Here is a 72,089-nt window from a genome sequence, read left to right as displayed (position 1 = left end):
AGGCAAAGGAAAGGGCTTGGTATGGTGGGGGGAGTGCAAGAAAATGGTTTGGATATGGTGGTAGATTTTTTCAATCACTAGCTAGGGCACAGGATAAATTTCACACCTCTACCACTACCTCACCAGAACATTCCTGGACTTGGGAAGGCTCCATCTGAGGAAGAAAGCCCTGCTGGAAGAAGAATCCTGACTTTTGACTCCTGCTGGAAAAATAAGACTCACACAAGGACCCAAGAGCCCCTGAATCGCTGGCACCCAAGAATTGGAATTGGCCTCCGATGTTGGTCTCTAGAATACCTGCTTCAGGGACACAAATAACTGAAGGACTTCCGTCTCCAAGTGAGCCCAGATATCTAAAGAGGACTAGACCCTAAACAGGCCTGGCTGGAGAGGGAGCTGGTGCCCTGGAAGCCTGTCCTGAAGAGCTAGGGGCTGCAGGACTGACCACAAGAGGCTCTCCCAGCAGTTGGAGGCATTGGGCCTGATGTAGGTGGCCCATTACCGGTCGGTAAACCCGAAATTTGGTACATTTCAGGCTTACCGACCGGTATTGAGCCATTTCTGATGTAGGGGATGATTCGGTAAATACCGAATCGGTATTTACAGATTCGGTATTTACCGAATCATTATTTACCGATTCGGTATTTACCGAATCGGTAAATGGCATGTAGCAAACACTTTTAAGAGTGCTTATGTGCTGTAAGGATTTGTATTTACCACCAACTATTAGTTGGTGGTAAATACCGAACACCTTTGAAAATGCTAATCTGTGCATTTTCAACAGTGCTATGTGGCAGACATACATGCCTTTAGGGCATGTATGTGTGCCACATGTGCACACAAGCACTATTCAGGGGTGCAACAGGGTGTGAATGTGACACCCTGCCACCCTTGAATGTTTCCCTATTTTACCGAATCGGTATTTACCGATTCGGTAAATACCGAATCGTACCGATTCGGTAATACTTATCGAATTTTTTGTTTGCTACATAGCATTTACCAATTCTAAAATACCGAATTGGTAAAATTCGGTATTTTAGAATCGGTAAATGATATTTACTACATCTGGCCCCAAGTCTTAAGGTAATAACTTTGACGACAATGACTTGCTTGGTGTATCCAAATTCTGCTCCATTAGGGTTGATCAGAAATTGTGCCTAGGTCCCAGTCCACTACGAAACTGTTGTTTTTCTATAGTCTTGGCGTTGTACCTTACAGCTTTAAAAATCCATACCCCTGGTTCCCCTTATCATATTTTGAAGATCTTGGTTTCTTTTTGCTGATTCATTTTCTCTGTTATTCTTTTTTATAGCTTTTGGAAATGTATTGTTATATTTTTTACCTTACAATTGTTGGTAGTGCTTGATCTTAGCATGTCTTTTTATTAGGATTGCCTGCTATGTGCCATAGCTACCAAGGTTTCCTCTCAGAACTGTGTTTTACCTTACACAGTGAGTTTATTGAGTTGGCAGGGGTGCCCCCTCCGAGATTAATAACTCAATTTCTATCACGTGACCTCAAAGAGATGCATTCACACACTAACACTCTCTTCTGCATTTTGCATCTGTGCTCCCTATTTGGTTACATAATCTAGCCGATGGAGAGGCATGCGCTTTCCTCAGGGAACTTTTATTTAATTCAAACCTAGCAAGTGCCCAATGTACCAAGTATGGTACCATTGACAATGCCTATGTAATTACCATCTAGGACATGAAATGGTGTTTTGGAAGAGTATGTACTAATGCTGCAGCTGCCAGGCAGGCTTGATTGTAAGGATAACAACACAGCAGTTAGTAGAACATAGATGGGGCAAACTGAATTATGAGACTCTGTGGTTGTGGCATTTTCGGCATAATTATGAATTTGCCACGTGTCACAAAATCTCTCATTTGTTGCATATTCTGCAGATTTAAACAAAAAATTGCTTCTTGCTACACCAGATCAAAAGTTACTAAAAACATGGCGACATGTACCTCTGCGCAGTGGAAAGGCCTTCAACAAGGTTGACTGGTCGTATTTCAATTGCGTATTGCTGTATTTGGGTGAAGTCTATGCCCAGACGGTGGTATAAAGTGTAAAAATGACAAAATCATGAAGTAATTCTGTCAGAAATGTGCTGCATTAAGCCACATACTTTGCCTTTTCTTGTCACAAAATGTAATCAACCCTTGGTCCTTCCTGGTGCATAATTTCAGTGGCCCGGAACATAAAGAGACAAAAACAGGAAAGAGAAAGTAAGGATAGCTTTGTTAGACAGAAAAAGAAAATATACTTTTTAAGCATAGGACAGTTGGGTCTGTTTGAGAGTCACAGATAAAACCTAATCAGAGGCAAAACGTTGACACATAAGCAGGCATTATGGGCATATATGATTAATGCTGTTTTCTCAGGTTTTACATTTTATATACTTTAAAAGATGCTCCCTGCACTACGGAGACGGCACTGGACAGCTGGACAGCTGGACCGCCCTCAGCATCGAAGACACCCTAAAGACTATGAAGACCACCCACTCCGGGGCCTATGTACCTCTGCCCCCACCAAATCTACCACAGAGTTACAGACATCATTGCCCCCAAGCTGCAAAGAATTATCAACTGCTCCTTCGAGGCTGCCTCCTTCCACGATGACTGGAAACACGCTGAGATCAAACCTCTCCTGAAGAAACCCTTGGTGGACCCCACCGACCTCAAGAACTTCAGACCTATCTCCTTACTTCCGTACCCTGCGAAAGTCATCGACAAAGCGGTCAACAGCCAACTCGCCTCCTTCATTGACGAAAACAGCATCCTCGACTCCTCCAAATCAGGATTCAGGAAGAACCGCAGCACCGAAACCGCCCTTATCGCCGCAACAGACGACATCTGCTCCCTCTTCGACAGAGGATAGACTGTGGTCCTCATCCTCTTGGACCTCTCTGCAGCCTTCGACACTGTCTCACACCACACCCTACTCCACATATTCCACAACACAGGAATCTGGAACAAAGCCCTCAATTGGATCCGCTCATTCCTCTCCAGCAGAAGGCAGAGAGTCAGGCTCACTCCGTTCCTCTCTCAGATGCTACACCGACCACCTGCGGAGTCCCCCAAGGATCTGCCATCAGCCCCTCCCTGTTCAATGTCTACATGGCCCCGCTCGCATCCATCGTCAGATCACAAGGACTGAACTTCTTATCATACGCAGATGACACTCAACTCATCCTCTCCCTATCCAACGAACCCAACACCTCCAAACAAAACGTTCAACAAGGAATAGAAGCAGTCGTCAGATGGATGAAGAACATCTGGCTACAACTTAACATGGACAAAAACAAAGTACTCATCATAGGCCCACATCCCGATGACTGGAATGGCTCCTGGTGGCCCCCCGCCCTCAGGAACCCACCTGCACCCATGGACCACGCACGCAACTTCGGAATCATCCTGGACTCTGAACTCAAGACGGACCGCCAAATCAATGCCATCACCTCATCCTGTTCCAACGCCCTCCATCTCCTACGAAAGACCTTCAACTGAATTCTCCTCGAACACAGGAAAACTGTCACCCACACCCTCATCAACAGCAGACTGGACTAGGGCAACGCACTCTACGCTGGGATCAACAAGAGCCTCACCGGCAAGCTCCAGAATGTCCAGAATGCCTCAGCCAGACTAGTTCTCAACCTACTGCGCCACAGCCATATCACCCATCACCTGCGGGCACTACACTGGCTCCCTGTCAAGAAGAGAATCACCTTCAGACTGTTCACTCACGCCCACAAAGCTCTCCACAACACCAGCCTGCCTACATAAACCACCTCCTCTTGTTCCATGCAGCCCAGGGATCCCTCCGCTCAGTCCAGCTCTCCCTTGCGACGGTGCTGCGAATCAAGAAAACCAGAACAGGAAGCCATTACTTCTCCTTCCTCGTGGTCAAGGCATGGAACACCCTCCGCCTCCACCTTCGCCAGACACCAACACTCTCCAAGTTCTTGAGGGACCTCAAGACCTGGCTTTACGACGAATCATCATGAACCTACAGGTGCTGTGCAGACCTTGGTGGGTGCTGAAGAACCGCAAGACCTGACTCACAGCCACACCATCTTGAATGTCCAGGAGCTGTGTGCCCCCCTCCTCATCAGCGCCTTGAAACACTTTCGAGTGCGTAGCTGCGCTTCACAAACACCTGATTAATTGCTTGATTGATAAATTGTTTAAATATGTGAAAAGCATTTCTCTACTTTGATTTTCAAGACCACCATTTCACGATTGTAACTATTTTTCATCTAAATTTCCCAGAAAAACAACTATTCACGCCTTCTTGTCAGCATGCTTCTAACAGCAGAAGAAAACACGACGCAGGACATTTATCAAATTGATTACGCCAACATCGAATTTGCTGAAGTGTGGGATGTTCTGTCATGATTAAAAATGTTTTTCCATTTCCTGTGCACGTATTTGATATGAATGTGTCTCTGGCTTACACAGGTAATCTTTTTCACATCCTTAAAAAACAAGAGTTCCAGAGTTCATCAGAAAGGAAAGGCGATGATTTTATTCTTTCATATATTTTATTGTATCGCAGAAGCTACAGATCTGGCTACCACCAACAGCCCCTTACCTCAGAGCCCGGTGCATGTCGGGAACAATAGCATGAACACTGGGCTGTTTTCAAGAAGAAGGTACCGCTGCACAGAGACTGAAGGTCACGTGAGGTCACTTTACAACCCTTGCTCTCCTCATTATAAAGAATGGCTTTAGTATAGAGAGCACAACCCGTCTGCCTGCTTAGCATTTCCTACCTCATTTGGTTTTCTATTCTTGGAGCTTACTGGCCCATTAGCTCCCACAGTGCCCGGATCAGTGATGTATTAAGAGGGGTCCCATGCTCTTTTTTCAGAGATTAAGTGCAAAATCTTCCAGACGACCGTAAGGCTCTTAGATCATGGTGTCGTTGGCAACTTCCAAAGGAAAGGTGGTGCCCATGTGGTGGGATATTTCCATCATTAATGTTTCGAAGAGATGATGAAAAGGCAGCCAATTGTTTCCTGAGGGTGGTATTTTATGGTCAGCCACATTTGCCCTTGTGGAAGGTCGTCTAATTTGAAGTGCACCAAACACACATTTTAATTCAAAGTTGCTGCCATTTGCAACAGCGATTCCTCACCTTTTGTGCTTTGTACGTATAATTTTCAGAGGTGTAAATGATCACACATATAGGGTGTGGAGTATAAAAGTACTGGCTAGGAGCGAGTCCAAATGTTTAGACACACCTGTGAATATATCTGCTATATTCACATGGGCAGGACTTGGTGGGTAAGACAAGACAAACGTAAGGGTCCTTTACTCTCTGCCTTTTTACTCCATTCGGCGTCCTTCAAAGACACGAACAGAATCCTATCAAGTTTCCTTTGAAACTGAAACTATGCACACATTTCACTCGAAAACATCAGAACCACAAAAATGTACTTTCCCGAGTTCAGCCTTTACTTTAAAACCTTCAGACTATACCAGGAGTACCAGTAGTTAAGCCCAGGTGACCCTAGAATCACCTTTGGACCAGCCATTTCTCCTAAAATAAACATTACCATCGAGTTAAAACATGTATCCGTGGTGTATCACATGAACAAGAAAACTTGCCATCGCACAAAGTCCAAGTGGACTTTCTGACTGGCCTTTTATTTCAAGGAGGTACAGCTATTTTGGGAGCACTGGATATATTTGATGAATAGGGTCCATCCACTGAGTCCATTTTTGGTATCTGCCTCTGGCACTTCAGTTGTTCAAAGCAGTAGTGCATTAGTATGGGCACAACTTTCCACTCACCCCTTTCATTCTTTCACCCCCTCCTTCCTGGGCTGCTGTCCATTTTATTCACAGCAAACAGGGTTATTCACCCCAAATCAATACAAAACGAAATGTTTTCTATACTTGCAAATGTGTGATATTTACAAAACACACTTTAGTTGCATCAATCGGTAGAAGGCAGTAAGTCAAATAGGCACTGCATTAAACTTGATCATCAAATGGACCTTGGCCTTTTCGGCACATCCAGCCCCCCTCTTGTTTCTCATCCACTGTACACATTGTGCCCGATGGCCCCAACGAGCCACAGTAAGCTGTTGAGCAATTTGAAATCCAGGGCTCCACATGGCCCACTGGCCCACAGGGGTATCTGAACACAGACAGTCTCCCCAAGATTCTAGTCAGTCCATACATCACAGGTTAGGGCAGGAGAGTCAAGGACCACCAGCAAGTCAGGCCACCCTTCCCACCTGTCCAGTGTATACACAAATCTTACCCCCTCCTGGGGTCTATCCAGTCACTGAACATCCATTTTGTGCATCCCCACTTGTTGCTATCTGTCAGAGCCTCGCTACAGGGTGAAAAGCTCACTGTCAAACTCGCCCACCCCACCTCCCCCTCTGCTGTAGACTGTGCTCCGCTATTGCCTGAGTATAGTCTGAATAAAAATTCCTGCCCCTTGCCTGCCTGATGCACCGCATCCTGATTGAACAGCTCCCTTTCCTTAGCTGGAGCATATTTAGCCAAATTGTGTCCATGGTGGAACCTGCCAAGATTCTTTGGACCGAATGGTTCAGCTTTTTCACTTACTCATTTATTGCCCTAACCTAATTTTCAACTGTAAGAGAGAGAGAATTGCTGTTATGACCATGGCTAGCAGACCCCTCATCATCATTCCTCTATCTATACCAGATTAGTCGCACGTACCGCTCAAAACATGCTGAGTGCCATTGGCCCCCCCTTTTGATAGCCTCTGCTGGCAGACCCATCCTGCCGCTGTGGTGGCCACCCGATGCAAAATAAATGGGGGCCAACGCACACCTACACGCCCCGGTGAACTGATTTCAAGTCATTTGGCGCCCCATCTATTTTGTACTAGCAGATTGGTTGAGGCCCCAACTGGTCGCCCTATATGGAAATCCCCCGCGAATGCATTATTTCTTGGTGTAAAATGGGCAGCTTTTTAAGAGAATAATTATCCTCCTAGCAAGCAAGTGCAAAAAGGTGTGGATACATTTAAAGCACATGCACCTGTGATTCAGAATGAAGAGGTTGATAGTTGTTCTATTCTATTGTTGGGAAGGTTGATGGCTCATAGGATCGGACGTGGTAAAGTGCTCTAAATATTCATGCACTAGCTTTGTTAAGGGCCTTTCATCTTAGAAACATTAAATACCCTATTAAACCTGTGAGAAACCTAAAACAAATCTCTTTTGGGGGCCTCAAAACCCATATTTATGTTGGTACCGGGGGAGTGGATTTCATGCTGATACTTTAGATATTTGACCAGTGGAGACAAATTGTAATATTGGATCACTGCAGTAGTTGGCAATAGTTGACATCCCTCCATTGTTGACAATATATGCAAAGTGTTTCTCAGGTACCATTCCAAACTGGTGACTTCTTCAAAGATGCAAATCAAACTATGGTGACTTGTGATGCATCTCCTGCATCTGTCTCCTCATTTCTGCTGCATCAGCCAACGACCCTTGCAACGTAGAAGGGGCAAGCTCAAAAGCCCTGCACCTCCTGCATTATTTACCAGCCTCATATAAAAGCGGAGCCAGTCAAATGATTCGGCTGTCATAGGTATACATGTTAGTGGTGATCTCTCAAGATTTCACACAAGAATGTATTGGTGAAACATCCTTTACGACGCAACTTTTACCACGCAGTGCCTTTACAACGCAGGTTTTTCAACGTAAGTCATTACAACGAATTGCGCTGGGGGGCGCTCTAGGATAGGTAATAGTTTAATTTACTATCCAACATCTTCCCTACTATCCACGGGGACTGGAGTTGGAATAGTAAATTAAACTATTCACTATCCAGCACCCCCCAACGCAAGTCGTTGAAACAACTTGCGTTGAAAAACCTGTGTTGTAAAAGCATGCGTGGTAAAAGCATGCGTTGTAACAACGTACATCCATGTATTGTATTGCTATTATCATGTCCTTCAGTGCTTTTTAATATACTGGCCTTAAGGGCACAAGCACATGCCCAGAGCCGGCTTTAGGGCAGTGCGACTGGTGTGCACATGCCCACACGAGAGGCCGAGAGAAAAGGAGAGCGCGAAAGAGAGTCTCTGTGTGTCACTTTGTGTGTGACATCGTTGTGGGGGCATCAATCTCAAGATCTCATTTCGATGGAGCTGTGTGTGCAAGTACGTATTGATTTTTTCCCGATTGGAGTTCTCTGTCTACATTGCCCACACGAAAGGGAGAAAGAGAGAAAGTGGAAGACAGTTAGCATGCGAGAAAAATGTTACATGATTGCGGGGACATTAGTTTTAAAATTGTATTTCGATAGAGTCGTGTTGTGTATGGATTGATTTTTCCTGACTTGAGGGTTCTTTGCCTGCACATGCTCATACAAAAGGGAAAGAGTAAGTGACAGTGAGTGTGTGTGTTTGTGTGACATGGGTGTGGTAGCTACAGTTTTACAATTCCATTTCTGTAATGATGTAGGCAGGCCCCAATAACTACTCTGAGCCCTTGCTGTGGTTAACTCTTATTTATTAGTTATATCCATAACAATCCCCAAAGAGCGCCGAGCCTCCGCTCCAGCGCCCGCTCTTCCCCCTGTGGTTTTCGCGCTCTCCGCGCTAAGCCACGCCCCCAGCACCCGCAGCCAATCCTGGCCGCCTGCACGTCACGTCCGCCGACGTGCCGTGCAACGTCTAGAGCGTCTCTACATATCTCCCTTTTTTCACTCAAACATTTTCAACTTACAGTCCGTCGCTCAAATCATAGTCTCTGAATCTCGTTGGCCTCACCACAGCTCTACCACTCCGTGTCCGTCTCACAGGGGTGGTGTTGTTCTCTTCTTCGCCTTGTCTGTCTCTGTTATCTCCATTCTCCTCGACTCTTATCTCCTGCTCGCTGTTCCTTGCTTCTCCTTGTCTTTGCTCTCCTTCTTTCAATGTGATCTCGTTCTCCTGATGTTCTCGCTCCTCACTCTCGCATTTCTCTGATTCTCCCCCTGCCCTTTCACAGTCCCAAACAAGGATCTTATTACATCTGGCCATGCGGTCTTGTGACCAAATGTTGCCGTCACTCAGCCTGGCCGCTCTTCCCTTAATTTCCTTCACCTGCAGGGGCTTGCTGTATTTGCTCTCTCATTTTCTTTGCAGAGTGGGCAGCTTCACTCTCACCCATTCTCCTTCTTTGAGTTCTGTGTCTCGCACGTTCCTCCGGGCATTATAATGTCTTGTGTATACTGCCTTGGCTTTCTCAATGTTAGCCCGCACCACAGCAGGGGACCATTCACTTACTACTGTCTTTTCCTTCCACACCCTGTTGTCCTGAGTGAACGGTTCTCGGCCGCGCAGCAGCTGGAAGGGGCTGTATCCTGTACTTGTGGGAGTGATCCTGTACGCCCACAACATGTGCCATATGTCCTTCTCCCAGTCTTTGTTGTCCGAGATGGCTGCTTGGATCGACCCCATCACCACCCTATTGAAGCGTTCGACTTGACCGTTCCCTGCTGGGTGGTATATCGATGTGTGCTTCGCTTGGATGCCGTTCCTTCCTAGGAAGTTGTCCCACTTTTCCGATCGGAACTGGGGCCCATTATCACTGAGGATCGACTTGGGTATGCCTTCCCTCACAAAAGTGTCTGCCAAGAATTTCACTATGGTATCCGTGTCCATGGCTTCCTCTATCTTGATCTCTGGCCATTTCGAGAATCTGTCCACAAGAACACACACGTACTTCTGGACCCCTTGGGTGTCTAGGACGGGGCCTAAGATGTCGACAGACAACTCTTCCCAGGGGTTCTTTGGTGTTTCGAATGCACCTAATGCTGGGCGCAGAGGTTTGAGTGTCTTGTCTGCGCCTTGGCACCTCACGTACTCTCTTACATGTCGTTCCGCTCTTATGTCCATTCCCGGCCACCAATAGTTCTGCTTGGACCTCAGTTTGAGTTTTCCTATGCCCAGGTGCCCTTCGTGCAACATGTCCAGTAGTCGGGGTATGATGTTCGTTGGAGGGACAACTTTCTCTCCTCTATATACAAATGTTCCTTGATTGTCCAGGGAGAGTTCCTCCCTCACTTCAAAGTAGGGGTTGAGTTCCTTCCGGACCCGTCTCTTATCCGGCCATCCTTGAGTGATGTAGGTTTTCACCTCTTCTAACGTCTGGTCCTCTGCATACGCCTGTGTCCATTCCTGAAGGCTGATAACCTTTTCATGATCCTCCATTAGTGCCACCCATTCTTCTGTGCATGACTTGTCCTCTTCACTAGGTTCCATAGCCGCCGCTCGGCTCAGGTAGTCTGCTACCTTGTTTTTGCTGCCTGGTATGTGTTCCACATCATACCTAAACTCTAGGAGCTTTAGCGACATCTTCGATATCCGGGGTGTCGCCTCTGCATGGCCACTCGATGTCAGCACTCTCAGTAGAGGTTTGTGGTCGGTCCGTAGTTGAAATCTGGTGCCCCACAGGAATTGTCGGAAGCGCGTGGTGGCCCATACCACTGCCAGCATCTCCTTTTCTATCACACTGTACTTCCTTTCTGTCTCACTCAGTGTGCGCGAGGCGAAGCAGATCGTCTCCAGCTGACCTTGCCCTCGGTCTTGCATGAGGACTGCACCCAGTCCCTTGTCGCTGGCGTCTGTTGTGAGGACGGTTTTGCCTTGAGGGTCGAACCCTTGAAGGGGTATGGCCCCTGCTACTTCCTTTTTGATGATCTCGAATTCCCTTTGTGTGTCCTCTGACCACTTGAATTCCGTATTCTCTTTCGTTAGCTGTCTCATATGATGAGTCTTAGAGGCAAAGTGCTGCACAAATTTTCCATAATACTCTGCCATCCCCAGGAATGACCTGACCTCTTCCTTGGTGGAGGGGGGTGGTGCCTCGCAAATCGCCCTGACGTTGTCTGCTTTGGGGGTTACGCCTTGTGCCCCTATCTCATGCCCCAGGTAGGTTACCGAGTCCATCCCTATTTTGCATTTGGACCATTCAGCCGTGAGTCCTTTTCCTTCTAGGATCTTCAAGACTTCTGCCAACTTCCTGTCGTGGTCTGGTATGTCTCTGCCCATCACCAGGATGTCATCTTGGAAGTATTGGACTTCCTTGATGTCCTTGAATAATTGGTGCATCATCTTCTGGAACACCGCCGCTGCAGAAGCCAAACCGAATGGCATCCTGCGGAATTGATAGCACCCAAACGGGGTGATGAAAGATGTTAGTTTGCGGCTGTCCGGATGCAGAGCAATTTGATGATATGCAGAGGTCAAGTCTATTGTTGAGTACCACTTAATCCCCCTGGTGCTGGCCAACATCTCCTCTATCCTGGGCAGGGGGAATCTTTCCACCACAATGTTTTTATTCAGTTCTCTCAGGTCAACGCACAACCGGACCCTTCCGTTGGGTTTCTTGACCACTACCAGGGGCGCCAGCCACTCGGCGCACGTGATGGGTTCTATGATCCCCTTGTTTTCCAGGTCTTGTAGTTCTGCTCTCACAGCGTCTCTCACTGCCAACGGGACATTTCTAGCCTTGTGGGCCACCGGGACAGCGTTTTCCTTCAGGATGATCTTGTGGGCGAATTTTTCCAGCTTCCCCACTGTGCCCCCAAATACCTTTGGATATTCGCTTTTCCATTTGTCCAGACTTGGCCCTGCCACCTGGTCCGTCAGGAGAATTTGCTCCTTGCCGCCCGGATCCAGCTTGATTCCTAGGTCGCCCTGATCCAACCAACCCAAGACTGACGGCCCTCTCTCCGATACATAGAGTTTACAGTGTGCTGACCGGCCTCGAAATTCGAAGGTCAAGGGTCTGAATCCTGCCATGGGGATACGATCTCCATTGTACGTGACCGGGCGGATGTCTAGCTTTTCTAGCTCTGGCCCGAGTCGTGGCGCAAACTTCTCCTCCCACACTGCTCTCTGGATGATGGTGAAGGGAGACCCTGTATCTGCCACCACGTTGATCTTGACACCGCCTATAGCCATCTCCAAAACCGGTTTCATCGTGCGTCTACCTTCTCTGTCTAGAACTTTGCCCTCCGTGCTTAGTACCTGATCCTCAATGTAGATCACCGTGACTTCTTCTGGTTCCGAATCGTCGCCCGGATCGTCGTTGCCTTGACCCACACATCTCACCATGCTCTTGGAGGCCTTCTTCCTGCAAACCTTCTCGTAGTGGCCGATTATTCCACAGAACGCACACTTGGCGCGGAACGCAGGGCACTTCCGATCGTGCGCCTCGTGCGACCAGCTCCCACACCTGTAGCATGACTTCCTGTTGCTACCCGCTTGTTTACTCGACGTGTTCGTGCTGCTTTGCCACTTGCTGGGCCCTCTTTCTGTTGGTTTCCTGTTTCGGTACTCTCTGCTAGTCCCCTCGTCATCCACTTTGTTCACCATCGTGCTGGACGCCATATCTTTTTTTGTCACTTCGGCGCATCGCCTTGCTAATTCCGCTCTCTTCACGATGACCATCACCTCCTTCAGTGTGGTGTCTCCACTAGCCCATAGCTTGTCCTGCACATTCGTGCACGTGGTATGCATCACCACCTGGTCCTTGATGAATTCCTCTTCCCAGTTGGCGTACCTGCACGTGGCTGCCAGTCGTTTCAGTGCCGCCACATACTCCTCCACTGTTTCTCCTTGCTTCTGCTTTCTCTGTTGGAAATTAAACCTATCCACCGACACGCACACCGCCGGTCTGAAGTGTTCATTGAGGTCTTCGAGCGCATGTGCGTATACGTCGTCGTCTGTGGATGTCCTCTGTTTCGGGACCAAGCTCTTGTAAATCCGGAGCCCTTCTGGGCCTAAGTTCAGTAGCAAAATGCGTTTCTTCCTCTGGGGTTTGAATACCTCCTCATTTTCATCTTCCAGTACACCTATGAAATTGTCGATGTATTCTCTCCAGTCCTCCCACTTCATGAGGGGTTCTCCTGGGCGAGGTAAGAACTGTACCGGAGCCATCGCGTAGCCTGCTTGCGCGCTCATCTTCTCGCTCTTCGCTGCAGGTAGCGATCTTACTTGGCCACGGGGACTCCCTGGTGCGTCGTCTTGTTCTTCTCCACTTGCTGGGGTTCGGGGACTGTCCGTGTCGGCCCCCTCGGCTCCTTGTGAACCCTCCAGCGCGTGCTCACCAGTCTGCTGCTCGCTGGGTGGGTCGGCGCTCTTCTCCTGCCTTACTTCTAGGTTTCCAGGGCTTTTCCTCCCTTTTTTCCTTCCTCTGCGCCACACCCTCCGGTGTGCCGGGCTCTGCCGCGCTCTTTGGGGTACCTGTTCTCCTGCACCAGGTAGTCTTGCTCCCCTGTACCTCGTGGGGTGGTCCCGAAGCTTCTGGTGCTTGCTTGTCGCATAGGGCTGAGTCAGTGGTTCTGCCTTGCTGGGGGGTCTTCAATCCCACCCTCGTCGCCACTGTAATGATGTAGGCAGGCCCCAATAACTACTCTGAGCCCTTGCTGTGGTTAACTCTTATTTATTAGTTATATCCATAACAATCCCCAAAGAGCGCCGAGCCTCCGCTCCAGCGCCCGCTCTTCCCCCTGTGGTTTTCGCGCTCTCCGCGCTAAGCCACGCCCCCAGCACCCGCAGCCAATCCTGGCCGCCTGCACGTCACGTCCGCCGACGTGCCGTGCAACGTCTAGAGCGTCTCTACAATTTCAAAATAGCTGTGTTTGCGAACATATATTAGTTTGTTTCCTGATTGCAGTTCTGGGACTGCACATGCCCACACAAAAGAGGAGAGAAAGATTCCCTATGTGTATGTGAGTGTGTATCTGTGTGTTGTGTGTGTGTTTCTATGTATGTGGGTGTCTGTGTGTGAGAGACACGGTTATGGGACATCAGTTTTGAAATTGTATTTTAATGGAATTGTGTTTGCCAGTACCTATTTAGTGATCCTGCTTGTAATTCTGTGCTATTCTAGTATTTTTTCTTCTGAATATGTTTGTTTTTACGCTAAAGTCCATATATATTGGGAAGCGTATGGACATGGTGTTAGGTCTTACTATGGGTGTGTTTGTGGGGGTGATGCTGTGCCTTTATTACTCGAACTTTGTTAAGCATTATGTTTTTTACTTGTACTACATAAACTTTGCAGACCATGTAATTGCTTAATTAAAGGAAACAGTAGCAACTGCTACCGGACTTGGATGTTGAGGTGGGGAGACGACGAATAAAGAAGCAAAAAAAAAACACTTACCTGTAACAGCCAGTCGCCATCTCTCCTCCGTCATCTGCCTTCTCCCTGCAGTCCTAGCTGGCAGCGGGAAGCACCCGGGCTTCCAGCCTCCCCATAGCCAATCACAATGCTGCACAGCGTTTTTATTGGTCTGAGCGCCGTGGTTCGACGTTCAGACGAGGAATGGAAGTCTTTGCATGTTCCTCACCAGGCTGTGCAATGCAATCTGGTGGGGAAGACGCAACGTGCGCATGACTGTTTGGCCGACCACAAGCAGTTGTGCGCACTTAGGGAGTGTAAACAAGTCCTCCCCTTGCTCTGGCTTGCCCTGCCCCATCCCACTGACTAAAATAGGAAAACTAAAATGATAATAACACTAGTTATCATTTTAGTTTTCATTTTGTTCAGTGGGGCACCTTAACTGAGGAGCTGCCACTGAATACAAAATATTTTTCTTTAATCTGGCAAGATTTATCATTACAGCCCCTGTGGAGTGTCTTACAGCCTGATTCATCAAGCCGAATTGCGCTCGCAAAGGGCCAGATTCTGAGAATCTGGCCCATTGCGAGCGCAATTTTTGCATTTGGGATTCATCATCCCAAATGCAAAAATCGGTAATTGCTAATTCGCTAAATTGCGAGGAATTACATTTAAGGAATCTCTATTTGAGATTCCTTAAATGCAATTCATCAACCATTTTTAAATTGCTAATTCGCAATTTCGGGCCGCTATTACCGAGAGGTCAGACCTCTCGGTAAATAGCAAAAACTTAGAAAAATGCTTTTAAAAGCATTTTTCTAAGTTGCATGTTGCACACACACATGTCCTTTGGACATGTGTGTGCGCAACACCAGTTTCAATTTGCATTTAAAGGGTGCTACAGGGTGTCCTTTGGACACCCCTGGCACCCTTTAAATCGCTATCTTATTTGCGAGTAGCAAATTGCTAATCGCAAATAAGGAATACTCCCCATTCATTCCTATGGGCCTTTTGGCCCATAGGAATGAATGGGGAGTATTCCTTATTTGCGATTAGCAATTTGCTACTCGCAAATAAGGAATGTGTAGGAATCGCTATTTATTTAGCAATTCCTACATGAATACCGTTTTGCGAGTCCTTAATAGCGATTCGCTATGAATCGCTATTAGGGGCTCGCAAAACGGCCCGTTGATGAATAAGGCTGTTAATCCCTTACCCTGTGAACCAGTCTTGTATGACTGGACCCCAAATGTATCACTTTTACTGATCACATAAGCAACTACATAGTCACTGGCATTCTTGTTCCACTGGTCCCCGTTTAGGCTTGACTACCAATTGTTTAAACATAAATTAGGCTTTGGCAACAACCTGAAGAGTCTGACGCCCTCACCACATGCTATTTGCTATTTTTTGCATTCTCTGTTTATAGTGTTTGCACTGTAATGCGCGAAGGACTATCTTACATCTGAAAAATACACTCACTTTGCCGTTTTCGGTTCTTTACCTTGTGCATGCATTGAATAGAGAAAGCAATCTATTGTATGTCCTTTTTAATGCAATAGGCTTTTAATGTTTTGGAATTAATCGTGTGCAAGCTTGGCCTTTGGGCCACCACACCATTTGTTTTCTTCTTGCTTTCACATAACTCTGTCTCCTTTTAGGACTTTACCACCACCATTACCACCACCACTGAAAGCCCATCACCACCATTACGACCACTAGCACCACCATTATCATCATCATCATTATTGCCATTGGTTCCACTACCAAAGCCAGTAGGTATGGCTTTAGTGAGCTAACACATCTAAATACAGGTGTGAACAACTGATAGTTGCCTAATAGTTAATTAAACCTTGACATATTTTCATTGCCAATGCTTGTTTGTTGGCTCCTTTGCATATTTTAATGAAAAACAGGAGAAATTAGGCTTCAACTGTATCCCTGAATGATGAGTGACTTAGGCGAACAGAACTTCTGTTGTATGGAATATTGTAGGAATGATAGAGATGTCATCCATCTGCTTACCATTCACCAAGAATATCTTTCTTCATCACTATTTGTATATTTTGTTGTGTGTTTACTCTGTAATTGATTGCATGCGTGCATCATGACTTAAAATAGTGCAACTTTCATGCATACACATAAGCTGATTAACCAGAACCAATTATGGAAATTGCTTGTGTATATTTGATTGTTGCAAAATAAGACCAAGGTTTCACGTTTTAAGGCATGAATCTGGCTTAGTCAAGTAATATAGCCCCACATTTAGCAAGGTTTTGTACCATGGCAAAGTGACGTATAGATATGTCCTTTCCAGTACAGAAAAGTGTTTCACGCTGCAAAAGCGCCCTTCCTTCAGTGCATAAAGCTTTTAATGCGACTTTTCATCGCTTTGCGACAAGTTGCCAAAACATGAGCGGATCACCGCAAACAGCCATAGGTTTTGATGCAAAATCCAAATTACGAAAATAGTATAGACTATGCTTTGTGGAGAAAGAGAATGCCTCCTTGAAGCAGGCGTTGCAAATTGAACATTTTTCATTAAAAAAAAAAGAATACATTCTTTGCATTTGTGCTTCAGTTTACAGCACACATTCAAAGTGTGGATCCGTCTGAGTTTGTTTTGGCATAGGAATTCGTACTGGAAGAGTATGATTCCAGTACAAATGCTATGCTAGACGGCACACTATCACCTCTGTACCATGGTATAAGGATGCGCCTCCGACAAGGACGTCTAATTAGACCTCCAGGGCATGACAGCAGGAGCAGCAGGCTAATCTTATCTACATTGCGTGAAAAAATTGTTGATCTGCCCCCCAGAGCACTAGGCACCAATTAAACCGCAGTCGCAAATCATTGCACCCATTACTGCCTGATTTATTTTTCTTTAAACATTATCACATTCTACCTCCTTTGTAGACCTCCGAATTCGCATTTTGTGGGTTTTTTCCATATTTTGTGGTTGTTGCTTTATTTTTTTTTAATACGGAAAAAAAACAGCAAGGCCTGCAGCTTCCTCTACACAGACCTCACTCTTCCTCTGCTCTCTCCCTCCCCTGCCCTACCGCCGCCCACACTGTGATTTGATCTTTTGCTTCAGTGAGACCGTGGAGAAATTGCTAAATCAGTGAGTCTTGCATCCAAACCATGCAGAGAGGGCCTCTTCAAAAACCTGGAATGGCCACATTTATTCCCCAGAGCCTGAGATGGAGAGCAGAGGAATGCAAATGTGTGCAGCAAATTCAGCGCAGCCAATTAGGATGAAAAGCATCCCCTCCACTCTAGGCCCCTGTGAGTTGAGGATGACACGGTTCAGTGTCTAAATGGAAAGTGCCATGTTATCACGAATATAAACATGCCTCTGACTGAGGAGGCATGCACCCAGACACGACAGCCATGGAAATGCAATGGCATTTCATTAGTGAATCGCACAAACAAACAGGAAATAAGCAAACCCCTCTCTCTCATGCTTTGTTTTGTGTTTTTCCTCCCAGAGCACAAAGATAATTCGCATTATAATGATAATGGGGAGAGGAGGAGATATGCAGGCTTGCGGCATCACCAAAGAGATAGGGCAGTGGCAGAATTTCTCCCTGGTGTATATCAATAAATTCAAAGTTACATAGGAGAATTGGTTTAGCTTTATGCACCTGGTTGATACGAGCAACAAATATGTTAATCTTGCTCGCCATGTTTAACCCCGACTAAAATTCCCCCTCCCTCACCTTGCCCTTCCAAAGCCCTTAGACAGATATGACACAGAAAACAGATGAATAATAAATATAAGGTAGCGGGTCTGTGGTGCTCTGGTCAGTGACCAAGACATGCATCTATTTATTTAATTATTTATGCGTTTTTATATAACGCAACCTTTTCCCGAAGGTGTCAGAGCGCTTTACAATAGAACCAGTTACATTACATAAGCATTTCAGGATAAATGAATAACATAAAATATACGAAACAATAAACTCTAAACTCACATAAGAATGGTAGTAAGAACACATGACTACTACAGATACTCGTGGTTAGAGTGACATATATACAAGTTGCAAATTCACTCAAGATTACATATTATGAAAAGGTGAAGCGATTAGGGTTGGACAAACATATATATTACATATTTACAGAGCATGCTCTTTTTGGCATAGCTGGGGTTCTTGCGATGCACACTCGGACCTTCAGGTGCTGTTGCACTCACGGGCAGTTATCTTGGATCTAGAGGGATCTCTTAGCTGGTGATGGCCGATGGGCCAGGTGGATCTGTACCTCAAAGTCATAGTGCCCACACCGTCATCCGCTCCCCCCTTGCACTTTACACATTTCCCATATAATGACTACCCAGGACACATTGTTAATGGGTAAAGAACTGCTGCAGGTTTATTTTCGTACAACAAAAGTATGCTTTTTTCTGTGGGTCATCTTACGGACGATCCAGGGCAGGCAGCCCCCCGCTGCCCCAACCGCCTAATGAGCCAGCTGGCACGGTGGGTCGACGCCCGGACAGTGCCGCACCTTTGTAGATCCCCTTCTGGATCACGTGATCATGCTTGTACTCCCGCCCCTTTCAGGGCGGAGCATGGTTTGGCACACCCCCGGTTGGTCAGGCCCCCCAACCGCCCGAAGGACTAACGGGGCGCCGTCGCGGTTTCCCCGGAACCTCCCTTCGGCTCCAGGTCCTTGGCTCAGGCACCCTTACTGTGCCAGGCAGAGGTACCCTTACTGTACCAATCTGCCGCAGAGGTACCCTTACTGTACCAGTCTGCCTCCAGATCGCCCTGTAACTCCACCTGCAACACAAAAGAAACATTTAAATATTCAATCTGTATGCCGCCTGCCACGCTGCTGGCTACGAGGACAGGGTGGGTGCAGCGCGGCAGGCAGGACAAAACGACCGACGAAGAGGTCGCTTTCAAGGAGCGCGTCACTGGTGGACGCGACCGGGAGAAGGGCCGGAGAGCTGCCCGAGCCTCCCCCTCTCCGAGGACTAAGGGGGGGGCTCCGACTAATAGGCACTAAGGGAGCTGCCCTGCTGATGTCCCCCTGTGGGGGACGCGGGCAGCGGCATAGTGCCCACACCGTCATCCGCTCCCCCTTTTCACTTTACACATTTCCCATATATTGACTACACAGGACACATTGTTTATGGGTAAAGAACTGCTGCAGGTTTATTTTCATACAACAAAAGTATGCTTTTTTCCGTGGGTTATCTTACAGACGATCCAGGGCAGGCAGCCCCTCGCTGCCCCACCTGCCTAATGAGCCAGCTTGTACGGTCGGTCGACGCCCGGACAGTGCCGCAACTTTGTAGACCCTCTTCTGGATCACGTGATCATGCATTGTACTCCGGCCCCTTTCAGGGCGGAGCGTGGTTTGGCACACCCCCGGTTGGTCAGGCCCCCCAACCGCCCGAAGGACTAACGGGGCGCCGTCACGGTTTCCCCTGAACCTCCCTGCGGCTCCAGGTCCTTGGCTCAGGCACCCTTACTGTGCCAGGCAGAAGTACCCTTACTGTACCAGTCTGCCGCAGAGGTACCCTTACTGTACTAGTCTGCCTCCAGATCGCCCTGTAACTCCACCACAGCTCTGGAGGAGGCTGCCGTCGATGACAGAGCCCCCCACTTCCGAGTTCCCTACTTACATCCTGCAGCTTCCAGTGCCTCTTGTACCATCAAGGAGAACATATCCCTCCCGACTTTGGACAAGTGCACACTATCTTTTGCGTAATAACCTAGCTTCTTGCCTGTATCAGTTCATGCCTGATGAACCCCAAGCCTCTCGGTTTCATGAACTTCTGCATGGCCATGTTGACCCTTCTGCGTGAATGCTCTACCGCAGCTATGGACCTGGGCTACTGGGCAGGTGCACCCCTCGTTCTCACACACCCTGAAAATTTGGCCTGTAGCACTCCGATCTAATGAGGCCAAGTCTCCTCTGCCCAGTGAATTTACGCATAGCGCAGGACTAACTGGACGCAGGCTCCACGCCCTTTCAAGCTCCCTCAGACAAGAGCCAGGGGTGATCCTGACCACTGACATTGACCCGTCCCCCCTGGTTGCTCACTTGCCCCGTGTGGTTACTGTGGTTTTCATTACTAGTTCATACTCTGCCACATTGACCAGACAAGCATCACAGCTCCTATCAAATTCTCCCTGGTGCTCATCGCAATGGTGTCACACAGGTTTGGGGGAATGGGTGTGTGGTGTCCATCATTAGACACTGTTCCATATTGTGAAGTGACAACCTACAGGTCCTGGCCTTGCCATATTAGGCCCCTGATATGGAGGGGAAGGGCCAACACGACGCCAAGCGTCGCTTCAACCCTCCTGCCCAAGACTTGTCTCCAGGGGAGGGCAGCCCACCCGCATCCTCGCTTGTTACTGTAGCACAGGCTACATGCCTGCCAGCCCCACCAGGGGGCCCGAGAGAGATCCTTTGTTGAGAAGCGAGCTGCTCCGCAATCGAAGCATCTGCCTCATGTAGGCTGCAGGATGCTGTAGCCATATGTTCACTGCCTATTACCTGCCGCGAGTACGCCCTAGCCCTTAGGCCTCGTGTGAACTGTCCCGGGGCTAATGCACATCTCCCCTGCACCCCCGCCCTCAGTACTCAGCACCCACCCTGCAGGCCCAAAGGCCTCACGGGGTCAGCAGCACAAGTAATGGCAGGGTCCCTCCAGGGCATGGCCCACGCGGGAGAGACCCGATAAATGGAGGCGGGGTGGGGGGGGGGGGGGAAGAAACCCACGGCGACCAAACCTGATAGTCCTAGGCAGCTCACGGCACGTTCCCAAACGGCGAGACGTGCGTTTCTGGGAGCACGTTCGCTTTCTCAGGGGATGCCCTGCTGGGACAAATCACGGCTCTCGTCCCAGGCCTGCCCATAGGTGCTTGAAGCCGAACGCGCTAACCGTTTGCGCCACAGAGACTACTTTGTTACAGACACAGTCCGAACATTAGCTCCATGATAAGCTTCCACGCTGCGGGCTCTGGCCTATGACCCCCGGGAGCTGATAACCCCCACACTTCAAGGTGGACCAACCATCGGCAATGACCGGGTTAACCACCCCGAAGGGCTGCCCCAGAACGGGGGAGGTGAGGGGGGGTTTAATTCACCGCGGGAACAGCTCCTGGAGGATCACTCTGCAGCACGGCAGGCAGGACAAAACGACCAACGAAGAGGTCGCTTTCAGGGCGGCCGGGGCCTAAGTACCCAGCCCGCCCCCAAAATACACGCCCTCCCCCGGGAGCGCGTCACTGGTGCACGCGGCCGGGGGAGGGGCCGGAGAGCTGCCCGAGCCTCCCCCTCTCGGAGGACTAAGAGGGGGGGCTCTGACTAATGGGCACTAAGGGAGCTGCCCTGCTGATGTCCCCCTGTGGGGGACACGGGCAGCGGCAGTCCTCCCGCCTGGCTCAAGCACCCACAGCTGCCACTGGGTCCCACCTCCATGCTGCAGGGTCCGTCCTCGAGGTGCCCTGGGCGGGGCTCTCTCGCGACTCCATTGCTCCGTCACTCCTTCCCCTAGCCTCAGGCTCTGGGCCTGTCTCGGCAGCAGATCTCAGGTGCCGATGGCTGGGTCTCCTAGTCAATGCCCTCCTCCGCCATCATGAGGGACGCGTCTCCATAGCAATCGGGCGCTGACTACCAAAAACAGCACTGTTCGTTGTTCTGGACTCAGCACTCAGCATTGGGGGGTCCAGAGGGGTTCTATCATAGCTCACTGGTGCTCCCCGGTCTCTTATTGCATGCACAATGGCATCGGATGGGGTACTCCGGTGGGAGCTCACTCTGTGAACCTCCCCCCGGAGCATCAAAAGCCATTACGTGCATAAACAAGAGTGCCCACGGCTGTCACCATGAGTAAAGATGTCACCTGAATCACGTGGGAATGAATGAGATCGGGATACAAGAGCCCCTGAGGGGTCCCCACCTTACTATGTGAAAACAAGGATGTGTGTGCTTCACTGGATGACCAAAGATCTTTAGCAAAGTATGTAGACAGTTTAGGCTTGGGACAAGAAGAGACCCTGGATGAAATGGCCCCTCAGATAATATAACCATCAGTGCAATTGTAAGCCACGATATCTACCTATCACCAGTTATACAGGATACTTACTACTCGTGGAGGATCGGTGAAGGGAAGGTTTCCATTAGTGATTCAGGTCCCAGAGGGACAGTTATTTTGGAGGCACTCATTGATGTAAATGCGTTTAAGAATTAATGGTTTGTGTTCACCATTTGGCAATTTCTTCTTTATGCGCAGTGCTGGAAAGACTATTGGCCTGACTTAGATGTTGGTGGTACGGCGACAGTGAGGTCTTTTTTGACGGTCTTTCCACCCGGCACCCTGGCGGTCCTCCCGCCCAATTTAGATGCTTGCTTGCAATGAGAGAGAAGACCACTGCGGTCCCGCTGACTCTGCCAGGACTTCGTTCCCTGCCCCTACGGCAGGATGGGCTGCAGCAGATGGTGGCGAGACTCCAGCCAGGATTCCCACAATCCAGATTTGGATGTGGGCTGTTTCGAAGTGAATTCCGGCAGGAATCCGTACTACTTCGAGTGAGCAGAATGGGACGAAAAGGGGTGAATACTCATCTTTTTTCCGGGTACAGCCTGCAATTTCGTCCTCTACTCCTTCGCCCAGGTCCCCTATACCTTCTTTACCTTGTCATTAACAGGCCATCACCCAGTATTGACAGACCTGAAGGTAGGTGTTTGTGGTGTGTGCAGGTATACATTGCATGGTGTGTGTAGGTTGGTGGGGAGCAAGCAGAATGTACAACATACCTTCACTAGCCGTAACCTACATACACAACATATGTATGTTTTATGTAAATACATTTTTTGCTTACCTGTCTGCCACCACCACGGTTGTACCTCATCAATACTCCACCACAGGACACCGCCAGCCCATCGGGAACATCCAAATCTGTGCGACAGGGCTACGCCATCAAGACAGCGATGGCAGGTGGTTCCCCAGCACAGAAGCCCACCATGGTGGTGGTCTTCTGTGTATCGCGTATACATCTAAATATGGCAGGCGGAAGACCATCAGCTTGGTGAAGTACTTAGCCCTGCTGCCGTGGCCGGATGGCGGTCGGACCACCATGATCTAAATCAGGCCCCATACCTGCAAGTGGGCAGGCACTCACAAGACTAGTAGGGTCACTCCACAAGATTATTGGAAATGATTGTAAATTGACAGACTCAATAAAGAGGCTGCCTGGCCACACTCAGCCTCAACACAAGGTGTTATTTTTTCATTACACTTTATTTTGCTAAGGTCAGAAGTAAGGCAAATATGTCAAGAGACAGAGGTTTGTTATTAAAATATGTATCTATTGCACTCAGAGTGAGAGTAGTTAAGGGGTGGCCAAACAACCAAAAGCTACTGCAATCAAGCTTTGTCCCAGGAATTGTTAGCACAGCAACCTAAAATTGGAACTGACATCCAACTCTGTTGAACTGACAGGCCTCAGACTGTCCTATAATCGTTTTGGAGCTGAAAAGAGACATGTTTGAAAGAACATAGTAACAAGCTATTACACTGTGTGGTTCACAAACCTAGTGATAACTTTTTGCAGTTGGCCAGGATATGGATAAATATTCCAGAGCTTAAGGTCACTTGCACTTGGAATGTGTGACCCCAATACTTCAAAATAAGGTTGCTCAGGAGGTCTCAAAGAGGAAATCAGAAGGACACTGTACTGGTTGAGATATTGGCATTACTTCATGACCACAGTCCTGAAAGTATGGTGAAAACAAGGACCTAAGGCCTCGTCAGCATGAGTACAGAGCCTAGAGAACTTTTTGCCTGGAGAAAACTGTACTACTTCACATGCTTCCTGAACTAACACAACACAAAGAGGTGGCATAACACTGACCACTGGCCTCATAAAGCATGTGCCAAATTAGCCAAAGACAGAGTTAACAGGATGCAGACAAGTTTAAGAGGGGGGGGCATAGCTGATAAAATGGTTGTATGGACCTGATCTGCGGAAGCTCCGCCCAACCCGAACGGAAATCCTGTTACAATCCGGGTGTTGCGCAGCCATCAACACTTGAAACCTGCAAAAAACTCTCCCTCTTCGGCAGGGGTCCTCTGTAGCTGAAGACACTGCTGAAGGAATTTTAGTGACCCGCTGGTATCCCAGCGGGCCAACCCCCAATGGCTGAAATAAAATGGGGCATGCCTCATGAAATAGGCAGCTGGCTCTATATTGGTAGTGTTCTCGTTGTAGTACAAACACCCAGTGGCATAAGGGCATATCTGTGAGGAGGTTCCAGACAGAGGAGAGTGCAAATGGTGCTTAGTGAAAGTGGACTGTGATCTCAAAGGGGCTTGGAAGGGAGCACATAGGAATGGGTTCCCCTAATACAACAGGTGAATGTCTATTTGGATAGATGGTAAGACCCAGTTTGAACTTGTGAATGTACGTCAAGACCGTAAAGGCAGCTATATTATGTTTAATGGCAGCTTGAAAGAGAGAGGTGTGTATGATGAATGTCTATGTTTCCAATATAGAAGATATTTCTTTTATCTCTAGACTACTACAATTGATGCTTCCAAAACCCGGGCGCCCCAATGACGTGGGCAGATGATTTCAATTGTGTGATGTTGTCAGAGAAAGACAAACATCTCCTATGGCAGGGTCCTCAGGGCAGACTTACACAACAATAGGTACTGTAGGTCAGCTATACATGTTGGATACATGGCTGATTAGACACCCTGAGGACTTGGCCTATTCATATTATTCATCCATCCATGGCTCACACAGTGGACTTGACTATTTCTTCCTTGGTCAAGAACTGTGCGCAGAACTAATTGATGTAGAATTTAAGGGTCTAGTCTTTTCTGATCATTCCACATAGATGATGTCACTTAAAAAGGGGTGCAAAAAGGCCCCTATCCCCAAAGTAGCGCCTGAGAATGTAAGCACTCTAGGATGTGGTATCTACAATTTCCATTAATCAGATCCTAAATGACTGTTTCAACGATGATTGGGTGACAACATATAAAAGAGCTGTTGAATGTGAGGCAATGAAGGTGGTAAGTACGGGTGCTGCTGTTGGGAAAATCGTCATGGTGACTGGACAACTCAGGCACGATACCATCAATGAGGAGCAGAAAATACAAGAGCTGGAACAACTAATGCCACTAACACAAAGCAACTTTGAGAACTTTGTTGTTGTTGTTTAATCCATTCAGTAATGTCCAACACTTGGTGATTTGATGGATAAAATTCCACCAATTCTTTGGGTCGATAATAGAATTCTTTAGGTCTTGGAGATTCTTGTTTGTATCATTCATTCTTGACTATGTCTAACCACCGTGATCCTGGTCTTCCTCATTTGCATGTTCCTTCTATCATTCCCAACATATTGTTTTTTTCCCCCAAGGAGTTTTCTCTTCTCATCATTTGGGCAAAATATTTTAGCTTTATATTTATCATAAACGATTCTATTGAAAGTTTCGACATGATCTGGTCAGGTATTGATTGATTCATTCTACCAGGAGTCCATGGGACACACAATGGCCCTGTGACAGCACCAGAGTTTGAAAGAGTCTATTCTTTGTTGATGCACAAACTTATCCTAAATGATCAAACCAAAGGAACTCCCAGTGTCTAGGACAGGGAGCTGTGTAGTCCCAACTTTGGTGGTCTCTGATAGAACCCATCACTACTATAGTTATGATCAAGTTCAATAATCAGTGCTGAAACATTGTCATAAGAATGACAAACAAGAGCTGTTGTTTGAAATGTTATGTAAAGAATTAATATGCAATATACATGAAATATGCCATCAGTAAGTGGCGGTGGAGGCTAATCTTGCTGACCCCTGGCCGCTCCTGACCGCTCTTTTTGCCCCAGCGAAACCTCCGCGCGGCAAAATTAACACGGTGGAGATCTTGTGATGGGCCTGGGACAGGCACCTGAGACACTCTGGCTCTAGCATGCACTTCGCAAATGCCATGCCGATTGCACATAACCCGACATTCCCCCCTCTAAAGACAGCCGGAATGGTCAAACACGCGACCCACTTGGGACTCTCCACAGTGTCAGACCTCGACCCTAACAACAGTTTTTTTCTCTCACGGCCGAGTCCGGCCCCATGGATACTCTGCTTTATTATCAACTCAGAGCTCTCTGCAGGGAGCTTCATCCCACGTTCCCTCAGCGCCCCCCCCCCCTTGATTGCTGTCCTCAACTTTGTCTAAACATCCACCTCCCCCACAGGCTGGTCATCAAGATTTACGCCCTTGCGTTTGCGGCCTCCTCCATATCCACTGACCACGCCCACACGGCTTGGAGTAAAGACCTGGGCGCCAATCTCTCTCAGGAGGTCTGGCTATACTGCTGCAATCAGACCAAATGTTTATCCCCAAATTACCACCTGCACCTCATACATTTTAAATGTCTGCATAGGCTATGCCACTACCCCGCTCAGCTGCACAAAATGGGCCTCACCCCCAGCGATAGTAGCTTGCGATTCTCCACTCCTGCGACAGACTGCTCCCACCTCGCCTGGCTGTGCCCCAAGGTCTCTGCATACTGGCGCGATGTGTGTGCCACTATCAGTGAGATCATCTCTACGCCTGTCATGCCGAACCCACTGCTTTGTCTCTTAGGCTTTGTGAAATTCTGCCCAGACGCTACTCGTCGGCTGACTGCGATGCTGCTCTTTTTTGCATGGTCTCCATGTGCTGAGGTCGACGGTCCTTGCCCAGGTTTGGCGCTTGGCTTGAGGACGCTTCGCGTTGTCAGACACTTCTGTCCGAATTCTGGGACTTGATGCCGGCCACTTGCCACCTGATCGATATTTGGGGTCACTTTGTCTCTTATCGCCAGCGCCAAGGCACCTTGCCCTCTGCGACCTCTCCAGCGCTCCCCGCCAGCCCTCCACCCGCAATGGCTGCTGGCGTTGGCTCGTGAGGTGCTGCCTCCCTACTCACACACTCTGCAAGTCCCTTGCACCCTCTTCCATCAGCGTTGGGCCTTTCCCGGGTGCTCTCTCCCGCTCTCCCTGTTTCACCTCAGTATTTCTCTTTCAGTGTAATGCAATGAGCTACTTATATACGATGGTTCATGTGATGTATGTAACAGATGTGGTTCTCCTCTTTGATTGTGGTCCTTCTGCCTGCATATGCTGTAACTTGATGCGCAATTCTTCCTTAATAAAGGTTTTTGATTTTTTTTTTTTTCAAAGTGTGTTACCAGTTGGGTATTAAACAGATACGCATCGCAGCCTACCACCTCAGGTGGATGGCCCTGTAGAAAGATACAATGCCACTCTGTAAAGCACACTAAAGACACTGTTAGGATTGGAAGAATGGAAATGGGAGCATATGCTATAAGGTGCAATGTCCAGAGCAGATCACAGGGTTTCCGCCCTTTGAGTTACTATTCGGACGACAGGCCAGCACCTTATTAGATATGGCCCAGGAAGAGTGGGAACAGGAAAATGATGATTTTCCTGTTGATACATGATGATACAAAACCCCTCCTGGAATATGTCGCCAGCCTAAAGACTCACCAAAACCAGATCTGAGTGGCGCGGTCATCACTACTAATTTCTGGCAAATTAGGGCTACCTTTGTAAATGAAAATATTTCCTTATTAGTTTTGATTGTTGTCTCATGATTTGCATGCTGTGGGGAATCTACTTCAGGGAGATGCAATTTGACAGCAGCCAATAATAGTTGCAGTGCATTCGACAACTGGTAGCAGCCTGCACCAGACATGGGATTGCCATATGTAGTGTGCTGCATCTACAGCTACGCTGGGCGTTTTGGCCACACTCCATCTTGCATGCTGGGTCTTGTAGTCCCATGCTAATAATATATGAAATCAGAAACTACATACTTCAAAACGCAAGTTGCATCTGGTTTAAGAAGACATGGCTAAGGAATTTATATGTGGCAAGGTGCATGTAACAAATGATGCGGGTAAAGACATGCAGTAGGTTGGCTAGGTTGTCTGATGGCATTCAGGCAAACTTGATTGTTAACAATGTTGCATATATTTCTGGATCCTCAAACAAAAGGGAGCCCAACTGACTTTGACCCTGACCTACAAGCCTTTCAAAGTCACAGGGAGGTTGGGAAGTATCCAACTCTTTATAAATTCGTCTGCCTCTATGTGCCTAGACTTTTTGTAGTTGCTCTGGCTCTAGCAGGTCTGTTTATTTGAAGATTTGGCAAACCTGACCAACATTTCAAGTTTGCTTTTAGCCATTATCTTAGGATCAGGGGCAAGAGAAGGAAGACATTTTCTATCATTTTTGGGACATTTGCTTGGCCGTTGTCGTGGTGATTGGGCTTTTGTAAGCTAGAAATGTATGCTGCTTATACGACAGGCCTGATTGTATGTAAACATGACTACATTTAATATGAGAAAATGGGTGTAATAGACATGGGACCTAAAAAGTAGAATAACTAATTTAATGTTCATGCAAACAAAAGAGTGCTTGATTGTCATGTTTTCTGTTCATAAACTCATTGCTTTCAGATGCCGTTCAAACTAAAGGGCAGAGAAGGAAAACGTTCCACTTCTCTGGTGCATGTGTTGTAACCATGGCCACAAGAAAACTTGGCCTTGTAAACATTCATCTTGAAGCAAGGGAAAAAAAGAAGCATAACTTCGGCAACTTCTGTATGATACTGCAAAGGGGCATTGTTTGCAAGTTTTTATACCAAAGCAGGAGCCAAGCAAAAGGGACCTCTCTTTGCTCCGTAAGTCATTGTTGGCAATGAAAGTATATAAGGTGCTCATGGTGGAGTTGTTAGGCAGACAGGCCAGTTACTGAAGGAGGATACTGACTAACTGATTTCCGACTGCAGACCCAAAGACACTATAGGTTATGCAGGGAAACTATACATGGCTTGGCATAATATGAGCTTCGTAAACGAATATGTTTTCGACACTGCAGGTATGGAATACTTTAATAGGTTAGGGTTGTGTAATGAAAAACGATTGGTGCCTGGCTTCCATGTACCCTGATTTGCATGCTATCTGCTGAGTTGTTCACAATGTTTACGATAATTCTGATGCGCATGATTTGTACACAATTATTTCATAATAAATAGTCATATACCTGTAACACCAATCATAGTACGTGTATACTGATTTACGGGTAAAGAGATGAGGCTCCTTTTTAACATCACTTGCAGATAAAAGATTCTCTGATAGGTGTGTCTGCCTCCTAACACAATTTATTACTGGCAGTTTGCTCTTAAATAATAATTATAAAAAAAGACAGATGGAAATCCGACGGTAACAAAACAAACTCATGAGCTGTTTAGATAAGGCTGGTTATGTGTAGGAAGATGGGGAAGCTTGCAGAGGCAAGCACCAGACAGTTCGAGAACCACAGCGCCTCTGAACAGTCAGAGGGGCCAAATTATTCCTTAGTGTCCGACCTCCGCCAAGAGCTGAAATTGATTAAAAACCCCAGACAGAACTCGTCAAAACAAAAAACAATTCTAGCTCTATGTAGACGAGTCCAAATCAGTGTTCTGTCCCCAAATACACACAAGTTCCAGAAACGCCTTGTGGAAAAGCACCTTTTGTTCTCAAGTCCTCAGTGGAAGACCAACAGTCCCTACAAACCCAGCTTTAGGTCTTCAAGTTCCTCCTCCAGAGCCTGCCTCCTCCCTAGCTTCTCTTTCTGCTCCTTGGTCAGCTCCTTCAATTCCCCAGAGTCAATTTTTTGCTGCAAGTCCTCCACTTGCCTTAGCTTTCTCCGAAGGTTCTTAATCTTCTTTGCCCACTCAATGGCAGCAGGATCAGTAGTAGGTACGTGCTGGGCTGCAGCAGGTTTGGCATACCCCTCTGCAGAATTCTGTTGCGATTTAGCATCGCCGTCAGCACTAGACTGCCGCACACCGACATCTGCCTTGACAGAAGCCCTTCCTATTGCCTGGCAGAGCTCGTCCACATCATCTGGTTCCCCCTTGTCATGCTGCAGCTTTCGTTTCTCCTTCCGCTTCAGGTTTCTCTTTGCTGTCTTGGTCAGCCCAGACTCACTCTCTGCTTTCTGGACTGTCTTGCCAGCAGGAGCTTCATCGGGGCTAAGACCTGGCGGAAGGTGTGGTTTGCTTTTGAAGAACTTCACATATTTGTTCTCGTACACCGGCACCTCCTCCTGTGGGACGTAGCCATCCTTCACCTTCCGCGGCTTCCTCCAGGTCCCATCAGGACGCTGTGTTGCGGCGATGTACTACCCTGAAATATGACAATCGTTCTCATCAGCAACTACGGGGTATTCGCCATCTTGGAATCCCATCCACACTCCTTAGTAACTGTGCATAACTCACTAGAAAATGAGTGAGTGACACCTGACAGTTCTCCTTTTCTCTGGAGATTTTAGATTTCTTTTTGGGGCTAAATAATCTACAGGGTGTAACACAAATAATATTGGGATTAACATGACACTCTTGAATCATGCCTTGCTTCCAAACAGAAATGTATGCCTTTACCTTTACCGTTTGCCTTTCTTTTTTTTAGCAAAGTGGTTTCCAAGGCTGTTAAGTGGTCCAATGTGATCCAGTTCTGTCTTTCTCCATGTGCACGTCTTATAACCGAGTTGTATGAATGTATGTAATTATTCTGTTTAATGTTGTCACTCTAGGTCTAGCCTGCTAAAGCATGCACTCTCGCTTGCGAGACTCTTGTGTTTAGTAATGGGCTTGAAACCTACCCATAGCTTACCTTTGGTTGGCATCTTTGTCACTCTTCTTTGCTGCCTTCTCATAGGGCAGTGGTTGCTCTGCATCACTTCTTTTTCTCTACCTTGGCACATGCACCAAGTAGAGATGAATTGATTAGAGGCCCTCTGCTGGCCTTCTGCGCCTCACTCTGGATTTCAGGACTTTTTCTAAACTATGACGAGTTCAACGGTGACCGCCATAGCTCATTAAAAAAAAAAAAATTATTCCCTCCTACTCCCTTCTCCTCTCCCTCCCTGTTTCTTCTCACCCGACCCACCTGTGTGCAAATGGTTTGGAGACCTCTCAAGACCTGGCTCTTTGAACGGTAGCAGCATTCCCCCCCCCTAGCGCCTTGAGACCCTCACGGGTATGTAGTGCGCTTTACAAATGCTATGATCGATTGTGTGAACACAGCTGCAGCTGGTTTGAATTGGCGCATGATGACATAGGTGTTATCCTCTTCAGACAGGCTGTGTTAATCCTGGTGAAGTGTCCGGCTGATTTCTTTGCAGGGAACACTTCGTATCATGCGTATTGAGAAGAATGTTGCGTGAAAAGTGTAGGACAGATGGCGCGCAGGGGATGTACAGTCGTAACTAGCCCAAACTTCAACGGACCGCGTCAGCTGCACTCCCCCAAGGAATCAGACCAATTTGAAGCTCTGTAAAAATAACATGACGGGCTCATTGTTTTAAAACACAGACACCTCCTTATCAACACAGATTTGGGGCAAGAAAGTGACGGTAACAATGCATGTGAGAGTGTAGCCTGAAGCCTCCTTCTCATTACAAATGTACACTTTCAACATACATGTCTGCGAAAACTCTGCTCCTTATGTAATTTTCCATATGTTCTGGTAAATTGATGGACATACAAAAGCTGTCATAGCAGTAAATGACTAAAAGGAACTCATTGGTTGGGGAGGGGCATAGAGGAGCATTGCCATACATTTTACAAGTAAAAATATTTTTGTAGGAGACCAGCCCATTTTCCCTCCGTTAGTATAATTCTTCACAGTTTTTTCCTGGTGAAAAGTAATCTCTTTAAGCATGTCCATTGGCAATGTTGTCCTTTACTTGACTAGAATTCCCAAACATGTGATAGCGTGAGTGATGACCTTGAAAAACACACACTTTGAATTGAATTATAAAAAAGTTATTAGACTTTACTGTGATGGTTCTTTTTAAACAATGCGTCTTGCAACCAGCAGCGTAGCCAGTGTGGCATGAACCCTAGTGCAAGGAAGGAAAGCCTCCCTCAGTCCCCTAGCTGCTTCTTAAGTTTAAAAGACAGCCTACGTCAGGATTCAGTTGGCCTCAGGCCCATGGTACCACTGTACCTGCCGCACCAATACAAGCTATGCCTTTGCTTGCAACGTGTTCTGCCGCTTTAGTGTGGAATCTGAATATAATTGTTAGATTATTGTCTGACGCTTTAATAGCGTTTTTTTTAATCATTCCATTATCCTCCCCTACTGCCTCAACCCCCTTCCATTTAGCCACCCCCAACCGATCGTCAAAGCCATTAGCTCACCCATAGTCGGGACCCATTGGCTTTGTCAATGCTTGTTTATTAATGTTACTACAAACCTGCTGAATCAGTGGTCATCAGAAATAGCAACTAGAGTTTCAATTAGATGCGGAGGACAGTCAACTGGTGTAACAGCTGGGGGAACAAAATGCATCTGATATTGTCAGCAGATATCCATACTTGGATCTTTACAATCAAGCTGGCCATAAATTGACAAGACAGAGATTCGTGTCATTTCTTGAAATAATTCTCTGTCTTTTCTCCCGTCTGATCTCTGGGTCTAGAGTTTGGATATACTCACACTCCAACTTCTTCTCTGTGTAGCCTGCACCTTTTCCTGAACCACAAGCTATCCTTTATCATCTCTTAGAAGTAATCTATCATTATCAGATTTCGCTGTAGGATTGTCCTCCCTTATGCTTACTCATAATTGACAGACCGTTATTCATGCCATGGTTTGGCTGATTAAACTACTGAAACTTCCTTTTTTGGGCACTCACACTTTCATCTTTCACTGATACTAGCTCATTGAAAATTCTGCTGCTTCACTCATGTTGCAGCTCCCAAAAAAGCTTCTGCTTCTTTTGCTCTCTCCTGGTTGCACCGCCTTCCTGAAAACATATTATATATGAATCTGTGCCCGGATTTCCGTGTTTTCATCATTATCTCCACAAGGTACCTGCAAGAAAAATTCCTGCACAATCACTCAGCTTGCCCCTTTCACTCTTCTGGAGCTCAGCTCCTCAGTATCCCAAAATTACTATAGATCTGGTGATGGATGCTAAAACCTGGAATCCTCTCCCTCTGAAACCTACAGCATCTTTTTCCATTTTGTAAATCCTTGAAAGCCTGGTTCATAACTAGTTTGCATATGTGATGGGTAGCTGTGGGATCTCCTACAATACCCCAGTGCCAGGACTCCTTTCCCACAGCCGTGCACTGTACAAATAGCATTACATACATACAAATGATTCAGAAACGGAGTTCGCAATGCCAGGAGCTGTTTTCCGATTTCTTCAAGCTTTTGGAACAGCCAGGGATCTTACGAGCCCGAACATCCAGCACCCATGTGATGGAAAATATTGCATTATACATCATAACATACTTTCATTTAGAAACAGAAGCAGGTTTCAGAAGAGGTCATGGTAGCTGATAATGAATTCCATCTGGCCAGGAACATAACCTGCATCCTACCCACGTAACATAATCTGGCTGTCCAGGGCAATAGTCCTGCCAAGGTCATGATCATGAGCTCCAATCAGACCAGGCTACAGAGAGGGCACCAAGGATGCCAGAGGAGCTGCAGGTCACAAGCTGAGGATTCAAACTGTAAACAGGGAACCAAGAGGAACCTAGACAAATGATCTCAAAAAGGAACAAAGAGACAGCACTAACCGTAAGGGACCAGAAATGGAGAAAACAACAATGATGCAAGGAAAGATGAACTGATGCAACTAATAGGAAAGGGAAAACCACAGCAACTGAACAAAAGGTTGTCAGGTGTTAGCTCCATCTGGAAAAGGCCTTAAGCAACAACTCCACCACTCAAGCCGTGAAAGTGCTCACGGTAGCCCAGATGTGAGGCTGTGTACTGAAACTGTGCTTTATAGTTAAGTGTCTGCATGAACCCCATCTCCACAGACTTGTCTTCCACAAGTTCCAGGTCGTTTTAACCCTGCAAACCACTTGATATCTGAGTTGTGTTCGAAACCTGGTAAAATGCCTCACAACTCATTGGGCAGGCTGCGATTGCACACTAAGGGCGATATTTATGACACAGTTTGCATCACCTTTGTACCACGAAACATAGTGCAATAGTGAGGCAAACCTTAAGTCATAATTTTGAAGCCACGCAAAGCCACTTTTGTTTGCAGAATCCCTCTCAGGCAGTGGATCTTGACCCTTTACAATATTCTTTTCATGACATCGAAAGAGGAATCCACTAGCCTTAAGTGCTTTACCATATATGTAGCTTCTTTGGTGTCCCATATGAATTCTATCATATGCTGATAGCACCCATAAGACTTGTCACCATTAGGGTGGTCTTCCCTGAAACGTTTTGCCTTACTCCTCCATTTTTACAGATCTCATTTTTCATGGCCCTAGGGCTCTGTACACTCACTACTGCTAACCAGTGCTAAAGTGCATGGGCTCACTCCTTAAAACATGGTAAGATTGACTTATTCCCAATTGGCATATTTAATTTACTTGTAAATCCCTGGCAAAGTGGTGCTACATGTGCCCAAGGCCTGTAAACTAAATCCTACTAGTGAGCCTGTAGCACTGATTGTGCCACTTGATTATGTAGCCCTTTAAACATGTCTCAGGCCTGCCATTGCAGCCTGTGTGCAGTTTTAAACTACCTCTGGTGTATGTGCTGGACAGCCTACAGAGCAGGGTGCAGTGTATTTAAAAAGTAGGGCATGTCAATTTACATTTTATAACTCCTGGTAGTTAAACTCTATAAAATTCGTTTTTCTGCTACTGCAAGGTCTACCTCTCCCATAGGATAACATTGGAGATCCTTTATTATATTTAATGTGCTTTACTTTCCAAATAATAACAGGTAACCAGTTCATGTTTAATGTAAAGAGTGCATCTTTGTCTGACTACGTAGGAGTGCAGTACATTGTGCGGCCATGGACCACATTAAAAGATGCATGGTTTAGGAGGTAATCATAAGACATAAGGCGTTTCTATGAAATCCAAAATGTTGTTCTATATAAAAGCTAACTTAATTTCTATATTTCTAGTTTCAAACATTCTCTGCAGGAAGAGTCAGCCTTGCAGGATAACCTTGCATCTGGCATTGCACAAGTTACAATAAGTACACCAATCCCCCATCCAGTTGTGCGTCACGCAGGGCTGACCAGTGCTGCCAGGCTAGAAGTTCAGCCACTCTCACAGGAAAAGGCCTGACGCACAAGGGCCTGACATCAATGCTGATTGCTGTTCATTGCCAGATTCATTTATTAGATGAGCAGACAGATGTCGCGAAGCGCCATGATAATGTCCATCTTATTGCGTCCCCCTGGGCATACATGTGTGCCTGGATTATTGTGAGCACTGATCTATTTCCTCTGATTAAATCCTATTGTGTATCATGTTATGTCTGACATTTCTGCAGCAGGCAGCTCACCGGGAAGCAGAGCAAAGAGTTCAAAAGTTAACAACAGCAGGGGTCTTGTCTCTCATGGTCTGGAGATAGAATCATGAGCTGCTCCCATTGTGAAGCAGAACAGCTCTTCTCTGCTCCAACAAATGTGCACATCTTCTCCTGGACTAAAGGAGGAAGCCCCTTCCTCACCTAATAGCACAGGCAGAGCTTCAATCACCAGGTTTTTTTCATGCAAATATGCAAAAATATTTTTATTTACTCAGTTTGGGAAGGTAAGTGTTTTAAAATAATGTTGTTTTAATTCTTAGGTTTTAAAAACATAATATTTCAGTTCTATTTTCTGACCTTCATCAGGTACATGTGTAATTACATTCCAGTGAAGAAGATAAGTGAGAATGGCACTGGCTTTCACAGGCACGCAGCGTCCATAGGCCTAAAAGGGCTTTAGCCTTCTTCCCCCGTCGTGTGTCTCAGCCTGGGCTGCTGTAGCTACCACGACACACACACACACAGTTCTTAAGCTGCTGTGTGCTCAGCTGGGCAGTGTCTGACGTCTCATCTCATCCTCACCAGAGTATTACACAGGTCTTTTAAAGCCATTTACATGCCTTTGTGAACTGGTTAACAAGGCTTTGTGTTTTATTTTCACTGGTTCCAGTACCCCCTGGGTCCGGACTCTGCCTGATCCTTATATTTCTTTCATAAACGTGGAACTAAATTCAGCATAGGATAAGCAGCAATATAATGACGTCAACAAGGCTAATAAGATGAAGTTGATTTAATCATACTTGTTTATTAAACTACTTTTTATCATTGAAGATATGTGTATCAAAAATGTAATTGCTTTTGTATCCTTTTTTGTGTTCAGCAGGATCAATAGATCCTGCTGAGCACATCCATCGCACATGGTCGCAGAGATTCTGCAATCGATTTGTCTCCCTTTTTTCCAGATATATGTGTTTGTGAATGTAGTATGAGTCCGCATGAGTTTGGATGGTTTTGTTTGAGTATGTATGAAAGTTTTTCTTTTGTATGGTTTCTCACTCAGGGGTCATTTGTTTAACAGTGTACTGTATTTACTCGTGAATTCCGTGTAGGAATTTTGCTTACTTATATGTATATTTATATAGAAGAGGTTTTTTTTTAAAGAGTAGAAAAAAGCAATGACATTTTTTATACATATATCTTCTTTTTTTTAATTAAAGTTTTTTATTGAGCAGAGCATTTGGTACATAAGATACATAATATACTTAAAAATCATTAATGAAAAACCATTTGTACAAAACCGATACGGTAGCTTCTAATTTCATGATAACATTTTTGAAAAAATAAAGCGGTAGCAGCAAATAAGATCATTGTCCAAAATTAGCAATGTGCAAGTTATCTAAAAAAAAGATGCTGCAACCAGAAAAGTTGCGAATGCTTCAAAAAGTGCAATACCAATTAAAGTGTGAGTGCCTTTTTATCACAAATAGCAGCAACTACTACAACATCAAAGTCAAACTTAAAAAAAAATAGGACTGTAGTAGCTGATAACATCATTAATAGTAATAACCATGAACAAATCATCTAATAAAGTACAACAGTGAAAAAGTGCTAATGCTTCTAAAGTGCAATACCAAACAAGGTGTTAGTGCCTTTTTATCACAAATAGCAGATACAGCATCAATATATAAAACGCGTATTAAAGTCCCTCTTTTGACTTTTCTAAATAGTTAAAAAACGTCCAACTTGTTTCAAATTTCTTAGCAGCCCCCACCCGTTTAGCATAAGCTTCTTCAAAATTTCGGAGTCCTTTTCATTTTATTAAACCATTTCAAATGAGAGGGGCATTCACTAGATTTCCAATTCTGAAGAATTAATGAACGAGCTACAGTACAAGAGATAAATAGAAAAACTTTCTGGGCCTCTGTTAACATCATTCTATCCCTGCAAAGTCCAAACAAAGCAGCCTCGGCCTCGAGCAAAACATTCTTCCCGATTGCTAGCTCGATATCGGCAAAAACTGCCTCCCAAAAGGGCCTCAGCCGTGGACATGCAAAGAAGATATGGTGCCATCCGCCTTCCCCATCTGACTGACAGCGGAAGCACTTATTCTCAACTCCCAGAAATCTTTTTTTCAGGGCGGCCGGAGTTAAATAGGAGAGCCAATGTGGAAGAAAGGCCATCCTTTTAAAATTCGCAGCATGCAGGGATTTACTTCCTAGATGGCATAGGGCCTCCCAATCATTCAGGGAAAGAGTACATCCTGTCTCACGAGCTATTTTAACCAAGTGGCTCTCCATCACAGAAGCTTGACTCTGTTGATGTAGGAGCCGGTACCAGTTCCCTACGCCACTCACTTTAACCCCATAGAGAGCTACCGCAAGTTGATTTGGGGCATCAAAAATGCCACTAGTATTTTTTAAAAAGTGAGCAACTTGTAAATATTCAAAAAAGGCAGGTTTCCGGTGGCTCTCCACCCTTGCCATTACCTCTTGCCAGGAAATCGCCCTATTTTGAATTATAAAATGTCTTAGCTCGTGAAGTCCACAACCTTCCCAATTGTTAATATGACTTGATCGAAACTGGGGGCAAAGGCTGGAACATTCTCTCAATTTTAAATATTAAAGACCCGAAGAGCCCGTTTTTAAAAAAAAAGACTGAAGTCTAAAAACTTAATCTTTTAAAGTCTTGTATCTTGTTTTTTTAGGGAGTTTGGAAGTTTTTAAAAACACTCTAGTTTGCGAACCGATTTCTTGCATCATTTTATCTATAAAGAAGCTATCTTTAGTACATTTAGATCCCATCAGACCAGACACTAAATCTAAAAAGGCTGCCTCGTAATAGGTTCTTAAATGAGGCAAAGCTAAACCCCCTAGGTAATTGGACCACTGTCAAATTAACCCTTGTACTTTCTTTCCCCAGACAAATTCTCTAAATAAAGTTTCTATTTCCCTAAAAAAGCACAAATGTATCTTGATTGGGACATTAGTGAAAAGAAATATAAACAACGGAAGTATGGACATTTTAACTAACGAAACTAAACTCTACCCACTATTAATAGGGGGAGTAAAAGCCATTGTTCCAAAAGTTTCTTAATTTTCTCCTTCATTCTTAAATAATTCAATTTATATAGCTGTTGGTACTGGCTAGACACATATATCCCAAGATATCTAATTGGATCAGGCTTGGTTGCTTGCATCCTCAAACACGATGGAAAAGAATTTAAATCTGTATTGAGGGCAAGAACTTCCGTTTTATTTGCATTTATTTTATAGCCACCAATTAGCTCAAACTTAATAAATTCCCTTAAAACCATTTCAAGATTATCTTTGTCAGGGGTCAAATATAAAATTATGTCATCTGCAAAGAGTTTCAACTTTGCCATGCCCGAGATAGGTGGTTGGATAGCAGCACTATTTTGTATTTTGATTACAAGTGGCTCTATAAAAAAGGTGAAAAGCAAAGGCGAGAGCGGAAAACCCTGACTGGTCCATCGGTTTATTTTTATAGTCCCTGCTTGTTTTGAATTTTATAACTACCTGAGCCGTGGCCCCCTGATAAATATTACGGAGCATGTTGACAACCTGAGGTAGGAAGCCAAACAGCCCGAGGGCAAAAAACAGGGTTCTCCAGTTCACTAAGTCGAAAGCTTTCTCAGCATCGACCATAACAATACTTGCCGGGATGGAGTTAGTATTAAAATAATCAATGCTCAATGTGGCATGGTAACAATGCTATTGTATTTTTATTTAGTGCAGCACAGGTGTGGTAGGTGGGGCAGTGTATTTACAGGCAGCAATATTGCCAACTCATTGCTCACAATTGACTCAGAAGGAAGGAACGGTATTTTAAGAATTGTATTTGTTTCTTACCAGGTTACACACCTCAACGTAACGTGTGGTAACAAACTAAGCAGTCCTTCATTTGTAAAATAATAAACTCTTGGCCCCAAAGTATTAATCCGAAGCCTGTACCAGACAATTTAAAATGTTGCGAGAGCCGAATACCAAGACTGCCTAGACATGATTTTACTGTGTGACACTTTCATTCACCATCAAGTGCCCCCTGCCTTTTTATCTCACTCTTGCAGGTTACTTTTCATCTTTGCTTTCTTCCTTTGTCACAACTTTGCCATCTTTACCTTACTCCTGTCTCCCTTTTGTCTTTTGAGGTCCGTACATATGGACAGCCTTACCCATGCATATTCTACAACATCTCATTGAGTAAACTAAAACTGTGCCTTTGGTCAACAATGGACAAGGAGCATTTTTCTGGACTTGCAATTAGTTGAAGCCTAGGAACAGTGTCAAATCTACAACAAATATGTTTGTTGTAATATCTGGTTCGTCCAATATGTTTAAAGTGCACAATTTGTCACTTCTTTTTCCTCATATAATAGCTATGAAGTTAGCTCTGACACCATTTCTGGAAATGCTTGGCCTGGCCCATTGCTGGGAGTGTTAGCCCCCTGCCCCCAAAATGGGGGTCTAGTTGCACCCATGGACCTTCATTCCAATTCTGGCGGAAATCTCAATTCATGCATGTATTTCTGCGGTATTTCAGTAGCACAAAACTAGCCACAAGGCAGCGGAGCACTGTACAGGGCCACAGAGTCAAGGAGTGATGCAAGAGTTAGCTGGTTTGTGCACTGTTAAAGCTTCTTAATGTAATGTTCTTTAAAGAGGTTCCTGATACTAGATTCATCTGGTAACAGGAATACCAACGTTCGTGCTAAAACCACATGCACAATGCTTTTCTTCGCACCTGGAACATTTTACTGGGGAAAACTGGTGAAAGGTTATAGTGGAAAAAGAACCAAAGGGAATCTGATGCAGTAATACCGTATCCTGCAGTAGTTACCTATTTCCTAGGGCTCCGCTGGGTCTGATCCGGAATACCTCGGTCTTCCTGCACAGGGAATTATTGCTATCACTAATACAGCTACAGGAATACCAATTGGGTATTCTCCACTTTATTGTAATGATTAGAATATGGTGATGTTGGTTTATATATTTGATTTGTTCCACAATTTTTGACCCAATTATCAGAGCAAGACCCCTGGGAAAGATGCATTAAGGCTGTATAGCACATCAAAAGCACTGGATACCGAACCAAAATACACTAAACCCCCAACATTTACAAGTACTAAGAAAGCTGTGTTTACAATCATTCAGCCCTAATACTGGTCATTTTTAATACTCCATAGCTATAGTTGTCACCCGCACTTCTAGGGTACTGGAAAATGTTGCATTTTTGTAGATACCTAAATAACAGTGTAATATTGATATGGGTGCCTCGCGTTTATTGATGAACGAAATAAGCAACTGCCATAAACAATGTGCTGTTGCACTGGTACCAAATGTAAATGTCTCTGTCTGTCGCCACATTTGTCGAAATCTGAGATGGCAGCTCCTTTCCATGTTCCGCACTGTCAACACAAAGATGGCAGACAAAAGCAGACTCTGCAACCTTATCATTCTTTACAATAATGATATGAATACTTCAGGAAATAGTGCCTAGAGTAGTTGTAGTGGAAAGATCACACATAAAAGGGTTCATCTTTTAGCTAAGTTTTATTGCATTTCATAAAGCCCACGGCATGTCCTGTCGCAGCGGCGGTGCGTCCATTGGGGCGCTGGGGCGTTGCCCCACTAATGCAAAGTAATACTCATGGACGTCTGGCAGACGTACAGGTGTATTACTTGAAGTCCGTGCAGTCACTGACGATCACAGGGCGACGCCCGGCCCGAGCAAGCATCAGGACAAGGGGGGGTGGTGACGTCGGGTGTAGCGCACTTAGTGCGCATGCTCAGTTCTGGGCTCGTCATTTTTCTGACCAGCTCACGGCGCGCATGCGCATTAGCCCGCAGATTATAAGAGCGGGGGTTGCTTCATAGCGCAGCCTCCGGTCTCCTAATGGGCGGGGGTGTACCCCTGCCCAAGCCAATCCTGGCGCTGCTGGGGCAGCGTCTGGATTGGCTTAGTCACATCGAGGCACGGGATTTGGGAAACGTTAACTGTAGTCCGTAGTCGGACATTCGGACTGCGACACGACGACGACGCAACACACACCTCGTGTTCTGGTGCGAGGGCCGAGGCTGCCTGCTACTACTGCTCGTCCTGGGTGGGTGGCTCCGGTAAAGAAGAGACTCCGCCACATAAAAAAGTAAGTACTTCCAAGTGAGCTGGTGCTTGATGACGAGAGATTAATTTATATGTACCTTTCACCCGCGCCACCAAGCTGATTGTTGTAAGTAATAGTACATTTTAAAATACTTACAGCAATCAGCTTGGTGGCACGGGTGGAAGGAAATGCTCATGTTAAACGTTGCTCGGCGCTCTCTAAAGTGCACAATCAAAGCGCCGGCCATTAATATACTCTCTTCCTGGAAACGAGTATATTAATGGCCGGCCCTTTCATAGTGCACATTAGAGAGCCGAGCAACGTTATGCCAAGGCGTGTTGAAAAGAGTGGCCGGCGCTTTGATTGTGCACTTTAGAGAGCGCCGAGCAACTTAAAGTAAAGAAACAATCCACTACATCATCTTCCCCCTTTTGATTTGAACTTGAAACAGCAATACAGCAAGAATAAAACGGTGGGATTTGCACTTTGTAAGAATGAAATCATCAGATTTCTTTGGAGGTCTATGTCAATTTACACTACTCTCGCAAGAAGATCTTCAAATGGACCAATGCCCAAGCAAGTGCTACAATTGCAATTTTCAGTGGAATTATAACAGATCAGGCACCATGTGCTTTGTATACACCTATAACTTTACTGAATTAAGATAACCAAATCATTAATGAACTATGAGTTACTAAATATTGTCAGTAATTTGATTATGAAGAACAACAGGAATTACTCATAAACAGAAATATAGACTGCAATATTTTATATTTCATGATTTGTGGCAATGTAGCTACAACTCACTTGTCCCTCGGTGGCTATGTTAGTTGATGCTGAGAAAGCATTTGATTTACTTAATTAGGATTATCTCTGGTATGTTCTAGAAATGTTTAGCTTTCCTGTAAACATTATCAATGCTATTGAAACATATATGGAAATCCGGTGGCTTCTATAATCAAAAATGGCCAAACCATCCCCTTCTTTTTTTCAATAAATCCTAACACTCAGTAGGGCTGCCCACATTTACCAATATTAATTGCCTTGTATATTGAGCTAATCGCAGCTAAATTATGAACCTGCAATTTCTGGGTCTCAGCTGAGAACCTTGTCACATATAGTTAAACTATACTCAGATCATTTGTTCATATCTATCAACTCCCCTGCATCTTACTCTCATACTATTCAAATTCTAAATCTATTTTGTCCTTTCTCAGGTTATTACATTAATAATACAAAGAACTGAAATCATGATTTGGAATAGGTCTGTAAATAAGGATTCGTCAGGGCATGTTATTTAAAAAGCTATATATTTGGGTGGGATTATACCTAAGAAGCTAAAGGATATTTACCACTTAAACTGGTTATCCAAATTGCTAAAAATAAAAGAAAACTATTAGATGAACATCAAAATGTATGTTTATCTATAATAGAATGTGGAAACTATATAAAGATGGTCATGCTACCTAATTTTTTTTATCTATTCAACATCTCTCTTTTTACATTTTAGTAAATTATAATCAATAAAAGATGCCTTTCATTGGCTCGCAAATTGCAGGAGTTGTTATTACACTGCAAGACTTCATGTTAACCCGTTTTCTTGGCTCCACTCCAGAGATGCCCAATACAATCAGTTGAATAATTTGCTGCTTTGATTTTCTCCCATTAAATCAGGTGGATTTCCAACTACTCCCATATCTTTCAAAAAGACTAAGATGAAAATTATTGAAGATTACACGCATCTTCGGTATGAAATGTAGAAATATTTGGGAATTTAACCCATTAAGGGGCAGATTACAATGTAGTTAGGAAACTGTCCCGAACTAATCAGTTCCGGGCTCGTTTCCGAACGAATTAGGTCCTGCTAGTCCGGACGACCGATTACGATGATTCCCAACATCGGTCGGTCAGATACACATTGATTTCAATGGAAGCCTGTGTTCCGAATGAGAACACAGGCTCCCATTGGAAAAAGGGGTGGTTGGGCAAAACCTTGCACCCCATTGTGCATGGTTGAAAAAAGGGGTCGACGGGCCCTATTTGGATGCCTCTGGGTGAAGGGGGCCCGCAACGGACCCCCAATGACCGATTCCGAAAGCCGTTTTCTCTCAGGCAAACCGAATCGGAATGGCTGTCTAAATCGGTCAACATAATCGCTCGTCCAGAAACTGTGCCCATTGAGCTGTGCGATCCGCCTCCGAAAGACTAGGACTGCCCAATGCCTTTTGGAACCAATTGGGACTAGCCATACAGTTTCCGGACATCATAATCGGTCGTTGGGAAATGTAAGACTTGGCATTTTTGGGTGCTTCCAGTGAGTTTTTGCTTTCTGACCTCGCGGTTTTGACTCTGTTTTTGCTGTCGTAGTGTTTCTGCACACTTTTCTCACTGCTGATCAGGGGTAAAGTGCAAGTGCTCCTGTGGTAAATTGTGTTATGGATTGGTGTTTCCATGATTGGATATTTGATTTACTTGTTAGTCCCTAGTAAAGTTCACTAAGTGTGACAGGGCCTGTGAATCAAAAGCTACTAGTGGGCCTGCAGCACTGATTGTGCCACCCACGTGAGTAGCCCTGAAAAGGTAACTCAGACCCGCCATTGCGGAGTCTGCACGCAGTTTGTAACTGCCATATCGACTTGGTCAGTGCACACACTTGCCAGTCCCTCACCTTCCCTTCTTCTTACATGTCAGCCATCCCTAAGGTAGGCCCAAGGTACCCCTGTGGGCCGGGTGCAGTATATGTGAAAGGCAGGACATGCCCTGGTGTGTGTGGCATGTCCTGATAGCGAATTACAGCCAATTTCGTTTTTGGCTATTGCAAGGCTACCTGTTCCCCATAGGACAGAATAGGGAGTTTGTTTATAACATCTTATAAACATAACTGGCCCGGCAAATTAGGTAGGAAAATACAATTTAGTATGCCTGAACTCAGTATCTAAAGATGCATCTTTTAGTGAAGGTGATTTTTACATTCTGTGTTTGAAAATACCACTTTCAGGAAGTAGGTATTTTCTTGCTCAGTCATCGCGGGTGCCTCTGCTGGAATGTGGATTGCCTGTCTGGGTTTTGGATGACAGAAGACTGGGGAGCAGCAGTGGCTCCAGATAGTCTAGGTGGGTCAGGAAAGAGCTGAATAGACCTGGGCTGCAATTGGGGAAGGAGGAGGGGATTTCCTTTCACCTCAAAGGGCCTGCTCTGCCTCTGACCATGCTGTCTCCACCTCCTGCCAGGAAGTCACACCAGAGAAGGCAGAACTGGTTCTGGCTGGGCACAGACACTCGCTGCCTAAGAGATAAAAAGGATCTTGGGATATAAATATTGGGGCCCAGGCCCCTGAACTTTAGAACTCTTTGGACCAAGAAGATTGCCAAGAAGAAGAGCTGGAGAAGCTGTGAGGAGGAACTACCACATTGCTGTGTGCTTTGCTGTGTTGGCCTGCAGTGGCTGCTTCTGTCTTGGGCAGTGAAAGGACTGTACTGACCTTCTGCAATCTACTTTTGTGAGTTCTCCAAGTGCTTGAGGTACAGCAAAGACTTCAAGCTCTTCTGCCCCCAGCACTGGGGACTGTGTGTTTTGTGCTGCAACAGAAGAAAAAAGCAACCTGACGCCGTCTACGACGCCACTGTCGACTCCTTGTCCTGAAGGTACCGCAGAGGGCACCGCTGCAATGCTGCACTGTGACCCAAGTCTCACCGATGACGCCTGCTGATGCTGCTACCGAGCCGCTGCTCCCACCGCAACCTGTGAGCCCCGCACTCCGCACCGCCTCGCTTCATGACGACGCCTTGGTTTCCCCAACAACGCTGCTCCATGCCAAAATCGTCGCCGCTGCTTGCGCCATGGTTCGCGGGCACCGCTCGTAAAGTTACCTGACGCACCGCTCTCATCCCACATCGCAACCTTGGCCTACCGTCTCCAGCGCCATCGACTCCAGTTCGTCAGCCGACGACAGCGCTTCAGTAACAATGACGTCACTGCTTGCACCACGACCTGCCAGCACCACATTCACTTCGCACCACGCACCACGCACCACGACCCTGGTCTCACTAACTAGCCATCTGACGCCACCATCGAGCCACTGCTCACACCGTGACCCGAGGGCACCGCACGCTGCACTTCGCACTGCAGCACCCGATGCCTGGCGACGCCAGCACTCCTGACTTCAACAGAGAGGAGTTTAATCTGCAACGCATGTGACTTCAAGGGCCCCGACAACTCCTGCACCAACCTCTGACCCCGACGTCTGTGGATGCCGTGCTTTCGGAAGCTCAACAAGAGGTCGCCGACGCCCTGCATTTCTAAAAGGTACTGTTCGAGGCTCCGACAGCGTAACTTAGCTGCGACACAGCAGTCAACCAGACCGGTTTGATTTGTTTGTTCACAACACCGTGATAGCCCCGGACAGAACTATCGACACCAAGGAACTGTTTTTCAAGCCTATTTTGATAACTGAAGATTTTTAAGTACTGTATTGTGGATTTTAATCATTTTGGTCTGGTCTTAAGTATATAAAAATATTGGATATTTTTCTAAACTGGTGTGGTGTCATTTTGTAGTGCTTACACTGTATTGCTGTTGGCTATGTGTAAATGCTTTACACACTGTCTCTAAGATAAGCCTGACTGCTCGTGCCAAGCTACCAAGGGGGTGAGCAGGGGTTATTTTAGGAGTGTAACTCCTTTATCCTGACTAGAGTGGTGGTTTCTGCCTGACTTTGGCACATGCCCTAGCCTACCAAAAATCCAATTTCAGGAAAACTGTACGATTCAGTAGGAAACAAGGGTTCCAAATTGGATTTGGCAATACCGAATCCCATCCGGACCACTTCCTAACGACATCGTAATCGGCCCCTAAGTAGTTATATCTTTACTGGGGTTTCCTCCTTTTTGCCTTGATCAAGATTATGTGCTAACTCCATGATTTTTTTACTTTTTAAATTAGTTCTCATATGAAACAAGAGGCAAGGAGTCTATTCTTGCGAAAACTTGATTCGGGTAGCAACTCCTGTACAGGGCCTCATTCAACATTTAAGAGTTTCCACGGGTTATCGATGTACTGATATGCTAACTCCATGATTATGATAAACTTATTTATCTATGCGATGTGTTCAACGATCCAGGCAATTATGTTTTTCCTATAGCTGCGGAGAAGTTGTGGAGAAGTGTGGCTCAATGGTTAGAGCAGCAGACCCTGATGCAGAGGTCTAGCCCGGGACCAGGGTTCAATTCCCCGCCTCGGCGTGTCTTGGGCTCGAAAATTCCACTGACCTGATAATTCTCGTCTCGGTGCCTATTCCAATCATGGAGTCCCACTCTGCAACTCTGGGCAATAGCTTGCTTAATCTCCACAACGGCCCCCACAATGCTAAAGATGCCTGGCCTCCACCTTGGGGGTGCCCAGGAGTGGACACCTCACAGGGAAAGCCAGGATGGGTTCCACAGCGGTATTCATACAAGTGCCTTGAGACCCTTGTGGGTGAGTAGTGCGCTATACAAGTATCAATTTACATAGCTGGTCAATGCACTATTGTGGTCATAAATAGGAGCTTTCATCAAAGCAGAACAGTTTTCCCTTTTTAAGTAGCACTAAATCAGCCATTTTTAGGGTAAAGGAAAATGTAATTACTTCCCTCACCCTTTTACTACCCTTTCTGGTAATACTGGGCTCAGGAATTTGCAAGATCACAGTCTCCTATCAATGAAAAATTCAGATGGCACCCTCATTTCAGATAAGGATAAATTCAATTGGGAGAGTGGCACCAATGAAGATTATAGTACAGCTCAACACTTACATGAAATAATTCAACTGCGTGACTGAATAATTGGAATATAAACACCAGCTGACAATAGGCACTTGGGTCAAACTATGGACATGTCATCTTTATGCTTTAGATATAACCTTTTTGTTTTTCTATTTCTGTGTAGTTTTTCCTTTTATTGCTACTGGTGTTGTCGAGGTAAAGAAGAGAAGTTATCTTGATCCCAAGAAGGATGCTACATTCAGAAGTATTGCCAATTATTTTTCTGAGATGCAATTTCCCAACTAGTGAAAACGAGCATGGATGCCCAGTCCAGTGGGTTGTTTTTTCTCTCTACAAGAACAGACTGTTTCTCACATACTCTGTGGGTGGGCACACCCGCCTTGAGCTGGCAGGTGCTATTAGGGTTCCTAGGTAGTTCCATGTCATTCCATCACTGCCGGACATTCCACTACTGGATTTTTATGTTCGAAGTTTATGTTTTCAGGTACATTAGTCCACCTTGTTCAACTAAAGTAAAGACTACAACTTCCTGAATGCACAGATTTTACAAATATAAGCCCAAGCCTGGAAACATGGAGCCCTGTTGACACTGAGCATTCTGGTAACAGTAGATACCAATTACTGATGTGAAAACCCACTAGTGACCTGAAATACACAAAATGTAACAGAAAGAAATGGAGAAATGCCTAAGAATGATTTAATTGTAATTCTAGTCACACATACAGTATAAATAAAGTAAACAATAGTGTGCATCCTGTGTAAACACTCTCTGACATTCAAAGTCCATGTCATTTCCAAACCCTGTAAGCTTCACAGCTTCTCTTCCCACTACACTGACAGAAAGCGGTTTTCCTTAAGACAGTCATCAGTGCACTGTGCTATAAAGTACCACTTGTACCTTCAGAGTAGCTCACCGTCCAGCACATTCTAATAAAGCTCTAGCAGGCACCTCAAAGTACCATCTAGACACCACAAATAGGAGGCCCCTTCACTTCAACCTTACCATCTGCAAGTGGCCACATCCTGTGATCACCATATCGCGTATATGTATAGATAAATACATATGTTATGCTACATTTTTTGTCACTGTGTCTCTAGCACAACATGGAGAAATGTTAAAGTCATCTTCACCTAATTCCATGCATGGATAACTCTACTCTCCTCACTTTAGGGTAAAATTACTTCTCTTGTTCACCCTTGAAGAAGGCAGAACTTTGGGGCATATTATCAAGAAACGGCGTTACAATTATCGCCGCTTTAGCGGCAGGAAACTGCAGCTAAAGCGGCGATAATGGCTTGATAATATGCCCTTGTGAATTCCCATAGAAGCCCATGTTCTGGTGTGAACATGGGCTTCTATTGGAATTCTCAAGGGCATATTATCAAGCCCATTATCGCCGCTTTAGCGGCAGTTTCCTGCCGGTAAAGCGGCAATAGTTTTAACGAGGTTCTTGATAATGTGACCCCTTATTTCCTTGTTTTTAGAAAGACCTAATTTTCCTACACAGAATATTAAGAAAAAAGAGATTCTGAATGTCATTCTCAGTTGGGCAGTGTAAAAGACGTGTGCCTCAGGATCTACCTTTCATAAGCCATGCCACCGGTTGATTCTGCTTTCACCTGGTTTCTATTTAGTCTATGTTGTCTCTAATTGAGGTCTGTGTCCAATCAGTTTGTGGTTGGTCAAAATTTCTCTGCAAGGATTGCATGCCAGATAGAAAACAGGACTGTATGTAGGTGGCAGAAACCCTCGCAAAATCAATACATTTCCTGTACCCCATGCTCAAGAGACTCAAAACAACACAGATATGGGGTAAGCCTTGGCAGGTAAATGTTGCTGGATGAGAAAGAATGGAGGGACTTAACATATTTTGGTAAATAATTATTAAAGATCCGCCAAATGCCATGATGGTCAGTGCATTCCCTCAGCTTGACAACAAGGGGAGTTGGTTCTGGAACCCGTCAGAAGAAAACCTACGATGTGTAGATGTTGAAAATGTACAGTTGTAGGATGTTTCCATGCAGCCCAGGGTTGTTACCTGCCACCAAAAGATAGGTACCCTAAACCAGCATTTAATTTTTAGTTGCTTTCCAAATTTCCTGAATGCACTGCACCCAGTTTATCCCCTGTAGGCTACCGAACCCTTAGAAAGTCCATACGCATCAGTTACCCCCGCACTCAGGACCTGTAGGGGAACACATTTTTGGCAGGGATCTGTTGATATGTAAGGGAAAGGCAGAGAATTCCATGTTCTGGAAAAATAGCTAGAAATCTGGCAAACATCATGCTCGGCGCTTTCTCTTGCCAAGCAAACCAAAGCAAGGGAACCTTATACTCAGCAATAGAAACCTTAGGATCTGTTGATATTGAAAATATATGATTGTTGTATGCTTACATATGGCTCAGGGGTAATGTCTGTAGTGAAACGAAAGGTACCCAGATCGTTATTGTGCTGTCAGGTGCTATCCAAATTTCCTGAAGGGAACCACAGATTGGGTGATGTCATCGCAGGTATATGCTCAGTTCTTAATGTGAGCCGGTGGTTGCTGGTGGGAATCAACGGCACTCTCTTTTTCTGCACTGGCACTCTTTCAGATGACACAGAGGCTGCCCGTGCCTGCAGCAGGTACAATATCAAGGTGGTGAGGTGAGTGGTGACTGGCTGCAGCCCTCCCCTTGATATCCTTAACTCAACAACCAACCCAATTGGCCCTTCCATCCAACGTTGCTATACCAATCTATTTAGTGCTCACAGGGTTCCAAGTGGGATGCATGTCCTTTAATAACTGACTACCAGACCCTACATTCTTGTCCTTAAGCAAAAAACGAAAAAAAAATCAACAAAAACTGTAAAAGGCCTTAAGGTAATCTATGTCAGCGATGTAGTCCTAGTTTATATCTCATATTTTCACTGTTGTACTTCAACTTGCATTTCCTAAAAACATTTGCTTTTTACAGATGTCCATTTACATTATTTTTCCAAGCAACATATAACTCTTGTGTAGGGGTGGGTGGAACTTACATAATTTAACTCCACGGAGTTACATAAAAACTCTGTGAGATTCTGCGGAGTTTCGCTTCCAGGCGGAAATAGGCACGACGCACTGCTTGCACTGTGATTTACTGCCGGGAGTGCATTCCACACTGAAAGTCATCACGAGCAACACCACGTGTCACGCCACAGGGAGCAGCTACTTGGTGTGATTTTGCTGCCGCTTAACTAGATTTTCTACTCCATGGCAGCCTTCTGACCGCGAGCGGTCCCGGCCACCCGTGTTAGAAAAATCTTGCTGGGTGTCCTCTTAGCAACAAAATTCTGCAAAAGGACGCCAAATCTCGCTTACACTTGCCGTACTAACCATTCTGGAGCTGCACATGAGAAAAAAGTCTGCCATACAGAGATTGGTGAAATTTGGCCAAAACTCCACGTTACAAGAGTAATTCTGCCAATTCCACCGGTGGAACAAAATATTTTGCCCACCTCTATTCTTGTGTAATGTGCACTATGATCTGTGTTTATTCTAAGTGTCTGATTGATATCAGGGAGTGAATAGGTGAGTCCCGATTGTGGGGTGGGTGTTCACAACACAGCAGAATTGAGCCCTGGAGTTTAGGATGCAGATATTGCAAGTCCCTTTAAGAGTGTTGGGGCTACAGTCTTATGCATCGCTTGCAGTTGTCCAAAATGAGGCCTCCCTGCACAAACCGTGAGTTATTGATGGAACCAGCAGTGTTGCCCCAGTGATGGGGATACCAGCTATGCTGCTGGTAGCAATGGTGGTGGCAGATGTGTTAGCATCAGTTGTGGTGGCTGTGATGGGACCACTTGGTTCACTAACAGTGGATTCAGGTGGATAGCAAGTGGAGGATTCATCCTCCCCAAATCTATATCATTATTTCAAATATACTACTTCTAAGTTATGCTTCTTCCGATTGGTTACTGTTTTTACCCATTTTTTAGAACTTAAAATTGCTTCCCCTCAACTACTGTTTGACCTGTGCTTTTTTAATCATTTGTTCTCCTTTTAATTCCTCTCTTTTTCTCTTAGACAGTAACCCTCATACGCTTTATATTAATTTCCTTCTGCTCACTTGTACCTTTCTTCTACTTTTTAAAAAACTTTCTCACCCTCTTTTGCCCTGTATCCTTCAACTTCTTTCTGTTATTTATGTCTTTATTTCCCATTCTGTTTTGATAACTGGGAATTTAGGGGCATATACATTAAAATCAGAATGATCAATTCCTAAATAGCAATTAATAAGGAATCGCTATTTAGGATTCTCTATCTGCAATGCATGACCCCCCAAGCAAAAATATACCGAATCGGTACAATTCGCAATCGCAAATAGCGACCTGACAATAGAGACGCGCAAATACCGATAATGCTGTTTTGCAATTTTGCTATTAGCGAAATTGCAAATAGCGCGTCGAATTGGAAGCATGCTGATGACATCACAACCAGAAAATCTTGGCTTGCTGACCCTTCCAATGCACAAAAATGGATCCGCCTACATCAGGGGAGAGTGCAGTGCCCAGGAAGCGCAAGTTGAAATTTAGTGAGAGGGAACTTGAAAACATCATAGAGGAGGTGGCCAAGAGCTATGACAAGCTCTTTGGCAACCTCTCACTCAAAGTGCCTGAGTCAGAAAAAAGAAAAATATGGCTCAGGATCAAGAGCAAGGTAAACACAGTGGAGGTCACACACCGCAGTATAGATGACCTCAAGAAGCGATGGTACGACCTGCGCAGCCGTGCCAAGGAGCGAATTGCAGACAGGCTGAAGGAGCCCAAGAGTACTGGAGGGAGCCCATCAACAGTTCCTGACAATACAGCCCTGGAGGACCTGGTTGAGTCCACAATCCAGCCAGAAGCAGTGGTGAGAGTGACCCAGCTGGATACATCTGGAGCGGCCAGTACATCACCAGGTAAGATGCATGCAACTATACATATCAAAGTACTAATCAACTGTGCACATCCCCTCAGTCCAGCCCCAGTGTGCAGATACAAACTCCAGTCCACCTTTTCCCTCAAAAACCAAATGCATTATGGGAGTTGTAGGCAGGTCAGGCACGTGGGTAGTCAAACACAACAATGGCAAGTAAAACACATAAACACTTCATGGCAGTCAGTGATTACAGTCAGTGATGTACTGAGAGCCAAGTATGCTTAATGTCACACAACGTTAGCCTTACCACAAAATTCCATTGCACTGTTTCACATCACAGATGCAGCAGAAGGGGACAGTGAATGTGGAGACATCACAGAGACTCCTGCAGAGGCTGGCGAGGAGACACCTGTGGCCCCACCAAGCGTAGCCCCGCACCCACAAAACGCAGGGCCCCAGTTACATCACTGCAGCCCATGGAATCTGAGCTGGATCCTGAACCCGCTCCTGAGACTAGCCAGCCTCGTGTGAGCCCCACAACTACACCCCAGGCACAGGTCTGGCCAATACGGAGACGCAGGTCAAGGGCCTGCATTGCAGCTCAGGATGACCAAACTCCAAATGTGTGGGGTGGTGTGGAGTCCCAGATGCTGAGGGTGCAGCGCTTGCAAGCGAGACATATGGGGTTAATACCGCTGCAAATCACCAAATTGGCTAGGAACATCACAGTCATGTCTGATTGTGTGTGAGAACTAGCTTCAGTGGAGGTGGAAGGAAACAGCCAGACCAATGCAACCATGCAGGAGCTGACCCGTGTGATGCAGGAGGGCCACGACACACAGAGGAGAAGGCATCAGCAGTTCATGATGGGCTTGGCTGGCTATACCAAGTCAAACAATAACCTTTGCAACACCACTGCACTGCTGTTACGTCCATCCGTGGCCATGCGAATTGACATGGGCCATTGTTGTGTGGATGTGGCCAGGGCCCTTGGCAAAGTAACCACTGCCGTGGAACAGATCCAGGCTGCTAATGTTGGGGGCAGCAATGTTACGGGGGAAGAGGGGAGTGAGGAGGCATTCAGCTTTAGCAGCATTCAGGGCCAGTCCCCACTGGCAGGAGGTGCAGTACCCGCAGCACAACACCTTCCGCTGCACCCTTGAGAGATGTCGCAGATGCAGACGAAAGGCGTTTGGGGGTGCGTGGCAGGAAGCTCTAGACTGACTTGTCCATCTTTATTTGCCCTTGGTGACGTAACCATAACCATGAGCAAAACCATAATAGTGACTGAGTTCCAGGTCCTGAAATAAGTTAATTTGCTCTTTTGTGCATGCAATCACTGTGCTACTTAGCACCTTCTATGTGTGGCTAAACACTACTACATAGTCTCATGGTAGTAAATACTTTTCTGTTCAAACATGAAGTGTTGTTGTGTCTCATCATTATATACCTCAGAAATAATGTGTGATGTCTGCACGTCTCCTTTGCCCTTCTGCTGAGCTTGCCCCATGTGCTTGGCTGGTTGGCCCCCTCAGTCTCACTGTCGGACACTTCAATGGGTATGCCTCTCCTGGTTGCAATATTGTGCAACATGGCACATGCAGCCACAATCCTTCAGCAGGTCTCTGGCCGGTACTGCAATGCTCCACCAGTTCTGTAAAGGGCGCGAAAGCGACTTTTCAGCAGTCCAAATGTACGTTCAATCACATTTTGTGTGCTGATGTGTGCTGCATTGTACCTCTGCTCATGTGGGGCGGCTGGGTTGAGGTATGGTTTTAATATGTAGTTCCGCACGGCGTATGCACTGTCACCTACAGGGTAGTAGGCAAAGGGTTAGCGCCAGTTATGCATTGCCATTTTGTAATTTTGTGTGGGGAATATGAATATGTGTTTGCCAAGCAGATGTCCTTTGCCAAATTCACCACAGAGCAAACGGGTGTGAATGCCACTGTGTCAAAATATATAGGAGTCATGTGTGCTTCAAGGGTATTGCACCACAATGACTGTTATGATATAGTTTGCATTGCACACTACTTGTATATTGATGGAATGATAGGATTTCCTTTTCCTGAAAATGTATTCATTATCTGCTGAGGGACAAATGGCAACATGCACACAGTCTATGCAACCGATCACATGAGGGAACTGTGCTACCTGGTAGAAGTCCAGTTTGGTCTTGTTCAATTCTTGTTGGGTTGTGAAGAAGGTGATGTGGGTGTGGAACCTTGTCATCATGGCGTCCAGGAAGGACTTAAATAAACGTGAAAGGGAGCTTTGTGATACCCTTCCAGCTACAGCTACTTCCCCCTGGAAACTGCCTGACGCAAGTAGGTGCAGGCAACATAGGACCTGGACATGAGTGGTGATGGCATGGGTCCTACGGGTCTGGCGCCACATTAGGGGTTCCAATTCTGCTATTAGGTCAAGGATCATTGCACCGTTCAGCCTGTACTTGTCGTACATTTCATCTGGTGTTTGCCCCAACAATGTGATGCGCACTCTGAAAATCCACTCCTGTATTCTCCTTCTGCGCTGGGCTGCTGCATGGATCCTTATCCTCCTCGCATTCACGTAGAGCGCTGCCATTGTGAAAAGGATCAGAGGCCTCCTGGGTCAGTTTAAATAGGTTCATGAGGGGTTGCATCTGTGTGATTTCTTTTTACTCCTGTTTACCACCTGATTGTGATGCCCCTTAATCTGCACTTGCTAGATTGCGATTGTCGTGTGATTCGCTATTTGTGAAATTACATGCATCGGTTTGCGATTCTTTGTTTGCTAATCGCTATTTGCAATCACTATAAAGGTACTCGCAGATAAAGATTCACTAAATTGGCTTTTACATTTTTTGCGATTCCTTATTTTTGCGAATTGGTTTATTTTTCGGTTTTTGGGTTCCTGCTTCGGGAAGGGCTAAATTGCGCTCGCAAACAGCCTTTTTTGAGATTTGCTATTTTTGCAAGCCCAATTTAGCTTGGTGCATGTGCCTGTTAGCCTCCATTTTTGGTTCCCCCACAGGCAGCTTTAGTTGACAGACCTACAGCTGACACTGCGCACGCCACCCAATATATACATACACACATACACTTATAGAAAGTGGCTTTTGACTTTTTTGGGTTAGGTTGCTTCATGCATTGGCTAAAAGGGTTGCCCATCAGCTTTGAGATCAACTTACAAGATTTCCCAGATGTCTACTTTTTTCCATTGGTGATGGAATTGCAACAAGGAGTTTCTTGTTGTCTTGGGTGAAGCATCTGTTTACTGTAATATTTAATAGAATGGTGAAACATGCAGGTACTGCTATAGTTTGGGACAATCCCAGTGAGAGGGCTGTTTCTCCTGTGGATCCATACACCATGCCGCAACTAAGGCCAGTTTAGCAACTTTTAAGATATCACAGAGTATCTGGGTCTCAAAGAAAGACTAGTCCTTAGGTGGACTTGCACTACTCATTTCGGTAAAAGTATCCCTGTGCAGGTTTAAATTATTAGTACCACAACTGGGTATCAAGTTTTTCTTTTTACCCGTAGCAGGTCCTTTAATCTTATGCCACTAAACTATTACCGTAATATATTTGCTCATAGGACTGGGGGTAGTGGTGGAGCAACTTGAGGATCTTTTCACAAATTTCATCGAAACCCTTAAGCTTTTCCCTTCGATTATCTGGGCAGATGACTTTAATATCTCTTTATGTAAACTTGGTAGGCAGCAGGTATATGGTCTGTCTATATAACATGAGGATGTCACTCACTTTGATCATTCCCCCTATTGGCATGTATTGAATAATTTGATCCTAAAATATAACCTGTTTTTTTGGACAGGACATGGACTTATTTTCTATTCGCTACATACCTAACTTTCATGGGAATGGGGAAGTTCGTACAATAGATGTTATTCTGCTTTCAAAGGATTTAATTTCTCTGTTTTCTAAGTTCGTAATACACATTTTGGGCCTCATTTACGAGGCCCTAGCGGCACTTTTGCACCGCCGGAGCGCCACGTTTTGATGCTCCGTTTGCGCAATGTGCAGCAGCATACATTTCTCCCGCATTTTTCACTGGGTGTCAGTTTCTATGTATGTATTTTTCTTGTTAGCAGCAACATGGGCTCCATAAAGGTAGTGGGGGTGGCAGCACCAGTGTTGCTGTGTCCCAATACATTGATCCTTAATCCTAGAGCCAGCATACGTAAACTTCCACCCACTTCTGTAAACGTAGCAAGCCGAGCAGCACAACATCCGATCTGCACATGCTCAGCCTGTTGGCGGGAGTTAGGAGTCATGGCGGCCATCACCTTACCATCTAGTTATCGCTGCTTGTTGTCGAGGGATCATCATGCTTCACACATCCACCACCACACCCACTTTTGATCACCTCAACTTTACTGCTTCTCCCAGTCTTTGGAGTTTGCTTAGGCCTGTGCAGGTTTGCGGAAGTAGGCGGTGTTTGCGGAAGTAGGCGGTGTTTGCGGATTCCATGGTGAGCTCCACAGTTTCTCTTCTGCGAAGAGGCATGCACTAGATACTGCATCCACCCCATCGTCATGCATCATCATGACAGCTAAATTGGAAAGATCTACCATTTAAAACAGTAGAGGCACATTAAAAAACGTATTTCTACATTTCATTTATACAACTAAACATTGTACATACTTAAAGATTTTAGCAATATATTTCTTGTTTCATTAACATTTAATTGACATCAACAAAGATAAAATATATTATCATATTTTGCGATCCTTCCACTATGTGATGCTTCCTGAGAAACCCATTGCTACAGACCAAACCTCCATTATTACATGGTTGCTCAGGTGATATTAGACTTTAAGTTTTTCTCTTTAAAGATTCTCTACTGATACTGCTCTGATTTATATAGCCGTAATGCAATGTGTGATAAACTACAAGCCCAGGAAAAGAGATGCTTCATTGGTATCCCTCTGTCTTTCTGTTTCATGATTACATCAAATAAAACAAATGCGAAGTACGGTGTGTACCCTGCTGTGCACAATGCATTCTGATCAGCTAAAAACAGTAGAGCCCAGAATCATTCAAACGCCCTTTCAATATCATTTTAATTAAAGCAACAAGCCATGCATGCAGTGAACCCCACCAGGATTACTTTTGGTTTAAAGATAAGGGGAGGAGCCTTTACAAATCAAACAATTGAGAGCAGAGATACACAGTTGAATTTTTCACAATGAAAGGTAAAATGCTTAAGTGTAATCACCATGCCTGAAATTTTGCATTTTGTGATGGTCCTATCTGTTCCATGTTATGCTCTACTGCAAAAGCAAAATGTGCTCAGATATTGCCAAGCAGGGTGCCGCATTATACATGTGCCGCATTTTCCTTCATTGCGCTCAGCCTACGGGCCCGGACTGGCCATAGCGGGCACTGGGCAATCCCCCGGTGCGCCGCAAGGGTGGGGGCCAGTTTTGAGCCCCAGGGGGCCGATTTTGTTAGAGGGCCGTTTTTGCAGCATAGCTGCAAAATCGGCCTTGCAACAAAATCGGCCGAAAACCGTCCCTAGCAGAGCGCTCGGCTACACCTCCAACCCCCCCCCGAGTGGGGAGGGGGGCTGGCCGAGCACTTTTCCTGGGCCGGTTTTGGTTCCCAGTCCGGCCCTGTCAGCCTACCTTTTAAAACGTGTGCCCAGCACAATGAAGGAGAATGGGTTGTATTCTGATGAATGCCTTACCCTCAGAGCAGCAGGGAACTCGCACTACACTGGGGGCAGCACATTCAGGTTAAAAATGCAGCGGCTGCTTTAAAGCTGCTTGTGTTTTCACAGCACAGGCTGCAACTCGCCTGCTCTCTTAAAGGGGACCCCCTTTCCCCCTCCAGAGGGCTACCTTTCAGGGGGCACACTGGCTTTTTTTTGCCTCAGTGCCCGCGTCTGTAATACGGCATGGGCACAAAGGAAAAAGTGATTCCCTCATTTGCATGGGGCAGCCTCCCATGCAAATGAGCAAATGCCCCCTGAAGATAGCGTTGGTACTTTATGTGCGCCCGTGCTATCGGTATTACAGAGTGGGCCGCACAAGTTGCTCGGCATCTTCTGTTATACCAAAGTGCCCCAGAGGCCCACAAAGTGGACGCAAACGTCCGCTGCACCCCGGGGTACTTTGTGTAATATTGCACATGATGTTTGTCGTCGCCATATCAGCAAAGAGTACTGAGAATGGTGTTGTGAATGCAGATTTCACAAAGGATCTTATCTACAGAGCCTCAGTTCTCAGTAAAGGGTTGACTTGTGCACATCGTTATAAATGTAAATGCCGAAATGAGGCTGTTCAAAGCTGAATTGTTTTGAAATGGAAATATAATAGCATGTATGTACAGGTATAAATAATGGCAGTATTTCTTTCAATGTTTCTGTTTTGTTCTAGGAATTGAATTTACCATCTGTACAGCTCAACAACTGCTTCGACAAGGAAGTGTCTCAGTGCTAGCCAGCAGGGAAAAACTCAAGAAATACTACATGTCTGCAAAGAAAAAGGTCTTCAGTCTGTTTTTTAAAAATCACTTAAGATCAATAAGCACCTCATTGCATAATTTGGCTGCAAGTCTAAAACAAAACGTTGGCCACCCATCCTAGCTTTGTTGAATCTAGGAAAATGAAGAAAGCACTGATTGGCTGAGCGAAGCACCCTGTGGGATGGTATAAACGGAAACTATGCCTAAAATAATTTTCTGGATTGCTCTGGGCGTGATTAACAGGGCTTCAACCTTGATCCGGTCTTTGATTTGTAATCGGTGGAGCGGCTTTAAACCAGCCCGAATTGATTGGGTCTCAGCGGTCTTAAGAATTTCTCTAGCTGCAACATTTGGACCAATTGCAACTTTTAAATTAGGTAAGCGGAAGCACCTAGATAAAGAGAGTTTGTGTAGTCTCGCCTGGAAAGAGACTAGAGCTAGCACAATCAGCTTCCGAGTATGGATTGGGTATATATGTTTTTTTTAAGATTTCAGAACACCAAAACAGGTCGCTATCACACCACTAACTTGAACTTCAAAGGAGAGTTCTTGATCAAACTTTACTCCCAAATTTCTTACAGCTTTAGCTGGAGCAGGTGGTACCCCAAAATCTGTCGGCCACTATTGTAGGAAGTCAAAAGGGTCGAGCTTTTTGAAAAAAAGAAGCACAGATGGGCTTGAATTGAACTTTAGACAGTTCTTTTGCATCCAATTTGCCATTTCAGAAAGGCCTGCTTGGAAGTGTCAGTCAACACCGCCTAGCATAAGTTGTGTATCATCTGCATAAGACACTAAATTAAGACACCTGTAATCTACTATTTTGGCCAGTGATGCTAAATACATATTAAATAGCATAGGAATAGGTGCTGAGCCTTAAAGAACCCCAGTAAAAAACAGCCACTATGTAAAACAGTGGCGGCCCATGCAGGTAAGCGCGATGGGGCAGTGTGGCGGGCGGAGCGTGGTGGAGGATGTATGTGACAAACGACAGAATAGAGAAAATAAAATAAATATTTATTTATTTTCCCTAGTCCGTCATTCCTCACTTCCACTTCCTCCCAACCCTGCCTCACCCTATTTACCTGCACGGGTCGCCACTGATGTAAAAGACATAAGGGCTGTTTCATAATGTCATTTAATACCTAGGTGTAGAATGTTTGCTAAATCATGTCTCCAACAAGTCTCAACCCATATAATGGTGGTAATTTTAAAAAAGTATGACCATTCTTCTCACGATGGTGTCACTTCCTGCGTAATGGGTGCACTAGCATAGTTGCGGGAACTGTTTATGTGCTTTAGGCCTCTTGGATCAATTGTGCCCATTTTTTTGTGTAATGTTTAAAGTGTCAAAGTTTTAAAGTTCTACAAAAGTGTTTTTGGTGGGCACCATTACTACTGTAGGCTGAGGCCTCGAACTGTAACGGTGGTTAACCTGTCTGCACCAATCTACACATTAACTCTTTGACCCCTTCACGCACTCACAACTTCATCCAACTATCCCCACTGCCCTCATTCATTCACCATTCAGCGAAGAACTGCCTAACCATTTACTTTGTACTTAGTAATTCAAGCAATTGCTCATCTATATACTATTGTTGATTTATTATTTTATTAGCACAACCACACAAAAACTTGTCAAACAATGAAGAATCACTTCACTTATGAACTAGCCAACCATTCTGCTTCCCCAAATGTTGGTCCCCTTTGGTGATGGAGCCACAACAGTAATGTCCTTGCAGGCATGGGAGAAGCGTCCATGTACTAGAATTGTTTATCATTGTAATGTATGTTACTGGATCAGGGCATGTACGTACATGGTTACCCTCATAGCACAGACAAAGGCAAAGCTAGGATTTGCTACTGAGAATGTTTAGATCCACTTCTACTTTCAGAGCTGCTGTGATCCCTTCAGCTTTTGAGGACCAGACTCAAAGCTATTCAGTCTAAGACGCAAATCCAATCTCGTGCCGCACAGCTGCAGTACATTTCCTTGAGGCGCCCCATGCACATCCATGTAAGCTCTCATAAGCCAATTTCTCTATTAACTAATCTATAGCTCTGTGGGCAGAGCATTTGCCTGGGATCGTTTGCTGATGTACTGGTCCTAGTGTTACTTACTCAGGAGCCAAACAAAAAAGAAATATGGACCCACTATTCTTGGTTGTTTTCCTGCTCACTCAGTCCACCTACTGTTCACTCTGCACAATTAGAACATTGGAATGTTGGGAGCTCCATTGAAAACAATAGAGTGTTCCAGGCTTCTAATGGCCGGTAGAAGCCCGGAGCGCCAACATTCCAATGTTGTCATTCACAGCTGTTGCTTGAACAAAGGCCTCATGGAGCCCAAGGGTATTTACATCCGCTCAAGCTCACTGAGGCCTTTGTATTATTGCCTTATAGCCCACTGTAGGGGGCTATACCGGCTGTTAAAGGCCCGCTGCAGCGTTAAAGGCCCGAACCGAAGGTGAGGGACTTTAACAAAGCAGAGGGACTTTAAAAGCCGGTATAGCCCTGCTACGAAGAGCTATAAGGCTATTAGAACATTCGGCCACTAGAGGGCAGAATGTTCTAACAAATAAAACAAAGCCTTCAGGGAGCGGGAGGGGGTTGAAATACCCTCAGGTTTCCTGAAGCCTTTGTTCACAGCCAGAGCAGTGAACAAAGAAACATTGGAATGTTGGAGCTCCGGGCTTATACCAGCCATTATAAGCCCGGAGCTACTCCATTGTTTTCAATGGAGCTACCAACATTTCAATGTTTTAATAATTGTTAGAACATACTGCCCTCTAGTGGCGGAATGATCTAATAGCTTTATAGCCCTCCGTAGCGGGGCTATACCGGCAATAAAGTCCCGCTCCTTTGTTAAAGGCCCTCACCAAGCGGGCCTTTTCATGTCTGGTATTGCCCGCTATGGCGGGCTATAATGCTATATTGGATTTCACAATTTCCTTTTTCAAATGAGTAATCAAATGTACTATTTAAGATCCAAGAAGACTATGTTCAATATGATGTTAGATGCAAATGTTTGACCTCATAAAGCCAAATCATGCACCTTATGATAATTAAAAGTGATATTCCCTTAAATGTTTGCTTTGTTTAGGTATTGCTTTAAAGTGCAAATACATGAAAACACACATATGCTCAAGTATGTATTTGTGCATGCTTCTGTTGTGAAAGATTATGTGTGTATGCATCAGCACTTTAAAGCCAGACCTACAGGTAGTGTGTATTTTTTTTTATTAAAGATGACAGCTTCATATGATGTCACAACACATCCTTGGAATCTAGCTCTTGCTTGTAACTGTGACACTCGACGTCAAGTACTTTGAGGATTATGCAATCTGTATTTTTTTTTAGCTTTGAGCAGTATTGCGCCCCTCCCCATTCGTCAATTCTCAGCTCCTTGCTGCAGCATTACTATTGAAACCGATAGTTATGCTGTTCCTCCAACAAACTGCCCCTATCATAGGGAGCCGGTTGGGTATTGCACCGCCGACCCAACGAGGAGCAACCCAGATGATGAAGCATGACACCTGAAAGGGTGTGTGAGGGCATTACAATGCAATACATGGATCCCCAACTCTGAACCCCCCTGGGTCAAGTTGGTCACTGTTTCCCTGACTCTGACACTCCATCATTGAGGAACAGCATGACTATCGGTTTCAATATTAACTCTGGGGCACTTATGCTGTACCTCTCACTCTCGTAAGAGAGGGAAAAAAACCCTGTCCCTCCTTTGTATACACATGCAGCAATACTATCCCACAGCCTTTTGCTACTGGTGCCAGTCTCTTCGGCTGTGACAACCATTTCCTCCAAAGATGGAAGCATCATGCGCGGATGAAAGCATCTAGGCAGTTTCAGATATAGTCAAGCCACCGGCTTTAGTGGCATATTTTAAAAACCCTATGGCCTTTGCTTTTTTTTTTATCTATGGCCAGTGCTTGTTGCTTGTTTCCCTTCACTCCACTCTTCTTTCTTGTTTCTCTTCTTTCTGCTCTTCTTTCCCAAGTTCCTTCTATGTCTTCGGTTGTCCTTACATATGCTTGTTTAAGGTTCTATACAGAACCCCACGTGTTGTCATGGTGCTGTGTGGTGTTAGTTCCAAGAAGAGTCAGTTGGTTCCGCTCTTCTGTGCTGAGAGGAGCGGTGGCTCATTGTATCCACAAATAAAGGTAGAAGGCTAAATTACTGTGTCCTGTGGTGGAAAGCTATCCTTTGGGATACAACATTATTTTGGGCGATGACCGGGCGAGCCACCGCAACATTGCACAGTTTTATTGATATCTACTTTGAAGATAAGAACTGTGCATATTCATACCTTGCAAAGAAGGGGGAAACTAGTCCGGAAATAGGATCAAGAATGACTACCAGGAACTACTATCAAAACGTGCTCTTACCTCCTCCTGCGCCTGTATGCTCTTAAAGAGAAGCTGGTCTTCCTCTTCTCCAGCGGCTGCCTAGGTTTCATCGAATCGGGATTTTCATTGTGGGGAGGATGTCAACGGGAGGTGCTTGTGGCTGTTTGTTCCCATGGGTGTGTTTTCTAACTGGGAAAGTCGTTCCTGTGTGGCTGTTTGCTCATCTGGAGCTTCATGCGGTTAACGACCGCTGGGAGTGTTCGTTTACCTTGAGCTCTTCTCCCTTCAGCTGCCAGTATTGAATGATGACGTATTAGAATCCGACGAGGGGATTCAGTGATTGACCAGCGATATGCTTCGTCTGTTTCCCTTCACAGCTGAGAGACATTTTGACTGACATTTCCTTCGAGTTTCTTCAAGGATCACCAGCATATTTCCTAAAAGAGTTGGTTAGAGATTGCACAGCAAGTGGTCTGAAGTCAAGTTTTGTGCTTCTCCCACAGCTAGTAATGCCATTCTTTTTCTCAAAGAGGTCTTTATGAGGGAAGGCTTTCCGGAGGCTCTTGTCTCAGATAATGGCGTGTAGTTTGTCAATCAGGAAATTAGTGTGTTTTTAAATGAATCTGGCGTGAAGCATCTAAGAAGTTCTGTTGGACACCCTCAAACCAACGGGTTGTCGAGAGGATGAAGAGAGTTGTAGTGGAATGCATCAAGTGTGCTAAACGTCATTGTTATGACGTGGAGGGTGCGGTCAGATCCATGCTGTGGTTTTACCACACTATGCCACATTCACTTACAAAAGTTGCACCTTTCATCTCCCTTAAAGGTAGAGTACCCATTTCTGCTCTTTATCCTGCTTGGCTGTTAATAACTGTTTGTGATAAAGTTTTGTGTTGGGTGGATAATGTTGCATTGGAAACTCGAGTTAAAGTCTCACCGAAGTAGATGTCTGACAGGTACAATCAAAAGAAGTCAGCTAAGACAGTCAATGTGTCTCCCGGGGACATGGTTTGTATCAAAAGCACAAAAAAGGTGGTAGGTCCATCGGTGAAATGGTCTGTGTAGAGAAGGTTTGTGGTGGTACGTGGTGGGCATTGGTGGAATCTGGGAAAAGTTGTGAAAGTTCAATCTGCTGTGAATAATTGCAATGGCACCAGAAGTGATGTGTCTGCAGGTAATTCTCCGATAGGTCCAGCCAATGTACCCCTAGGTAATGCCTCTGAAATCAATGTGACAAGTCATGTGCCAAGGAAGTCTATTCGTGTTAGACGTGTTCCTTGGAAGTTGCGCTGATCTTTTCAGGATCTCCATGTTTTGCATTATGTTTAATTTATATTAATTGAACTGTTGCATTATGTTTAGTCTGTATTCATTGAACTGTACGAGATATCTCTCCTCTATTCTCGTATTCATTTGTTTTTCATTTTGTTTTCTTTGCTTATTTTTATGCATAATTTCATTTGTTCTTTTTACAAAAAGAGGTAATATGTTGTGCTTGCATATGCTTGTTTATGTTGTCATGGTGCTGTGTGGTGTTAGTTCCAAGAAGAGTCAGTTGGTTCCTCTCTTCTGTGCTGAGAGGAGCGGTGGCTCATTGTACACACAAATAAAGGCAGAAGACTAAATGACTGTGTCCTGTGGTGGAAAACTATCCTTTGGGATACAACATCTTCCGTATCCCCTTTTTCTAAATGTCTCATTTTTTCACTTTTTTCAAATTTTGAATATCTCACTTTTGTTTTAACACTGCAGAAGAGTTAAATTGAGAGCCACCTACAGAGGGGTGTGGGTGATTAGTGTGTCGCACATGTCCACACAGTACGCTCACTTGAGTCCCTTTGTTTAATCTGGCCTTAACGTCCTCAGTGAAAATATCAATACTTTAATGGAAGAGAAGTGGCACTTCTCAGTTTCAAATACATACTGGGGAATACTGAGTATCCGCACTTTTATACTTTGTTTTAACTGATGGAACTTCCAATGCATTCTATCACTATTTCAAACAGAATCCCAGTGGCATAAGTCTTCAGTTGGTCTGTGCTGGCCTTGGGAACCTCACCCTTTCAAGTTGTGCTATCAATTAACTCTGACTTTCCTCCCTCAAGTAAGCTGGAGGCATAACTTCACATTTCAATATCAGGTCAGTTCATCACAGATAAATCCAGGCATTACACCCATCTCCGTGTGGTTTAATCGTCTATGAAACAGCTATGTTATGTTATGTTAACATAATTTGTAGAGCACTTGTATACCCTGAGGTGTCTTGGCGCTGAAGGTGACATGAAGCACGACTGGAGGCGGTGATTAATTATGAAACAACCAAGTTTTGAGCTCCTTTCTGAAGGAGATCAACGAGGGCAGAGCTCTGATATGGGGGTGGGATGATTATTCCACAGCTTTTGTCGTTCCAGTGACAAATCCTCTTCTACCCCAGTTCGTTTTGTGGAATCTGGGTGTACCAATTTGCTTGGCCCCAGCCGAGCACAGGATTCTGGTGGGATGGTACCACTTAAAAAGATGCCTCAGAGAATCTGGGCCAGTGTTATACAGGGCTTTCCAGGGAATCCAAAGAGCTTTACATTTGATACATTTTCTTACTGGAAGCCAATGTAGTTTGTGATACAGACTGGAATTTAGGTATTCCTTATAATAGTCTTGCTGCTGCGTTTTGAACCATCTGCAATTTCTTATTCCCTCTTTCCTTCATCCTCACCTTTTTGGGTTGGTGCTCAGTGATATGACTGCTCTTTGTGTGGAGGAACACAAACAGCATCTGTTGCTACAACTGTTGTGTGTGCAGGAAGTCTGCTTAGTGCTGCTTATGCTATGTGTATCTCTGAAGCTGCCATCCGGGCCACATCAGTCATCTAAATACCACATGCAAGCATAGATTGCCTAAAACTCCTGCTTATGTTATTAGCACATGGGAAGCTTCCCTCATGCAAATTAATTTTTAAAAGAACCCTGACTATGTCATAGCTTCTTGTTAGTAATATGTGCTTTGTCAAAACAAATATTACATAGACTGCTGAAGTGGTTAATTTGGAACAAAATAAGTGCCAGGGCTCTCGTCAGAAAGCCACTGCAGCTCGCAACACCCATTGCCCCTGCTATGTTCCCAATGATAGAAACAACACAACTACTAACCATCACACTCCTACAAGTGTGACAATTTAGACTATTCCAGGCCCCACAATGCTGTAAGAATGGTTTGGGTGCAGTAAACAGTAGTTTTTTTTAATGTATATTGAGTTAATAATTAACTGTTGTTGTCCCCAGAAATCACTGGCTCAAATTAAGCACTGGGCTGCTGCGGGTTTATGGAAGGAGATACACGCCCCTTATATGTTATAGTGACTGTACCGGTTTCTTTTGTCATATAGATATGCTTTGCCTTCACACTGTGTTAAGTTAGCATGAGCTTCTTAGGAGTTTAAACGCCATTTTATCTTTCTGCTGCTTCTGCACACGGCACATATTGTTATTAGAGCTTTAAGCCTAGTAATATTTTGCTTGACACGAGAATAATATGTTTTGCTATAGTATCAGCTTTGCTTGGTAAGCTATGCCTGTACAGTGAGTGCTGAGGCCTTCAAGGTTATTTCAACAGAGTGGTTGTTGTGAGGTCTGATCTTCGCACATTCTAGACATAACATACATGCAGCTGCGGCCAACTCTGGCTTTAGGCGCGTTTTATATTGCACTGCGCAGAGCATGCCACACACTTGATGATGCTTCGCATGCAGAGAGCTGGTGGAAGATGATGTGATCCCTTTCCACTAGGATCAGAGGTATGGGGCCGCCCTGCTAAAACCCACAGAAACCTTCTTTAGATATAATATAATACACTAGCAAGGGAGGGTAAGATTTAGGTGCAACTTAGCCTTCTTCCCTCTAGCATTTTAACATGCTTTCTCCCTTTGTATTCTATGGACTAGTAACTATACTGATTACTTTGTTTCTTATAATATGTTTGCTTGTATTAGCTAAGATACTGCGCTTGAGAACACTGCATTAGAAATAAACATTTCAAACGTGCACGTGTCTTCATTGACTCCTCGTTCTGGATTGATATGTTAGTATACCAAAAGAGTGTTTATGTGTTCCACCTTACCTGAGGTGTTCTAAGTCCATGTTCTGGGTTGTCTAAACATTGGGAGTTTGTAAGAACCAATGAGACGCTGATTGCTAGTCTGGTAGGGGATTTTGGGTACTAAGGTGAGTTTTGGCACACCCTAATTCACTAAGGTTCCAAGTCTCTGTGCACAGTTCTGTGTAGGAGCAGAATCCGTTATGTTGTTGTGGAGACAGCTGACACTAGAATAGCTCCCCCTCATAGACTTTATGAAATAGTCCTTTCAGTTGAAGGTGACATACAACGTACCATAAAAGGGGTATTTTGGGAAAATCTTATGACTACCTATGACATTTTGTTAGCGGAGGCTGACTGGCCCCGACCTTTTGTGCTCGCAGCTCCGAGAGGGGAGGAGGTAATCCTCCCTAGTTTCGCGCACACGGTCTCGAAAGAGCATGCGCTGAATTTTGCAGAAGAGTGGGCTAAAGCCCTTGCGCCAGCTCTGTACTGTACACACTATGGTTGGGATATATTTTCCCCACACCACGAAATTCCCTTACGGTCTATGCCACAGACTCAACCTCAATATCCCATCCGACGCGAAGCTAAGGCTTCCGTTGCGGAAATCCTTGAACAATTGGAATATCAAGGTGTAATTGAAACATGTGTGTCACCAATGAATAACCCTCTTTTTACTGTGAACAAGCCTGACGGATCATATCGTTTGGTATTGGATTACCGGCATTTAAACTCGCATTGCCGTACCTGTGAAGTACAGAATACTCACCGCTCTGCCTTAGTGGATAGTCTTGTGCGTAAGCGGTTTAAAACCACGCTTGACATATCCAAGGTTTTTTTTGCCCACTATTTGGATGGTCTAAGTTCCCAATGGACCAGTTTTACAAGCGGCGGCGAACAAAAACAGTTCAAACGTTTACCAATGGGCTATAAGAATAGTCCAGGCGTGTTTGCTGCCCGCATAGTATCTCTCTTGGAGAGAGTGGACCCAGATGCGTGTTCATATGTGGATGACATTTATCTCACAGACGACGAACTTTGGGCGCATCTGTGTCGAGTTGACCGCGTAATTTGTAGCTTTGCGGACTTCGGCTACAAGTTTAACTTTGCAAAGTCACACATTGCAGAGTACACAGTGTTGTCTCTGGGCAACGAGCTCAACAATGAAGGTCGAGGATTGGCTCCTCACTTCTTGGAGAAATGCGCACAACTGCGCTCTCCGTCAACACTGAAGAAATTACAGTTCTTGCTGGCATTTTTGAATTTCGGGCGTACTTACATTCCTGAATATGCCCAGCGTATCAAGCCTTTGTATGCTTTGATACAACCTACTTTTACCAAATCGGGCTGGCTGCCAGAACACTCAGCTATTTTGCAATCTTTGCAGGCTGATCTTCTAGAATCTAAATTCTTACTGACTCGTGATAACCACACCAACCTGGTGATAAGAATCATCCCCGGGGCGGTGGGTTTCACTTACCTTACTTTTAAGGAAGGAGACACAGTACCTATTGCTTACAAGTCACACTTGTACACATCGGCTGAAATGCGGTTTTTCTCTGTGGAAATAGTTTTGTCAGCAGTGCAGATGGCAATTCTTAAGGAACATGCACTGTCGGAGGGATACGCATGTTGGTTGTTACCCCGTATCCTGCATTGGAGGCAGTTACGAAAGCCAGTGTAACGAATTCTAAAGCTTTGCATCCACGGTGGATACAATGAGCAGCATCATTGACATCTACGGATGTCACGTTTATTTTTGATGCCTCCTTACAGTCGCAGGAGTTTTTGCAATATGAATTCGTTCATCCTGCACCTTTGGCTATGCGGCCTTTGGAGGATTTCCATTGCATCATATACACTGATGGTTCGGCGCAAGTTGCGCAAGGGTCTAAAAACGCTTACGTTTCTGCTTGTGCCATTGTGGTAGGTGCCATGGTGAATGATGAGTTCAAGTCCAGAGTCGTGCACACGCAGACTCTGGGGGACTGCACCGTACAATTGGCAGAGCTTCGTGCTCTGATGCTTGCATTGGAGTACACTGATCCTAGTGTGACGACTCTTGTTGTGAGTGATTCTTACTACTGTGTCCAATCTTACAATGAAAACCTGTTCTTTTGGATTCGGAATGATTTTCATGATTCCAAAGGTAGCACAATAAAACAAAAAATGATCTGGGTCCGAGTGGCTGAGCTTAAAGAGCAGTTACCACTCGTGTTTGTAATTCACACTCTGGGTCATCAGCGCGTGGGAGTCCACGCTGTTGGCAATTCGTTGGCTGATGAAGCCGCGAAATCAGCAGTATCTTCATATTTAGTTGCAGCAGCTACACGGTCCAAAAGTAAGATTGATGATGATATCTTGGCAGCTGTTGCTGCAACTAAGAAGGGAAGTAAATATCCTAAGGGGTTCCCTTCGAAGTATACATATCACTTAAGTCCTGATAAAGTTCCTTATGTGAAAATACCTGACGTTGGTGAACGATTGATTCCCAACGCAGATCACAGGCACACATTGCTCAAAGCGGCCCATGAAGGAGTTGCGTCCGCTCATGCGGGCGGTTCAGCTACTGTGGCTCACTTGCAACAGCGTTTCTGGTGGTGGGGACTGTACAAACAGACGCGTGATTATGTCCTTCAATGTGGCATTTGCCAGCAGATTAAGCCTTCAACTGCTGTGCGTCCGCCCCAGACACAGTCGTACATATCTAATAAACCACTTGGTTGTGTTTATTTAGATCACTGCGGTCCTTTTTCTTCTGATACTGCGTATAAGTACATCTTAATAGCAGTTGATCCATGTACATGCTTTGTGTGGGTGTGGCCTCACCGCAGCGCTGATTCACAAACTGTCATAAGAGACTTGCGTGTCTTTGTAGGAATTTTTGCCTGTGGTACCTTCCATTCGGATCAGGGTCCGGCTTTCGCCTCTAAGGCTTATAAGGATGCCATGATTTCGTTGGGGGTCCAAGTCAAGTTTTCGTCTCCATACAGACCTAAGGGTAATAGTGTTGTGGAACGGATGAGCCGTGACTTAAAGCAGTCTTTGACAGCTCGAGGTATAGGCACTGGCAGGAACTGGCTGGCCCACCTCAATGGTGTGCAGCGTGCTCTTAATAATCTCCCTAGAGGGTCTCTGGGTGGGCGGACCCCATACGAGATGCTCTTTGGTATCAAGATGTATGTACCGGACCTTGATGGTCTAGACTCGGCGGCTGTTGCTGCCTCCTTTGACGTAGATGAACATTGCAATGTTTTACAGAATCTACAAGAGACGAGAGACAGTCTTGCAAAGGGACATTTGCCGTCCACCTCGAATGTTGCGTTGCAGATCCCGGTAGTTGGCTGGCTACCCCAAGTTGGAGAACTGTTTCGGGAGAAGATCGCAAACAAGAAAGAATTTGGTCCCTCTTATCGAGCTCCTGTTCCAGTGCTTGGTGTGAAGGGCACAAGAACAGTCATTTTACCACCACTTTCAGGTCGTAAGGAAAACAGGTATATCTCCATTGACAATGTCAAGATACACAGAGTGGCCGATTCTTCTTAGTATGACACCGGCAGTCTCATGTCCTTCGATAGTGAGGAATTCGGTTTTGGCCCAGGCTTCTAATCCGGTGCCTGAGGTTGTCTTCGAGATGCCTGCAATTTCTAGTCCTTTATTGAGTAAACTGCCTGGTACTCAGCTTGATGAAACTGACTACACTTACCCAACTGACTTATCGATGCCTGATTTACAAACCTGCTTGGCCACAGAATCCAGATTTTCATTTGACACTGTTTCACGCACATCAAGAAAGCTTTCGAGAATTACTGTTTATGAGAGATTGTTTAAAAAACATTTTTTGATTCCACCTTGGACCTATATTTGGCTGGTGCTTTTTTCGATTTACCTTTTTATGTCAATTGGTTTTGTGTTTTATTTTTTCCGTCTCGTCAATGGACACTATGTCGAGGAGAGAACATGCATTCGACATATCAATGGAACATTGGCACCCCATTCCTCATCACACTGATTGAAGAGAGACGTGGCTTTTGTTAACATCACTGCTTGGCCTGTCCTAGATGGGATTGTATGGGATGCTGTTAAATTTCAAATCCATGGCCCCACCAAAGTTATAAATGTACCTAATGTGCTTAGAGTTAACATGGGGGACGTAGTTAAACAAAATATAAGTTCTGTTCATTGGGATGTTCAGGCCGTAGAAGCGTTGTTTTCTGATTTGAAATATTATGCTGCCTTTGATGCTGAAGATTTGTATTTAGAATCTGCTAATTACGGTGATTTATATTGTTACCAACATTTTGGCAATCACTACCTGCATAAAACTAATACCAGGAGGAACACTGTAAATTATACACAATGGGAGCATTGTCCAGCTCCTATACAAGGCAGTTCTCCTTCCTTTTTGAAAAAGTTCACTTATTTTACAGATTTTAATCAGTCAAATCCCAATGCATTTTATTTTAAAATAACTGGAAAGTCCACATCCAAAGTTAGACTTACCGATACTAAATTATTGTACTCAAAGTCCTTTTTAGATCAAATAGCTGTTGGAGGCTACGAGTTGTGGAAGGAAACAGTTGACCTTATATCTGTTTGGGGTTGTAAAAGTTGGCAGGTGCAAGGCACTGAGGCTTTGCACCGTGCATGTCTCATCCCGAACCATATGTTGTTTTTGAATTCTACAATTTCACAGACAACATGCTTTGGATTGGATACCTCTAAAAAATTAAATGCTCCTTCTTTCCCTGATTTAGAAGAATATTCAGGTTGGGGTAATGCTACAAAATTTTCGATCAGAGAGTTGCAAACTCTGTTGTTAAATTCTTCTTTTAACATATCCAGTTTGGATCCCAATGGCTGGTTGCTCTGGCACAGAAGTGCTGACTCGTACCAGCATCGTTTTCTGGGTTTGGCTCAAGGCT

The 72,089-nt window shown here is 45.2% G+C and overlaps 1 pseudogene; it reads right to left on the bottom strand.

Moving 5' to 3' along the window:
• Window positions 1-29,725: 29,725 nt before the first annotated feature.
• On the bottom strand, window positions 29,726-48,387 carry LOC144762497 (partner of Y14 and mago pseudogene; annotated as a pseudogene).
• Between the last annotated feature and the right edge of the window lie 23,702 nt (window positions 48,388-72,089).

This window comes from Lissotriton helveticus, chromosome 6 (genome assembly GCF_964261635.1).
Source record: "Lissotriton helveticus chromosome 6, aLisHel1.1, whole genome shotgun sequence".
Taxonomy (NCBI): domain Eukaryota; kingdom Metazoa; phylum Chordata; class Amphibia; order Caudata; family Salamandridae; genus Lissotriton; species Lissotriton helveticus.
This window is presented reverse-complemented; position numbering and strand designations above follow the sequence as displayed.